Source organism: Dioscorea cayenensis, chromosome 3 (assembly GCF_009730915.1).
Source record: "Dioscorea cayenensis subsp. rotundata cultivar TDr96_F1 chromosome 3, TDr96_F1_v2_PseudoChromosome.rev07_lg8_w22 25.fasta, whole genome shotgun sequence".
Taxonomy (NCBI): Eukaryota; Viridiplantae; Streptophyta; class Magnoliopsida; order Dioscoreales; family Dioscoreaceae; genus Dioscorea; species Dioscorea cayenensis.
The window spans coordinates 2,104,127-2,166,224 of NC_052473.1; the positions used below are offsets into that span (position 1 = coordinate 2,104,127).

General features: G+C 35.1%; 6 protein-coding genes and 1 long non-coding RNA gene across 13 annotated transcripts; 6 read left to right on the forward strand and 1 right to left on the reverse strand.

Moving 5' to 3' along the window:
• Positions 1–3,843: 3,843 nt before the first annotated feature.
• Positions 3,844–7,150, reverse strand: LOC120257267 (F-box protein At1g53790-like). The gene is made up of 2 exons (XM_039264794.1): positions 7,068–7,150; positions 3,844–5,179 (listed from the first exon to the last, which is right to left on the reverse strand). Exons 1-2 carry the CDS (start codon positions 7,095–7,097, stop codon positions 4,013–4,015), a joined length of 1,197 nt encoding a protein of 398 aa, XP_039120728.1. The 5' UTR covers positions 7,098–7,150; the 3' UTR covers positions 3,844–4,012.
• A 3,687-nt stretch (positions 7,151–10,837) lies between these two features.
• LOC120257241 (vacuolar protein sorting-associated protein 32 homolog 2-like) lies at positions 10,838–12,848 on the forward strand. Its single transcript, XM_039264789.1, has 7 exons — positions 10,838–10,909; positions 11,418–11,517; positions 11,769–11,854; positions 11,954–12,045; positions 12,209–12,323; positions 12,406–12,618; positions 12,790–12,848. Exons 1-6 carry the CDS (start codon positions 10,838–10,840, stop codon positions 12,601–12,603), a joined length of 663 nt encoding a protein of 220 aa, XP_039120723.1. The 3' UTR covers positions 12,604–12,618; positions 12,790–12,848.
• A 2,879-nt stretch (positions 12,849–15,727) lies between these two features.
• LOC120251815 lies at positions 15,728–16,043 on the forward strand. The gene is made up of 3 exons (XR_005533495.1): positions 15,728–15,765; positions 15,883–15,930; positions 16,003–16,043. It is a non-coding gene; the product is annotated as an uncharacterized LOC120251815 (long non-coding RNA).
• Positions 16,044–30,686: 14,643 nt separating this feature from the next.
• On the forward strand, positions 30,687–34,594 carry LOC120282916 (LRR receptor-like serine/threonine-protein kinase). The gene is made up of 2 exons (XM_039289751.1): positions 30,687–33,844; positions 33,918–34,594. Exons 1-2 carry the CDS (start codon positions 31,048–31,050, stop codon positions 34,259–34,261), a joined length of 3,141 nt encoding a protein of 1,046 aa, XP_039145685.1. The 5' UTR covers positions 30,687–31,047; the 3' UTR covers positions 34,262–34,594.
• Positions 34,595–34,842: 248 nt separating this feature from the next.
• LOC120256711 lies at positions 34,843–35,675 on the forward strand. 2 transcript variants are annotated; one of them, XM_039264393.1, is made up of 2 exons: positions 34,843–34,935; positions 35,013–35,675. In XM_039264393.1, the coding sequence occupies exon 2, from the start codon at positions 35,016–35,018 to the stop codon at positions 35,538–35,540; it is 525 nt and encodes a 174-aa protein (XP_039120327.1). In that variant the 5' UTR covers positions 34,843–34,935; positions 35,013–35,015; the 3' UTR covers positions 35,541–35,675. The 2 variants fall into 2 exon arrangements, with proteins under 2 accessions (XP_039120327.1, XP_039120332.1); XM_039264398.1 differs by having other exon boundaries at positions 34,875–34,935; positions 35,010–35,675.
• A 9,492-nt stretch (positions 35,676–45,167) lies between these two features.
• LOC120283931 (F-box/FBD/LRR-repeat protein At5g22700-like) lies at positions 45,168–48,514 on the forward strand. Of its 3 annotated transcripts, XM_039290757.1 has the most exons (6): positions 45,168–45,362; positions 45,764–46,091; positions 46,293–46,739; positions 47,087–47,275; positions 47,392–47,773; positions 48,222–48,514. In XM_039290757.1, the coding sequence occupies exons 2-6, from the start codon at positions 45,786–45,788 to the stop codon at positions 48,254–48,256; spliced, it is 1,359 nt and encodes a 452-aa protein (XP_039146691.1). In that variant the 5' UTR covers positions 45,168–45,362; positions 45,764–45,785; the 3' UTR covers positions 48,257–48,514. The 3 variants fall into 3 exon arrangements, with proteins under 3 accessions (XP_039146691.1, XP_039146672.1, XP_039146681.1); XM_039290738.1 differs by having other exon boundaries at positions 45,764–46,739; XM_039290747.1 differs by having other exon boundaries at positions 45,764–46,739; positions 47,473–47,773.
• A 7,266-nt stretch (positions 48,515–55,780) lies between these two features.
• Positions 55,781–58,623, forward strand: LOC120254537 (F-box/LRR-repeat protein At3g26922-like). 4 transcript variants are annotated; one of them, XM_039262645.1, is made up of 4 exons: positions 55,781–55,959; positions 56,273–57,248; positions 57,593–57,769; positions 57,904–58,151. In XM_039262645.1, the coding sequence occupies exons 2-4, from the start codon at positions 56,295–56,297 to the stop codon at positions 58,009–58,011; spliced, it is 1,239 nt and encodes a 412-aa protein (XP_039118579.1). In that variant the 5' UTR covers positions 55,781–55,959; positions 56,273–56,294; the 3' UTR covers positions 58,012–58,151. The 4 variants fall into 4 exon arrangements, with proteins under 4 accessions (XP_039118579.1, XP_039118583.1, XP_039118587.1 ...); XM_039262649.1 differs by having other exon boundaries at positions 57,940–58,151; XM_039262653.1 differs by having other exon boundaries at positions 57,845–58,023.
• Positions 58,624–62,098: the final 3,475 nt, after the last annotated feature.

The window sequence follows — 62,098 nt, forward strand, 5'->3', positions numbered from 1 at the left end:
CTCTTAACTTTTTCTCATACAATCCATATAGACATTTGCTAAATTTTTACCCTGAGATTAAAAATAAAATAATTATTATTATTATTATTATTATGATTATTATTTAGACATTAACTAAATTGTAAATAACAATATAAAGAGAAAGGAAGAAGAATTTCAGCAACTCAAATTTATAATTTCTCATTTGCTTCTCATCATTCCTCTGTGCTGTAATACACATTACCAAGTTTTTCCACCGCAAAATGCATTGTAGCTGGCACAGCCATTAATTTGTTTCTATCTACTTTTCCTTGTAACGTTTTGGCTAAAGATGCAATTAAACAAGGAATGGTTGCACCAGCCATCCTTTGTTTCTGATGTTTTAATCACTACTCTTTCGGATTGAAAACTCTAAGATTTTTTAAATAAAAAAAAAAACAAGAGTATCTTAAACAAACAACAGATTGCATGAATGATGAAGTTCTTGTCTTATTTTCATATTTGGATTTTTTTTTTAACGAGATAGTATAGATGTGTATATATTTGGAGCAAATTCAATAAATATTTATATCCTTATATTAAGTGAGTTTTAAAATTTAATTTATTTGTGGTTTTCTGTTTCTAATCTTTGTTGTAGTTTTTCCTGTAGTTCTCATCTCTTTTGTTTTGTTTTTCATTTTTTGTGGTTTGTTGTGTTTGTGTACTTTGATAGTTTGTGGAGGCTTTTATTTTTTAATTGAAATGATTTTTTTTTTTTAATTTTCATCTCAAATTTTTTTGAAATAAATATCATACATAAAAATACTGATACCAATAAATCAAGTTGGTTTTTAGATTTGAAATTTGAATGGATATATATATATATATATCCAAAACAATGGTCAAATTATAATTTTTATCAGGACAATTACAGTAGGTCCACATGGTTGCAATCCCAGCTGTAAAGAGTTGGGATATATTTGAAATTTTATTTTGAATAAATCATAATTTTTATTTTTAAATTAATAAAAAGTTTAATATTAGTTTGACTTTTGCACAACAATGCACTAGTAATCCTTTATTTTGCTACTAATCTAGTGACTTATACCCTGGTATTGTATTACTCTTCCATTATTTTGTTTCTTGTCCGTGTTACTGTTGATGCACCTGTGCATAGAACTAGACATGAGCTGAGTTAAATTTAGTCTAGGCTAGACTAGACTTAATAAAACAGTCCATATATTCGAGTTGAGCTAAATTGAGCCATAATGGAACCAAATTATTTTAACCGAAGTCTGTCCTATCTGAATTTCATTATGCCAAGGCCTAACTTATCCTAACCCAAAATAAACAAAATATTATTTTTTATAAAATAATATAAATAGATAAATAAAGTTACTTGTATAACATTAATATTTTGCCACATAATTAAATAAATACAACCAATGTAAAATAAAAAGAACAAAACCAAAGTGCAAAAAAAAGGCACAAATCTTTACATCTTATACATACATAATATATATGTATTTATTTATATATTAATATTTCGGCTGGGCTAGTTCAGGTTAAAATTTGTATGATCCAAACATAGTCCAAAATTCAATAGGCCAATGTATTTGAGCTCAACCCGGCTCTTTCAGATATTTTCCTAAGCTCAAATCTTATAATTTGTGGGTTGAGTCGGATATTTTTCTAAACTCAAATCTTATAATTTGTGGGTTGAGTTTGAGCCAGTTCATGGGTCACTCGACCCATGGCGAATCCTACCTATGCACTTTTGACCTTTTATTCAATTATTTGTGTTGTACTTTCTTTTGACCTTTTATTCAATTATTTGTGTTGTACTTTCTCGGTTTCTTTAATAAAAACAATTTATCCGTTTTATCATAGAAAAAAATTGCACTAGTTCGAGCTGAATCACAATATGAGCTGAATCACATCATGGACATTAACCTATTATAAAGAATGTCAAAAGGAATTGGTATAAAAGCATTTCAAATTTAAGTTATATGTCGAGTAAATTTTTTGGGAGGTACCCAAACTTTGACTTTGTATATTTTCGGTATCCCAACTTTGATTTAGATCAAAACGGTTACCCAGCTATGATTCTCTTTCACCGGCAGGCCACCCAAACAATTCCGGCCCATATGTGCTGATGTGGAGGCCAGTTTTTACCATAGTTATCAGACCCGGCCCGGGCATTGACCCGGTCAAGACTCTGGGTCACGGGTCAATTGGTTCAACCGTCGGGTCATTTGGGTCAATGCTGGGTTGATAAAAATATTTTAAAATATTATTTTTAAAATTATAAATTAGTTTTTAATTATATAATAATATATCATAATAATATCCATGATTTATTAGTTATCAAATAAATAATTTGATGGAAAAAATACAAAATAATTGCTAATCTTTGATTTGGAAGTAGTAGAAAAGAGGAAAAAAGCTCAAACTTCACATAATATCAATACATAACAATACTAATTCACAATAAAAGTTTAAATTTATCATCAAACTATCAAACCAAACTCAATCCAATATATAACCAAAGTTCAAAATTGAAATTACAAATCAAACTGGGTCAATTGGTCTGACCGCCGGGTCAACTGGTTCGACCGCCGGGTCAATCAGTCCGACCGCTGGGTCAACCGGTCTAACCACCGGGTCAAAGCGGGTCAATGCGGGTCAGAACGGGTTGATTGCATAACCGGTCTAATTAAAGACCCGGACCGGTTGAAGCACCGGGTCACCGGGTCAACCGGTCCGACCGCCGGGCCGGTCCGGGTTTGATAACTATGGTTTTTACACACTCAGTCTTTGAAATCCAAGTCATTCTGCCACGTTAGAATAAATTTCCACGTCAGTAAAATACCTTAATTCCATGTCAGCCATGGAGAAACTCACGTGTCGTTCAGTGCTCGCCACGCGTCAACAAAGCCCCTTTCGTCTTGAGAATGAAAGAAGGAGACATTCCTCATTGTTTGGTTTTGGAAACGAGAAGAGTGATGAAGAAGAGGTGACGGTGTTGGCCTTGGTCGTGAGCGAGGAAGAGAAGCTTGTGGTCGCCTGCAAGTGGTCCCAGTTGAACGGAAGAAAAAACAACCACATCTACAACATCAACAAATGAACAAATAACCCTTGATGCACATCCCGCAAACCCATCATCAAAATTACACACAAAAAAAAAATACAAAATAAAATCCCTCAAGGTACCAAAAAACATAATGAAAAAAATAACAAAGCCACCAACTAATCCCTTTGTCTTCCTTGCCAGCAATCTCTCGTTGGTGACTTTAAGGACAAATCCATCTTGTTGTGGACCACTCTTGCTCGTCAGGAAGGAGAAAGCAACCTTGCTCACCCTCCATGAAATGGACAACGCTAGCGCGCCGCTCTTTCCCTTGTCGTGGTTATGCACCATCTCCACCTTCTCTTCTCACCCTATCTCTGTGACAGTGACGAAGAGGAAGAGGAATATTGAGTTTTATTTAGATGACTGGTGTGCTGAACTGGCAAAGAATTTGGGTGATGTGATCTATTGTTAATGTGGTAGATACACGTGGCAGAATGACTTGGATTTCAAAGGCTGAGTGTGTAAAAACTGACCTCCACATCAGCACATATGGGCCGGGATTGTTTGGGTGGCCTGCCGGTGAAAGAGAATCATAGCTGGGTAACCGTTTTGATCTAAATCAAAGTTGGGATACCGAAAATATACGAAGTCAAAGTTTGGGTACCTCTCAAAAAATTTACTCGTTATATGTCATTCATCAAACTTTCTCACAGTATTTCATATTCTGTCCACATTCCATATCAACTAAACATAAAAACCTCAATTGTATATTGTACATACTATATAAAGAATCTCAAAAGATAAACCAAACCCTCTCCCCCTCCCTGCTACCAAAATGAACAGATGCATATTACTCAGAACTTATTCATCTTATTTATTAACAATGAGAGGTGGCAATTATATTGATTTCAGATCACAAGCACACAAATGATCAAATATTCAGCATAAAACCAAGGAACATCAAAGGACATACTTAAATTGTTAGGAAATGAAGCTATGATGGTTTTCACTGTCTAAAGAAACCAAGCTCTCCACAAAAGCATAGGCTTTTGCAGAACTATTCAGGCAGTTATCAGTGTAGACGCACTCAGTATCTTCCTGCTCATTATCCAGACTCCTGTAAAATAGTTTCTCAAGCCATCTCAACAGAACTCTTCCATTGTGAATGAAAACCGGCTCAGGCCGCCGTCGATATCCAGGTATAGAATGCAAAGAAATAGAAAATCTGTGAATCCAAACATTGTTGATTGGATCCTCTAGCATCCACGCATCCATAGAACCAGGAGAATCATATGGAGCATTCACTACACAGAGCTTCCCTTCCAGCTGCACAAGAAACATAGCCCCCTGAACAATAATCTGGTAGCTCAAAAAATCAGGAACTGCAATTGAATTGAACTTCTCACTTTCCAGATCAAAAGCAACTATTTGGTCAGGTATGACAGTGTTAACACCCTTTGTCCAGTATAGATAACCATTAGCATTAATTCCCTGGCCAGTCAGATAACAATCTATGCTACCAACATATTTCCATGACCATGTACCGAGGGTGAATACTTCACATCCCAGATCATAACTTTCAGTTACATGGTTCATTTGATGGTAAAAGAACCGTACCACTTTATACTTTTTTGTCACAGGGTGAAATCCAAGAAAACATTTTGGAAAACTACTGAGAACACTTTTACTATTACGAGTTGGCCTTGGCAGGTGAAGAAATTCTCTGGTTGTAGGATTGCAAAGCCTGATATTATGATGGTAATCATAAAGGCAAACTAAACCATTACATGGGGGTGTGCTGAGAATACCATCAGAATCACTGGTTAATCCGTTCCTCGGTTTCCATGTGTCTTCCAGCATGTTGAAGTGAAATTTTCTTTGACTTTGTTCTTCATTCTGGAAGAAAAGCATAACACGAGGAGGAGCAACTCTGGAAGCGCGATCAAGATGCAAGTCTACTAAGCGAGGATCATAAGTTAATGAATGCCAAAGCTTGCACACTAGCCTGAATCTTATGAGAGAACTCCCTGGAACTCTTGATAGTATGTCAATGATGATATCCAGAGGGATAAACCCAACTGCCTTCTTTGTTTTGTTGTGTTCATTACCAGATACCAAATCTACTACTCCTCCTTCTATTTGTTCTTCCTGGAAAACAACAAAAGTTATCACATTATTAATTTTACCAACAAATTCTCAAAACTTGTATATACAACCATATTCCATAAATAATAATTTTCTCCATGCCCTATCATTATTATCAAAAGCTTATTGTTAATTTACTCGTTCTTCTTCCTTCAAGAAATTCTTCCTACCTTGCTAGAATTTGCACTTTTTTCTTTCTTTTTTTTGAAAAGATACATGTTGAAGCAATAAAGAATGAGATGATATAGAAATATGTTCACTTTAATGCCAATATATGAAGATTGTCCAATTTCAAAATGCAAAGTTGGAGATCATATCATCTCACCATTTCTATTGAGACATGGACTTGTCTTATGACTAACTTCAAATAGCAAAGCATACATATCCACATCACCTCTTAACTTGTTATTGGGATGTAAGTCAAGAATCATGATACATTTTTAAGAAAAATAAAAGAAAAGAAGAAGATAAGCCCATGTTTACTGCTAAAATTCCCAGGGCTCAATACACACATATATATATATATATATATATATATATATCTACCTTTTAAAAGTCAAAAACAAGAATACATGTCACTAATGCCTTCTTCCAATTTTTTCTTGCAAGTAAAAGCTTTATGTGACTAAAACTGGTTTTTGCTTTACATCAACTCAGCCTCGCCATATATAACATGTGTTCATATATGCTATTCAGATGTCATATTCCTTCAAGCTACAAATGCACGGAGAAGAAAGGATCATAATCCAAGTTACTACTTATCACAACAAACAGAAAGAAAATTTTATGAGCACATTTTTTCATAGATATATATATATATATATATATATATACATGAGCACCTCTACAATGCAAGCAAAGCAGCATCTTTACATTTCCAAATATATTTTCAACAAAAAATTGGAGAAAATGGTCCCATTATTACTTCATAACAAGATGACATATTCTTTCAATTACATCTAAGTTCCATCATGCGGTCTTAATTCATTTCTTTCAGCAATCACAACCCACAGAAACTCTCATTCAAAACCAACCCAAAAAAAAAAATTTCTTGAGCAAAATAATTCACATGATTTAACTGAGCAATGCAAGTATAACCCATTCAACTACAACATCATTGAATTAGCTTCCAAATCACTTTCAAATAAATTTTCCATCATTTTGTATTCTGAGGAAACAAAGTCCAACCACATAAAAAAAATATATGCTTTTCCAATTACAGCTACTTCTCATTATATTTCCTTGTAGCCTGCATCTGCTTAATCAACCACAATCAACAAAAGCCCTAAATCAGAACAAACAAAGAATGGACTTTTCTTGCCAAAGATTATTCATTTGATTCAACTGAGAAATCCATGTATAACTCATCCAACTAGAACAGTATATTGAATTAGCTCCAAGTCACTTAAAATTAAATTTTCCCCAAAAATTCCGGGAAAGAAAATGAACTCTCAATCCATCACACCAAAAAAGATATGCTCTTTCAATTAGATCTACTTTCCACCATCCTTCCTTGCAGCCCTAATCTAAATTATCTTGATCAATCACAAAACCACAAAATCCCCAAATCCAAACCAACAAAAAATGAACTTTTCCTGTGAGAAATCATTCCCATGATCAACAGAACAATACATGTACACCCCATTCAACATCCCAACCAACAGCATCATTGAATTAGCATTCAAATTATGAAATTTATCAATCATATCGATTAATCAAAGGTCAACAAGCCTATATAAGACATTGAATTCAAGAAAATGGAAAATTCAGCTCATATGAATTGTCCTATAAAAAACACCAACATAATACCACAAACATCAACACAATCCTGGTTAATCGAACGCAAAAGAACCCAAGAGAGAGAGAGAGAGAGAGAGAGAGAGATTCTTGCCTTGGGAGAAGGAGAGCCTGAGGAAGCCATGAAGCTGAGGATCAATGAGAAGATTGCTCAGCAGTGTACAGTGCTATGCCGTCTAGCTTGTTTCTTTGAGGAGAGTTCTAAGCCTTATTAAATGGACACGTGTACAAATTTCTTCGTTTGACACGTGGCTCTAAGCCATTGGTGAAACTTGGTGCACTTTGTTTTTAGACAAACATTAAATTACGCCCTTTTTTTAATATAAAATAAAAATTACGAATTTTTTTTTTTAAAAAAACCCTTCTATAGTTCTTCTTGTCCAGAAAGGCTTGCTCTTATTCCAAAAGTGGAAAGCCCAGAAAGGCCTGAAGATTTTAGGCCAATTAGCCTCATCAACTCAATCTTAAAGATACTTTCCAAGATTCTTTTTTTTTGGGAAAGAAGAGCGGGGCGAACCCACTAGAGACCCAGGGACGTGCACAAGCCTCGGTGGAACAAGTGGGGACGGGGCCGCGCTCACGTGGGCGCTGAAACCACCCGTACACAACCACTATTCACAACTCCCAGAAATGTGCCCTCAGCCGAGAATCGAACTCTCACCACTCGGTGAGAGCTCTATCGGCGACCCGTGTACCAATAGACCCCAAGGTCGTTGGCTACTTTCCAAGATTCTTGCTACTAGGCTTAGCAAGGTCATCGACTCCTTGGTGGATCACTCTCAGTCAGCTTTTATCAAAGGAAGATGTATCACTGAAAATATATTGACAGCAGAGGAACTTATTTTCAGTCTTCAAAAGAGAAGGCTAGAGGGGAACATTGTCAAAGTTGACTTTGCTAAAGCTTTTGACATGGTTTATTGGGACTTTTTATTCGAATTGTTGCATGCTTATGGGTTTGGAACTAAATGGATTGGATGGGTCTCTTCCATTCTGTACTCATCAAAAGCAAACTTCTTAGTCAATGGGGAGCAAAAGGGATATGTTCGTTATCTCCGTAGTCTTAGACAGGGAGACCCATTATCTCCCCTTCTTTTTGTCCTTGCTACGGATGTGCTTCGTTTGATGTTCAATCACGCTCTTGACTCAGGTGTTCTTTATGGGGTCCCAATTGGTAATTGGGGAAATATGTGGCACCTACAATATGCAGATGATCTCCTTCTGGTAACTGCTTGGGGTATTGAGGATCTCAGAATTATCAAGCTCATTCTTTATCTCTTTGAGGGCATTTCGGGACTAGCTATAAATTATCACAAGACTTGCATGTTCTCCTCAGCTCACAATATTCTTCCCGAGCCTAGTTTGGTGAATACCTTGAATTGCTCTAAGGATATTCTACCGGTAACATATCTTGGTATCCCGATTTCTGGAAGACGGCCTCGTCGACAAGACTGGGAAGTGCTCATTGCTAAATTCAGATCAAAACTTACTTCCTGGAAATCTAAACTTTTGTCCTTAGGGGGTAGACTAACTTTAATCAATTCTGTTCTTTCTGCCCTACCTACTTATTGGATGTTTATCTTTAAACTCCCCTCTTGGATGATCAAAGCTATAGATAGAATCAGAAGAGACTTTCTGTGGTCGGGGGTTGACATTGATAAACCTAAGATGCGGCTCGTTAATTGGAATCGTATTTGCCGACCCAGAGAACACGGGGGTTGGGGTATCTTAAATCTGAGAAATTTCAATGTGGCTCTCCTCGGTAAATGGTGGTGGAAAGTAGTGAATGATCAATCGTGGAGCGGAAAAGGGGTAGTACTCTTCAACTATTTCCATCATGTTCCACATTGGAATTTACACAATTGCCCCCCAAGTAGACGCTCTTTTGTTTGGAATGGAATTTTGGCGAGTAGGTCCGCCTTTAGAGCTTGTATCGACCATAAAGTGGTGGATGGTAAGGCGACTTTGTTCTGGTTTGATAATTGGTTCGACAATCGTGCTCCGGCACATTTATGGCCAGAAAATTCAGAGCTTCTAACTCTCCGTCAGGTTCTATTTTTGAGCTCGCTTGTCTTTTGCAATCACAGTGGATAAGGGAGGACCAAGGTTAGACTTGGACCCCCCCTAACCTTGTTGACTCGGTTTCTCCTGGGTCAGGGGACATTATTAGTTGGAAATTAGCAGCTAATGGGTCTTTCTCGGTCAAATCTTTCTATTACTTTCTTAAGCATGGAGGGGTTATGTGCAAAACCACTAACTTGATTTGGAGTAGCTCTGCCCCTAAAAAAATCTGTATTTTCAACTGGTTAATGTGGGATAAGAGTATTCTTACTTTAGACAGACTCGCTGCTCGTGGTTGTAATCGTCTCCCCACTACAACTTGCGTCTTGTATTTTGCGGACGAAGAGACAGTTGATCACCTCTTCCATGCTTGTCCTTTTGTGATTCGTTTATGGAATTTTCTTACTTCTACTTTTCGGCTTCCATCGTTCCCCCGGTCAATTCAGGACTTGTGGGAACGTTGGAGACCCAAACTCCCGAACAGTGTGAGGGATGTAGGGGATCTTATTTCTCGTGCTTTACTCTGGAATGTTTGGTTGGAGAGAAATGTGCGAATTTTTAGAGAATCCTTTTCTGCACATTCCATCATTCTTGGCAAAATTATTCATATGTTCTTGCTTTGGGTTGATGCAGTTCCTGAGTCTAAAAAGGCAAGATTCGACGAGCCGACTGCCACTGCTAAACGCAGTTTGGATTTCTTGATTGACAACACTAGAGCTGGCGAGGATGACTTAGCTGAGTAATTGGTAGTTGTTGCTCCCGCCCTTGGAGCTGGGAGAGGTTGCTTTATTTTGTATTGTTGGTTTCTGCCTTTTGGCTTTTTGTATCTTTCCACTGCTAGTGGATTATCTTCCCTTTTCAGTTTAATGAATATGGTTTATCCATTTTTCAAAAAGTTCTTCTTGCCTTAAATTCTTCATTAAATTGGTTAATTTAGATAAATTTAATTTGTCTGATTTTTTGCTCACTCAAATGAAAAGGCCAATACGCTTTGGTCCTTTGGTATAGTAACATAGGGTCTATTATATATAAATTTTTTAAAAAATATTATATGTAGAATTTTTATTGTTCACGTTCAAAACATATTTGAATGAGTGTTAAGGATCCTCTACAATGGGAGTTGACTAACAACACACCTTCTACATCTGCTCGTTAAGACGTATAGCCGCACAATGAATTCCCCACTATGCATTCAATTAGTACATGACTTTTTCATTTCGTAAAAATAAATAAATAGTAAAATATATTTTTAAATAGGCATGAAGTCATTTTTTTAATATGTAAATAAAAATTAATTTTTTTTTATAAATATGGATAACACCACTTTGGAATAGTTGGTATTTTATTTCTCATTCAAAGGGATGAAATATCTCTATGGTAAAAAAATTAAGATAAATTATCAAAATATAACCTTAATATATTCACTTATTTTTTAATTTTTTTTTACATTAAGATGAATTATCATAAGATAACCTTAATATATTTGTTTATTTTTTTTTTTTAAATTATATCAAAACTTCCCCATAAATAAAAATGCCATAACAAGATTTAACTTACAAAATTCATATCAATTTGAAATTATGAGGTAACTTAAAACTTGTAATTGTTTTTATCTCACTAATCTACCTTGAGATCAGTCCCGATCCCGAGGTAAATCTACGGTGGATCGAACGCTTCATACCTTGTTCTCGAACGCGGGCTATTTAAATCATCTTCAACCTTGAGCTTTCCCCGCAATCGAATTTTAGAGCTAGGGTTTATTAGGGTTTTGAGATTGTTTCGGTGAATTCGTGGAATTGAGTGAAGATGTTCAGCCGCATCTTCGAGAATCGCAAGGTGAAAACCGATACTACCGTCACCGTCAGCAAGCTCAATGAGGTATTCCAATCTCGAAGTTAGAATTTTTAAAAAATCTCTTTGTTATCTGTTCTTATTGTTGATTGGAAATTGATAAGCTTGGGTTTGAGTTCTTTGTTTTGGGAATGATGATGAGTTCTAGCAATGCTGAGGAGTTCAAAATGTGAACAAAGTTGCGAATTTGAGTGATTTTAGATGATCAAAGTTGTTGTTTTGTTCATGCGATCTATATCTTTGAGAATTGGTTTTTAGAAATTCTAAAGATCATGGTTGAACTTGCATTGAAAAATGAGTTTTTGAGACTTGATTTCAATTTCTCTGTGTCTCAATCTTTGGATTATAGTAGGAAAAACAATGAATTTTTTCAACAAAAGAGACATGCCTGACAGGTTCCTTTTGGCTAGTTTTCACAGTTAAGTTATTATAATTGTTGTTATTGCGATTGTTATCGAATTTTTGAAGATTGAACATCCAAGTCTTTATTTCCCCAACCAATCTTAGTAAGTTTTCCTGTCATTTTGATTTGTAGAGCCTTCAACTTCTTGAGAAAAAGGAGAAGACTCTCCAGAAGAAGATGGATACTGAGCTTGTAAAGGCAAGAGAGTTTATCAGAGCAAAAAATAAAAGAGGTATTCCTCCTTCACTATTTTTTCGTTGGCCTTTCACTTTATGAATTTAGGCATCCCATGAATTCAGAAAGAATGAAAGCAGTGAATCTGATTATGAGTTTACTTTTATAGAGGCTATTGCATAGGCTTTGCCTCTGTTTCATGTGCTTCTACCATAACTAGTTTATGTCGAAGGTTGTTAATAAGTATTACTGGTTATGAATTTATCAAGCAGGAGGACTCTGAATTCTTTTTATCTTTTCTGTCTTTAGCTGCAATGCACTGCTTGAAAAAAAAGAAGCTTTATGAACAACAAATTGAACTAGTTGGGAACTATCAACTAAGAATTCATGATCAGGTATTTGGTCACCATTTCCAAACTGATTTTGCATCATAATTTATTTTACTATTCTCAGCTCCAAAATAAAATTTCTGTCTGTTTTTTTTTAACTGCCAGTTGATTTTGATAGAAAGTGCTAGTGTTACTACTCAGACAGTTGATGCACTGAGAAATGGAGCAGCAAAATTGAAGGAGGTGCAGAAAAAATCGTGAGTAACAGCACCTTCAAATTTGTATTTTTTTCTCATTACTCAATATTGTTCCCCATATCTAAATGTATACTTTTATCATGTATGAATTCTAAGATTTTAAACTTTTATGGTTCCCATTTACTGCACAAAGATATGATGTGTGCATTTTCTTGTTATGCAGTGACATTAATTCTGTTGACAAGACATTGGATGAAATCAATGAGCAGACAGAGAACTTGAGACTGGTTCAGGATGCATTATCTGCTCCCATTGGATCATTAGCTGACTTTGATGAAGTATTGATCTTTCTTGAAAGTTTTCATTAAGTTTGCTCACCTTTCATTGCTTATCTTGACAAATAAAACTGCATAATTGCAGGATGAATTGGAAATGGAACTCGAAGAGTTGGATGCCCTTGGATTAGAGGACGACAAAATTCTTTCGCCTGTTACAACTGCACCTACTGCTCCAGTTTCAAGTGTTCCAGAAAAGAGTCAACCAATTCAGCCAACTCCGCAAAAGGATTCAACTGAAGTAGATGAGCTTACTACATTACAAGCACAAATGGCTCTTTAATAAGGTATTAATCAGGTATATAAAATTTAATCAATACGATATGTATGAGAGACTATGCATTGATTCTTAGAACTTCAACAAATAAGAAACCTTTTTCCATCAACGTTTGACAGGATAAATCTTGCCCAGAGTTATACTTTCTATGAATGCATTGCTAATTCCTCATGGTTTTATTTATTTTCTCAGGACTCTGGTTCACAATGTGATTAAACATTTTCAAAGTTTTACATAATACGGCTGTACAGTTAGGCTTGCACAGATTGAAATGTTGGAATTTTGAGCAGTTCTTGTGATTAGATTTTTTCATTTATCTATATATATCAGATTGTGATTTTCCCTTTGTCTTATGAAACTTTTGAAGTGTGCCTCTTTTTGTTTGATTCATTATTATTTATTTTCCCATTTATACATTGAATAGGAATTTTTGTTCGACTTCAAGAGTGGTCCTCTTATCTGATCGAAGGTATCTGAATTAGATTACTTCAACCTTTGGTTTGTAATTTGTAGCTAATATGAACACCTTTGAGTATTTTGATTCATTATAACAATTTTGAAGGAAAAGTGGATAAACTACCTATATATAATATATTAAAACAAAGAAACAGGTGCAATGGGATTTATTATGACAATTGAGGGACAATACAGCAGAGGAAAATTAAAAGGAAATGAAAAAAAAAAACATAGAAAATTATTTTCTCATGTTATGTTTCAATGAATTTGTCCAATGCTTATTAAAATTAAGGATTTTTTTTAGGTATACATCCTTGTAAAATTACAATTTTTTTTTATACTCATTAAGTTTCTGAGTTCATATACACACTTATAAAAATTTAAGGGTCTGATATATACACTCCTCTCATAATTAATCATTGGTTATTATACTAATTTTGTTTTTATTAAAATGGATAAATCATGATTTTTTGAAAATAAACTAAGAAGAACAAACAAAGGTCATGGCAGCAAAAAGAGAAGATGCAACAAAATAAGCACAAGCAAGACATTATCATACTAATGCGCGGAAATGATACAAAAACAACATTAAATATTTTATTTTATTTTTTTATTTTATAAAGTGAATAAATCATAATTTTTTTTTTAAAAAAGGAAAAGGACAAAACATAGTATATAAACAAAGAACAACGTACATAAATGGAAATGAAAATCTATTGGAGATGGAAGATGGATAGAAATAAAGGACTAACTTTGATGATGGAACCCCTGATTATAGAGAGGACCTCCTCCCAGGGGATCAAAGATGCTAGCTGGTGGACTAAAATGGGGCCTAAACATCCAGTGTCACGTCCCGAATCCGGCTTATCAGACTTGGTGCGTCGACAAACAGCCACACACCCATAAGGCCGAGACTTAGTAGGCGTGCAAGACCTCAAAATCTAATCATACAACAGGAAACACAAAGACATCCAATAGAAGCTAGCACTACAAGAAAATTATTAATTACCAACGAAAATTACCCAGGAAACATTTTACTGGCTACTTAGCCAGGGAATAGACAGGGAATAGAATGGAATGACTAGATACAAAGATTAAAAATATTACCCAGGGATTACACAGGGCAATACCTAGGGAATCAGCAAGGGCAAAACTTTCCCAAGCTATTCCATTGCTAAATATCGCGGGAACTAGGCGGGTAATATTTAGCAATGGATTACTATCGAAAATTATCCGTTGGTATCTATACTCTAGCTAATCCCTGGGTAAAATTAAACAGTTTTAACATTACCTAGGGATTAGCTAGGTAAAATATTCGTTGTTATTTGTCCCTAGCTAATCCCTGGGTAAACTAAACAGCTTTAACATTACCCAGGGATTAGCTAGGTAAAATATTCGTTGTTATTTGTCGGTAGCTAATCCCTGGGTAAACTGAACAGCTTTAACATTACCCAGGGATTAGCTAGAAAAAATAGTCATTGTTATTTGTCCGTAGCTAATCCCTCGGTATTGTATTTCTCAGAATTTTTATTTAGCAAGAGATTAGTTTCCGTAGGTAAAATTGTTGGTCTTAAACATTACTCATGGATTAGCTATGGACAATAGCCATCATGTTTAATTCAAAGCTAATCCCTAGGTAAATATAAATTAATTTGATTATTTTAGAAGTGTATTAAATTGCTTTTTTTTAAGATTTGTTATTGAATTTAAAAATTTTATTATTAATTGTATTAACTTCATTATGACATACATAATTTTATAGTATGATTTGGTTGAAATCAAAAGAAAATAAATAAATAAATGCACTTTTTAATTAGCATTTAACTAAAATAATGCCAACAATTGCTAGGAAGAATGCATTTTTTTTTTTTTATATTCTTGATAGTCGTGGCACCAAAACTTAAGTAAAATAACAAATTTTAATATGAATCACCAACAAAAGATTACATTTTTAATTTTATAATATACCAAGCTTTAATCTTATAGTTGTTTTCTAAAAGATAATTGAGCACCATCTTTTTATAAAGACTTAATTATAAAGATATATATATATATATATATATATATATGTAAATATTTAAAATAAATAACAAAATAACAAAATAAAGCCATCATTTTAACAATAAATAGATAAGAAAATTTTGAAATTTTTCATAATTTTTTAAATATTGTTATTAGCTCTTTATATTGAGGACAATATAGTGACCCGTTACTAAGTAACCATATATATATTTCACAAAACTCTAGAATTAATCATTAATGTTTGATTATTATCTATTTTATTTAATTTAAAATATATCCCTGATTTTTCATTATTTTTTAATACAATTGAGATCCACTCTCTTTATTAACAGTAATAATAATTTTTATTTTATTTATTGATTTTATAAAAGACCTCTCTCTTTATACAATTGAGGGCTTCTTTTCTTTATTAGTCCTCACCACCACCACACTCCTCCAGAGCACCCGCACTTACTCTGCAACCTCCACCACCACTCTCTTTGAGAGCACCCGCACTTCTTCTGCAACCTCCACCTCCGCGCCTCCCCTGGCCGCCTTCGCCAGTGCCACCCTCGCCATTGTATGCCCTCTCATAGCCTCTTGCTTAAACCCTAACTTTTTTCCACTGCATCTGGCGATCATCTGGTGATCTCTTCAGCTCTTCTCCTTCGATCTCCTGTGGATTAAAGTTGGGGTTTTCAGAAATTGAGGGTAAAAATCTCTTCCGATCCCTATAATTTATAGTTGATCTTGTAGATTTCTTCATGTTTTACTTTTTCCTATTGATGAGATTTCTAATTTATTTTTGTTTGATCTCTTGATGTGCAGGATATTCAACCGATACTTGCCTTCTCAGTGCTGGCTGTGGTGGTTAAGGTATGGTGATTTATTAGGTTTAATCATGTTTATTATGTAGAGAATTTTGATTTATTTTGTGATTTTATCTAGGATTTGGATTTCCCTTATGATGGTTCTCAATTGGTGGATATTTTGTTGCCAATATATTTTTGAATCTTGTTTGATGAATGTTTGGGTTGTTGGTCAATGAGCATTCATTGGTATTGATTGTTTTATATAATTGTATCTAATCTAAGATGTGTAGTTGTTTCTCCTTGTTTTACAATGCAAATGCATTTTTCGGGTCTGGTTAACCATGAACTATAATTAAGACCGTGTTGGGCAATTGGATTTAGTGAGACGGAGAACAAATCACTGTTCCCCTCTCATTCCTCATTGTGATATGGATAGCCAACATCTGATTCTTTTCAAGCTTTTAAAATTTATGACATGTATTTTCAATTTTTTTTTTTAATTTACAATATGAATTCTTGAGAGACTATAAATTAATTATAACAATCAGGGCACGCATATACATTAAATCACTTGTTACTATAGTGTCATAAACATAAATCAAATACTCACACAACCAAATAGATAACTCAAATTTAGAAACGGAATATAATATCTCGCTAGCCCACTAAGATGCCTGTTGCACTATTCACTCCGGATCTGAAAAAAAATTCAACAACAAGATTATGAGCTTGGGAGCCCAGTAAGTAACCACTAAAAATATCAGGATCACAAAAAGTTTAATAATTTCCAAAAATATACAAAATGTAACATAATGAGATAGTATAAAAAAGAAACCCAGAAACCAGAAATAATTCAAAACAAACTTAATTTACCAAAATAACGAGCATATAAGTCCCCCAAACAACAAATGCCAAAACAAAACATCAGAACTCATTTATTTAAACTCAGTGACCCGAGTCAGATTTCAGAGCTCATATGTTTACCCTCGGTGACCCGAGCCAGAATATCAGAAGCCGTTATTCTTCACCGACAGAACGGTGCGAAACTATAGTTTCTATATCAGAAATACGTGTCGACATGGTCAGTGTTTAACCCCCAGTGACAGGGTTATTACATTGTTAATTGGGGACTACGAATTTCTATACAAAAATATATCGGGTCCAAAATTATCGTCAATACAACAATGAAATTTGGTGATCCCGTTTTTCTAATGAAAATAATTCTAATTATTTCAAAATGAGTTGATGCCAATATGTGGTAAGAATAAGTAAAATTTAATAAAGCAAGTAACCACAATATTTAAAATATAAGTAATCCATAACAGAATGGATATTTAAAATTATAAATCATGATTTATGCAACCATTTCAATCTTTAAATAGCCATTGTTTCTAGAAGTTCAAAGTAAAATAAAATAAGAATATATAATATATTAACAAAACAGTGGCAGTCAAGTTTAGAATCAATTAAATAAACAAATAATATATAAATAAAAATCTATAAATTCTGAAGATAATGGTAGATACAGTATTTTAACCCAAAACATTTAAACATAACACCATGAATGGTTTTAACAATAAAATCCAAAGTAATTAAATAATTATGTGAATCATTTCGATAATTAGAAATTTATGTATACATATATATATATATATATAGGTTTATATGTGGTTTACTTACCTGCAGATCCCCAAAATCTAACTCTCATTCAAACACAAGATCAATCATTCTTGAACAACCCTAAAAGCATAATCAAAATAGCTCAAAACAATAATTTAACAATACCCAAAACATGGATCAAAGCCCATAGCAAAAATTCAAAGACTCACTTTCTACTCTATCTAACACTAAACATTTAATCACAAGATAATTTAGCCATACAATAGCCAAAAATCATGTTTCAAGGGAAATGACATTTCAACATACACCTTGTGGGCATAACCAAAACTAAGCAATTAGCCAAGTAGACAAATAAGGCACATGCTATTCAATACAAACTAATATCCTTTACTAGAAAAGCAAAGAAGAACTAAAAATATAATAAGCTAGCAGCATCTCATTTTACCCACAAGCTTGGTAACCTAATTGGCAAGAACAAGAAAAATTTTGCAAACAAAAAGCTTACGAGGTTGGATGGCGAAAATTAGGCTGACAACAAGCCCTTGAGGCCGCTCCTAGCTCAATGGCATGCAAGGGAAAAAGTTTATGATTTTCATCGGCTCACCAAGCAAGGGAGGCACAAAGGGAGATAGATGAAGTTTTTGACCGCCGGATCACCTTTTTGAAGCTCCAAACCCAAGGCGATGGCATGGCTAACGGTGAGGTCTACGATGAGGCTAAGGAATAGGGAGTTCCAAATGGAAGAGAAGGCTCATGGCTTTAGGAAAGAAGATAGAGGGATTCACAGGCTAAAGAATGGGAAAATAAAAGCAACAATTTTTTTTCTTTCTTATTTAAGGGAGGTGGGGTCCACATCCAGATTAGGCTCCTTCCCCATAGGGAGATCCAAAAATTGAATGCTTCTCCTCACTACAATAGAAGAGTCTCCGACTTCCATCTCCTATCTTTCAGAGTCACTAAAACTCAAAAAAGGAATATAAGACTTATATTCAGAAAGATCAAAATCAAATTAGGTGAGTTAAAATTAAAATGCAATCATTTCTAGCAAACCATATATTCCAAGTGAGACTTTTGTCTAAGAGTTCATAAGAGTCTCTAATCACAGGATTAAAGCAATATTCTGAGGATCTATGCAAAATGGGACCATATGGCTCTAGCAAAGGAGTAATGAATAAAAGGGTGGTCCACTGTTTCTAAAGTTGCATGACAAAAGACACAAATGGCAATTAGGAGTTTGTGCATCCCTTGAACATGAGATTCTTCAGAGTGAGTACTTTGTTATCATAGGCTATCCAATTAAAACGCGAAATTTTCCTAGGACAAAAACTCTTTAAAGGGGTGTTTGTTTGAGTGGATTTGAAAGCCAAAGGATTTGAAGATCCTTGGATTTAAGAATTCTTTGTATGTTTCAAAAGATTTGGATTTCCTTTGTATTTTTAAATCCAAAAGTCATGAGATTTTGGAATTCGGCCAAAATGACCGAATCTCAAAATCCCATCCAGTGAAATGCAACTATGCAAGTATATATTAATTATATTAATTACTTATAATATTAATTACATTATAATTATATTTTCTTTAATATTTAATATTTAATATTATATTAATTAATTATTTTAATAAATAATTAATATATAATATTTTATTATAATAAAATAAGTATATATTAATTATATTAATTACTCATAATATTAATTACACCATAATTATATTTTATAAGATATTAAATAAAATATAATTATTATGTAACTAATATTAGTAATATAGTATATAATTGATATATTATATTATATTAATTATTTTAATAAATAATTAATATATAATATTTTATTATAATAAATTAAGTATATATTAATTATATTAATTACTCATAATATTTGAAATTTGAATTCATATTTACATTAAAAAAATATTTTTTATAATATATATTAATTATTACATCATACCAGACACATGCTTTCCAAATCCAAATTTACAAATTCCTCCAACCAAACACAAAATTCTGTGATATAGTATTACAAATATATTCAACCAAACAATTGATTTGACTCTCCTGAATTTTTTAATACAAGAATTTGTAAATACAAATCCACTGTATTTTCAACTGCATCCAACCAAACGCCCCCTAAAATTGGCGGAGTAACCACATATTAGTCCCACATTGGATAAAAACTAAAAAACGTAATGGGTTTATATAGGTCAAGTGGGGTTACGTCAATAACTTTAAGGTTTTTGGTATATTGACCTTAATTTGAATTATCATAGCCCAACCATTAATTACGGTCCACTAATGCAAATCTGAAATTTAACAAAAGTAGTGCAAATATAAAATTATATAAGTAAATATATTTTCAAAATTTAAATATATTTTGTAAATAATTAGAACTTTAGATACAAAAATATAATGACTGAGTTTGTTCATCCTTAGTTCCCCCTCCATATGTAAAAGTCATGGGAACGAATCTTACCTGTGATTTGTCCATAATTTTTTCAAATATATACCAAAACAAATTAAACACAGTTAAAAAGATCATTTTATACATATATATTAAATGTTTCATTATTTGTCAATTAAAGAAGAATATTTCTTTAGTCAAATAATGCCAAATTTTCGAATTTGATCATGATCCTCAACTATAAATTAAAAAATAATCTGGATTATTTTAGGAATTATTTTTTATATATGAAACAACGCATGCTGAATAATTGTGTTTTAGTGTCATAATTTGATCTTGATGGTTATAAAGACCAATGTTAAAGGTTCAGCAGTGTCATAATTTGATTTTGATGATTTGAAAGACCAAGAGATTGGAATCCGCATTAATCTAATCTAAATTTTGTTACTATCTTCATAAAAAAACAAATATTCACTTGGTTTCTGGTGTTAACTGTTAAGTTGATCAATTATGTCAAATAAGTTTTCATTAAATAATATATATAGTCTATTGTGAAACATTATACACTATTTTATGCAATATTTGTTCGATTATATTATGTTGCATGCAAATGCAATGATGTTATCTTATCCAGCATCCACCATATATGTACATATGAATGTTGAACTGACCAAAGGGACCTTGGTCTAATGGCACTGGTGAAAGGTGTTTTATGGGTGGGTATTGAACTTTATTCTTATTTTAATTTGTATTAAAATAGACACTAAATTTTAATTTCATTTCACTAACAGTGTAATTGGGGCTTTTCAATGAGTTTTGGTGACGTGGACATTGAAATTTCTCACGTGACACACTCTATTTAAGTGGGTGACCTTATTTTGTAGGCATCGACATAGCCATTCTAGCATCCGTGTCAACAGAAACTCACCAGAAAGCCCCAATTACCTTGCTAGTGAAATGAAATCAGAGCTTAATGCTCATATTGATTCAAATTTAAAGTTAATACTCAAATTGAAATAAGGATAAAGTTATTCAAAAAATTGCCTTGACTTTTAATGTCCAGAGTTCAAAATGCACCAAACACAATTATGCCAAAAAAATCCCAAGCTGTAGGAGTGGGTTGGCAACCTAATCCCCTCATCTGCCGAGTGAGTACGTACAAGCCGATCGAATAATCAATTATAGGTGATGCACATGCCTTGACACATGGCTTATTTATTTATTAAAAAAAAGTTTCATAGGGTTCAAAACACAACGAACACAATAGTGCCAAAAAGGCTCCCCAGTTGTGGGAGTGAGCGTGTAACCCTATCCCCACATCTATTAGGTGCGTATGTACGAGCTAGACGAACAATTCTTGGTGACACACTCCTTGTATGGTCCCTTTAAGTAGGTCAGGTTACTCCATTAGTCCTCCTATTTCAATTTGTCAATGGAAAATCTCTCTATTATTTTGATTGAGATATCCCAGTCCATATCTTAACAGATGTTGGTTTCCCCGTGAAAAGTTGCTGACTTTGCTTTTTCACTGATTAAAATATTATTAAAAAATGTTAAAAAAACTAAAAACTAGTTAAGTAAGTAATCGACCGCTCGAAATTGACACTAACGACGTCGAGGTTCATGGTATCAAAGGCAACCACGTCGGGGTCAATCTCTGAAGGATGGTCTCCTTTTTGGCTTCTCAGCTCTGCTTAAGACAGCACCAGGATTCACACCATCGAATGGTGGACCTTCTCCTATTCTTCTACGTCTCTGCCTCTATCTTCTCCATCGGTTTCTTCTTCCACTTCGACTATTGCTTCTCCATCACCACCTTCACTCACACCTTCAATGTCAGTATTAATTATCAAGAGTCCAAAGAATGAAACAATAATGACTATGACCTCATCATCTTGCTAAAGCAATCATCTTTGCCACTAAGGTTCAGCGGCGGTGGCTGAAATAACAACGTCCAGGTCTTCAAGGTAGCCTCTTACGCCGGTGTCGCCTTTAGGGTCTTTGCACGAAGATCAAAATCATTTAAGAAATGGTAGAACATAGCTGCCGTCACCACAGCTAAGATCGTCAACACTCCGAGAGACTTCAGCTATAAAAAAACTCAACGTTGCCACCCACTCTTTTGACTCCTCCTACATTATCGACCACAATACCTTTGGCACCATCAACAAAGGTATCGTCCTTGAGGTTGGCTCCCTCATTGCCATCAAACACTGTATTCACAATAACACCAATAGCGTTCAATGGCAGCCTTGGACAAGAGAATGGGATGCAAGTTAGAGAAAGGAGAGGTATGGAGATTGTTGCTCTTCAGATTGGCATGCTCCAACTTTAACACCATGGTGAGGCTAGCAATGCACAACGTCGTTCATATACTCACCAGTGAAACTAAGCTACCATTTGTCCCTAGTTCCAAGCCATCCATGAGCTTTAGCTCTGATAGAAGTTGGTAACAAATAGGATGAGTTTCATTAGGGCAACAACCCAATAAATTGAAACAAGAGATGTACAAGTAGTATGTATGAAGAGGGACATGTACAAGTATACACATGTATGGACTATTACTCTAACACGCTCCCTCAAACTCACGGTTATAAACAGAGAATTTGCCAACTAGAAACTAAAATCGAAAAACAGTATGTGCCTTGGTGAAAAATTAGCAAGCTGGTGAGTGGAGGTAATATACAGAAGAAGAATACTGTCAACAAGTAATGATGACGAACAAAGTGAAGAGCAACCTCTGGATACTTCTTGCGCTCATGATATACAGGATTAGCAGCAATTTTGATGACACTCTGGTTGTCACAATAGAGAGGAGTGGGAACAAATATGGAGACACCAAAATCCATCAAAATCGGATGCAACCAAAAAATCTCCTTGGCAGTGGAGGGCATAACACCATACTTAGCCTCGGCAATGGAAAGAGGAACAACAGATTGTTTCTTACTTTCCTAAGAGATAAGTGAATCTCCATTGAAAATGTAGAAACAAGTGGTAGATCTCCGATCAGTAGAATCACCTGCCCAATCAGTATCACAGTAGGCACGTAACTCAAATGATGATGTGGCCAAGAAAAATATAGATCGGGTGATAGTGCCACGGAGGTAACGAAGAACCCATAGAAGTATAATATAATGAGTAGAGCTAGGAGCACTCACAAATTCACTAAAAATATGAACAATATAAGCACTATTGGGCATAGTGATAGTCAAATAGATGAGAGCACCACCAAGTGCTTGATAACGAGTAGGTTCAATCAAAAGCTCACATCAATAGAGAAGAGATGGTGATGCAACTCAATGGGAGTGGAAACAATGCGAAAATAGGTGATGCCAACTCGTCAAAAAATATCAAAAATGTATTTCTGCTAAGACACCAAATAACCACGACGAGAATAAGCAATCTCAAGACCTAGAAAGTAACGAAGAGGACCAAAATCTTTCATTTAAAACTCGGTGTGTAACCGTTGTTTTAGAGAAATAATAGCATCATTATCATCATCAGAAATAACCATATCGGCGACATAAAGAAGAAGAATAGTGAGACTACAAGAAATCTGACTAGTGAAAAGAGCATAATCATGAGAGTTCTCGATAAATCCAAGAGCAAGAATCACACTGTGAAAATGCTCAAACCAAGCGCGAGGGGCTTGTTTGAGCCCATAAATTGCCCGACGAAGATGACACACATGCTGAGGAGAATCAGAGAAACCAGGAGGAGAAGTTATATAAACCTCCTCAAAAAGACCCCTATGTAAGAAGGCATTGGTCACATCTAACTAATAGAGTGACCAGTGACATGCTGCAGCAATAGCAAGAAGAAGACGAACGATAATCAACTTGGCTACAAGAGCAAAGGTCTCCTCATAATCAATGTCATACTCTTGAGTAAAGTTATGAGCAACAAGACGCGCCTTATAGCGCTCAATGGTGCCATCAGTGCGGGTCTTGACCATATAGAACCACTGACAACTGACAAGAGTAACACTAGAAAAAATGGAAATGAGATCCCAGATATGTATTCTCTCAAGAGCTTCAAGTTTCTCTATCATAGCCTGCTGCTAATGGGGATGTTGGGCATCCTCATGATATGACTGTCGGCCATGATAAGTGTGAACAGTGGAAAGAAAGGTCTGAAAATATGGAGAGTAGATAAAAGAAAGAGAAAGAGCATACTAAGCTGGAGGACGATGAACACGGTTTGGGTAACAATGATGGACAGCAAAAGCATCTGCAAGAGAGGTGGGGCTGGAGAAGGAAGTAGAGGAATCACCTGAAGTTTCAAAACATGCTGGGTGGATAGAAGAAGAAGGAGGAATGTTAGAGGAAAATGTGTGTGGAGTCATGGAGGTGGCAGGAATAGATGCGGCGGGTAAAATAATGGAAGGAGAAGGAGTATGAAGAAAAAAGAAAGACCTAAGAAATGAAATATTTGAAGGAGGGGAGGAAAAGAAGGGTGTGCCTTCAAGAAAGATAACATGACGAGAAATATGAAGACGACGAGGGATAGGATCATAGCAGTGATAGCCTTTGTGTTCAGAGTTGTAGACAAAAAAAATACATATTGCAGAATGTGAAGAGAGTTTAATTCGCTCAATGGAGGGCAGAAGCATGCATGAAGCGAACACAACCAAAGGTGAGAAAATGACCATAAGATGGGGAACAAGAGAAATAACGCTCATAAGGAGTAATATCAAAAAGAGTGGAAGAATGTGTTCAATTAATGAGATAGATAGATGTGAGAACAGCCTCATCCCAAAATTGTTGGGGAACAGAAGAAGCGAAAAGAAGGGCACCAGTGGTCTCAAGTATATGGTGATACTTGCCCTCAGCAACACCATTTTGAGCAGGTGTGTAAGGACAGAATTGCTGAGAAAGGACGCCATGAAAGGAAAGAAAAGCATGAAAAGATGTAGAAAGATACTCTTTAGTGCTTTCAGTTCGAAGAACCTTAATACATTTACCAAACTGAGTATGAATCATTTGTGTGAATTGAGAATAGATGGTGAATACTTCAAATTGAGAATGCATAAGGTAAAGCCAGGTATATCTAGAAAAATCATCAATGAAGCTTATGTAATAAGAAAACCCAGCAAGAGAAGAGGAAGGAGCAGAGCCCCAGATATCATAATGCACAAGATCAAAAGGGAGACAAAAAAGGAGTCACTAGAGGGAAAAGGAAGAGCTGAATGTTTAGCAAACTTACAACCCATACAAGAAGATAACAATCCTGAAGAGACAGAACCAAGACAGGCTAAACTAGTTAATAGTTTCAGGCGATCATTAGATACATGACCTAAGCAAGAGTGCCAAAGATCTAAAGAATAAAGAGAAGCAACAATAACATGAGTACATGTGGAAGGAGAGGGAGATACAGGTATATGAAGAGACTCTTAATGATAAAGCCTGCCAACTCTATGCGTGGTCTCAATCTTTTAGCCTAAAAGATGGTGCTACACAGACCAGTCATTAGAAGAAAAGGTAATAGTCTAACCATGATCTGTAAGCTGACTGATAGAAATAAGGTTTAAAGCTAAATGGTGAACATGGTAAACTGTGGGAATAGTAAATAAAGGAGACTGAAGATAACCGAACTGCGTGACAGGAAGAAGACTTTCGTCAGCAGTAAGAACACTAGAAAATGGGTGAGTGATGGAAAGATGAACTAGGGTAGTGGCATCCACAGTCATATGATGAGTAGCACCAGAGTCTAAAATCCATTAGGAGGAAGGCATACCATAAGCTGCAGACATAACAGAGGAGGAACTGGATTGCATGCCATGTCGCATGGCATGTAATTACTCTATAAGTTGAGCAACCTAAGAAGCAAGGTCCCCATTGAGTCAGTAGTTAATACCTCGACAATAGCAGCATAAGGTGAAGAAGAAACACCAGAAGATCACTGAGGAGGACGATGCTGTGGCTGCTACTGTTGCCATTGCTAAAGCTTTAGACATTGAGTCTTCACATGTCCTTATCGCTTGCACTAATGGCAAAAAGGAAAGGATCTAGAGGAGGAGGACAATGGAGCACTGAGAGTAGAGGTCCGAGAAGAGTGCAAAGAGGTCACAACCATGACTTTATCAGTAGAGCATGAACAAGAGAATGATAGTGTATGCAGCATAGTCTCCTCAGCTATAACACTGTGCACAACATCATCGAAGGATAGAATAGGGTCCCAATTAAGTAATTAGCTATGAATAGCCTCATAATCGGGACAAAAGACGCATCAGAAACCTAAAGGTCCACTATGTCTGGCGAGATTGAATGCAAGGCTTACAACACTTACACGCCAAACAAGTGAAAGTCTCCAAGGAATAAAGTTGCCTCCACAAAGAACGCAACTCAGTGACATATTCCCGGGAAGAACGCTCCTATTGCTGAACATAAGTGAGATCCTACAAAATAACATATTGTTTAATAGAACTAGACTGGTCAAACATATGATGTAGGTGGTCCCACATTGCCAGAACAGTTGAAAAATGTCCAATCTCTATGCAAATGTCAACCTCGCAGGACTGACAAATTAAGGTTATGGCGCGATAATCAATAGTAAACCATGAAACAGATGTACTGGGAGTATCAATCTTTGTACGGAGGGAGGATGTGCCATCCACATGGCCAAGTAGCTCTGATACCATGATAGAAGTTGGTAAGAAATAGGATGAGTTTCATTAGGGGAACAACCCAATAAATAGACACAAGAGATGGACAAGTAGTATTGATTAACAGAGGCATGTACAAGTATATGTATGTATGGATTGGTACTCTAACAAGATCAAATTGCCACTTTCTTCTCAGTTTGCTTTGTTTGTTGCCTTTCTTCTCTTTTTCAACCAATCATGGAGGAGAGAGAGCTGAGGGAAGGGTGGAGAGAGAGAGAGAGAGAGAGAGAAAAGGTGAGGGTGAAAGGTATTATTTGTAGGTTTTGGATCTCCAAAAGATTAAGTAGGTGTTATTACTCATTTAGTTGGGTTTTAATTTTTTTAATAATATTTTAATCATGAGAAAGCCACGTCAACCACTCTTGATAGAAAAACCAATGTCGGATAAGGTGTGGATTAGGATTTCTCAATCAAAATAATAAAGGGACTCTCCATGGTCAAATTGGAGTAGGACTAAATGGGCAGCATAAATTTTATTTTAGCAAAATAAATTTATTCATATAATTATTTTTTTGAAGTTTTTTTAGTAGTTTAATTTTATTTTAAATTTCCCAAAAAACCAATTATAGTTCATAAATGCTAACATGGCATTAGTTTCCAACAAAGGGTGCGGTGCTAGCTTCCATTAGGCTAACTAAAGCCACATATGTTAAAAAAACAATAATAAATAACTAATGCATTAAACATCTTATGTTGAATCCACTTCGGAGATTATTTTGACATTTATAAAATTTAAAGATAAATATAAGCAAATATAATTTTAAAATTGGATTTAATCCAAATATTTATTTCTATTATATATATATATATATATATATATATATATATATATGTGATTAAACTTTAGTGTGGTTTTAGTTAAGGATTTCTTCAAATTCCAAATCTATGAAGTGGCCGTTAGATTTACGGTCAATGTCTATTTATGCAACATCAAAATAGTACCTAGTTCTCTCTGTGAGTACCAAAAATACAATAAGTAACAATAACTCTACACAAAATTCTTGCAAATAGCAATCATTAGATAATGATCTAATGGCCATCAAGTGTCAAAAGACTAAGTCACTAATAATCAAGTTAATGCATATATATTTAATATATATATATATATATATATATATATATATATATATATATATATATATATAAAGTTCATGCATGAGACCAAAAGATCTCACCAAACTCTTTAAAATGCATGAAAAACATCAAAGAATGTATTATTATCAAGTATGCGAAGACATAATCCCCAATTTAGGGGAAAAATAAAGGTACAGCAACCACTCTTGTCATGATATTTAGGAGACAATGAATAGACCTTAATGGAGATATCAAGGCAAACCAATTCTAGTTTATTCTCAACAACGTCACAAAAGGCTAATAAGGCTCATTTTGAAAATCAAAAGAAGGACAAAGATTTATATGGGTCCCTATCAATCCTTAATTTTGGTTGCCATTTTAGTGTTCAATATGGGAAAAAAATTGAAGGAAAAGGAATATATAGTATCTAATTTTAGTGTGGAAAACTTTAATTAGTGGTTTGAGTTCAGTGAATAGAGTGCTTGGTAGCATGCTCCAACTACCAAGTCTTAATGATTGTCAAAGCTAGCACTATACCTAATGCGGGAATTGATTAGAATAATGATTTTGTAAGGTTATTAAAATTTTTTTTTATAAAATGATCTAAGTTTTGTCTTATCGTGTGGAGGAAATGAACTAGTTGAATTTTATTTATTTTTATCTAATTAATAAAAATAATTTTATAGAAGACAATGTCGAGTTTTAATCAATAGTTCTCATGAGAAAAGACGACATGAATGTTTTGTTCAAATTAACTTGAATATTTTTGTATTGTGATTATGGTATTTACTTTTTTATCATTTTTAGTGGTTATATTACAATATTTATATGTTTATGATATTAATAAAACAAGGGTTATTTATTTTATTTTTAAAAAAAATTAGTTAAACAAAAATCTCAAAGCCAATAACTCTTTTTCCACAATAAAAAGTACTGTTTTTTTTAAAATAATCAACCATTGTTGTTAAATATAATTTTAGTTTCTTTGCACATGATATTACATTGTGGAGGGAAACATGTCCAAAGATATTAAAAAAGCTAATCAATATCTTATTAAATAATTTTACATAATTGAGGACAAATGATTTTTTTTTTAAAAAAAAAAAATAATTTTCCTGATCCCACTCTTTATTCTTAATAATGATCATTTTTTAATAGCTCCTTTTCTTAAAAAGCACAATCTTTTATTCTATAATAATGATTTTATTTTAATATATATTTTTTTAAAAAAATTATACTAGCGTTTTAGAGATATGTAAATATTTTAAATATTTTATATACCCGCACTCTGCCAATGCACAGATTTAATCCCGGCTAGTTCACCCACAAAAGACTCTTGTGGCAATAGGTATAATTAAGCGCCTTTAGCACTAATATAACTAGTTATTCACTTTTATTAAAAAAATCCTCTCTGAGAAAAGTATATAAAATAAAAAATGGCATCATCCTAAAGGCAGTTTACAGCATAGTAATGTTCCAAAACTATTTTATCATCTCATGCAGTTCCCTTAACAGTTAATTAACTGTTCTATCTTCTCCTGCTGTAAAAGCAATGCATGGTGCTTAGCTCATAAGTATAACAGTACAATCAAATCATTAACATATTGTTTGATTTAAGTATAAGAGAAAATATTTATATATGTATATATTTGTATGAGATGTGAAAGAACATGCATGCCAACTTATCAAAGTACCAAGATGTGTTTATTTAATACAACAATGATTAAGCCACTAAAACATTTGTTTAATTTTCTCCTTTCATGTGCTTTCTCTCTCTCTCTCTCTCTCACCATCTCTTACATTGGCCTTAATTCATTCCCATGATGCTTCCATACTTAATACACTATGCTTAGTGGCATGTGTGCCACCTAAACTTGTCTCCCTAATTCTCAATCACCATGTGAACCAGCCTCATTGACATTATCACTTATATATATAATATTATGAATGGCTAAATGGACAAACACATAATTGAGGGGTTTGGTGAAAGATTACATCCTCAATGCTGTGGATATATTTTTTGTTAATTTATTTGTTATCATTAAATCTTGTCATTCATAGTAAAATTTATATGTTATCATCAATCTTGTCATCCACTGTAAATTTTGTCTTATTTATAGAAACTATTGCAGAAATAGTAATTAATTTATGGTTTTTTAATAAATTCTTTAAAAAAAAAAGTAATTTTATTCATTCATTCTTATCTAAGACTTTCTTTGGGAATATATATATATATATATATATATAAACATATAAACTATAGTTTCATTAAAGAATCAAAACTTAGACATTGGAATAAAAAAATTAATATAGATTGATTAAAAAAATATACACATAATGGTATATTAAAACAGGACCACGATCATCAACGACGTATGTGGGTCTTGGTATCATATATACTTTAAATTTGGATGCTTATTTTTACCCGAAAAATTATTTTAATTTTTTATTTTTTTAAGTGTAAGGGAATCACTTTCATTTGGAGATGAACTAGCAGTTACGGTGGCTTGAATGACATCCTGAAAATAATCACCCCGTCATACAACCCTAGAAGGGAGAACGAGAGGTAATTCTCATACAGAATTCCCACAGGGGGACCCTAAATATGGATTGTAAGCTGAGAGGTTCGAACTCGAGACCTCTCACTTACAACCATGGATAGTTACCATTGGACTAGCCCAAGGTTCCTATATATGATTAACTTACACCTAAGTGAAATTCACTATTATATATATATATATATCATAAAGAAAAAAGGAAAAAGAAAAAAAAAAAGAAAAAAGAAAGAAAATTCTCCATTTCTCTACAAACTTTGATACTTTACATTTTGATAATCCTAAAACCCTTAGAAAGTATCAAATTGGTAAGTTACACAAATGATCAAAAACACCAAAAATCAAAAACTTTATATCTTTTGGAATGTGTCCTCAACTTTGTCACTTCTTTTCAGGCCACCAAACCAAACACACAAGATGGTCTACCTGTCTATAGATGCTTCAATACCAGAGATCCAATCCATTTTGACAATACTACCCCTCATTCACCATTAAATTAAACATCAAACCTCCATGTTATCCATCTTGTCCCTTCCACTCAAAGCCATGTTCATGCTCTCATCTTCTCATCTTAATTACTTTCCATCCTTTCCCATCCTCCCCACATGCATGGAACTTCCTTATATTTCCTTTTTTTAATTTTTAATTTTTTTAATTTTTTTTTCAATAGATTCCTCACTTCATGCACTTCAAGGAAACACATTCTTTGTAGCCATTTCAAGTTGATCATAAAAACTTAGTTTTTAGATCCAGATCTCTTCTACTTTTCCACTATAAACAAAACACAAACATGGTTTAACTTCATCTCTAATCCCAATACTGATCATTTCCCTTCTCTTCTCTTCTATCTTCTCTTCTCTCAATCCTAATCAATGCATTCTTCTCTGCACTCATTAACCACTTTGATCATTGTCCTCTCCTTGTTCTTCATTGGTTCTCTTTCCATTGATGAGCAAGGCCAAGCTTTGCTCTCATGGAAACAAACATTGAACACTTCTACTACTGCTTTGAGTTCATGGAATCCATCAGATATCAATCCATGCAAATGGCTTGGTGTCACTTGCAACTCCAATTCTCAAGTCACTGGTTTGAGTTTAATTTCTTTCTGTCTCAATGGCCCATTGCCTTCAAATTTCCAATCTCTCAAGTCTCTCAAAACCTTAATCCTCTCTTCCACCAACATTTCCGGCAAAATACCGAAAGCATTCGGCGATTACACCGAGCTCCGTTTAATCGATCTTAGCAGTAATCAAATCTCCGGCGAGGTCCCCGTCGAGCTCTTCAAACTCAAAAAGCTTGAATCACTAGCTCTAAACACTAATCTTCTGCAAGGACCTATACCTTCTGAGATTGGAAATTTATCGAGCCTTACTTATCTTACTCTTTTTGACAATGATTTCAGTGGAAGTATACCTTCATCCATTGGCAAGCTTACTAATCTTGAAGTTTTTCGAGCGGGAGGAAACCAAAACATCAAGGGAGTATTGCCACCAGAGATCGGAAACTGCAGTAATCTCATCATGTTAGGCCTCGCTGAGACTGGCATCTCCGGCAACCTCCCTACAACAATTGGGTTATTGAAGAAGATCAAAACCATTGCTATTTACACCGCATTACTCTCAGGACCAATACCGAAAGAGATCGGTGACTGTACTGAGCTTACAAGCTTGTATCTTTATCAGAATTCTCTCACTGGTTCGATTCCGGCAGAGTTTGGTCAGCTCACAAAACTTCAAACTCTTCTCCTGTGGCAGAACAGCCTTGTTGGATCAATCCCGGAAGAAATCGGCAATTGCCGAGAACTATCTCTCGTTGATTTCTCACTGAATCAGTTAACTGGCAGCATTCCGAAGAGCATTGGCAATCTTTCTAATCTTCAACAACTGCAACTCAGCACTAATCAGCTCACCGGAAGTATCCCGTCGGAGATCTCTAATTGCACTGGGCTAACCGATATTGAGCTCGATAACAATGCGTTCTCTGGCGAGATAAGTATAGACTTCAAGAGGCTTGAGAACCTCACGTTGTTCTTTGCTTGGCAAAACAAGCTCACGGGAAAGATCCCCGGAGATTTGGCTGAGTGCCAGCATCTCCAATCTGTTGATCTTTCTTATAATTCTCTTGTCGGACCGATACCGGAGAAGCTTTTTGGGTTGCAGAACCTCACCAAGTTGTTGCTTCTGTCTAATGAGTTGTCTGGATTCATTCCGCCGGAGATTGGCAATTGCACCAATCTCTTCCGGCTGAGATTGAATGGTAACCGTCTCTCCGGTGTGATTCCGGTGGAGATTGGTAACTTGAAAAATCTCAACTTTCTTGATATGAGTAACAACAGGTTTGTTGGTTTGATTCCTCCGGCGATCTCCGGCTGTGATAGTCTTCAGTTTCTTGATCTTCATTCCAATGCACTCTCTGGCTCATTGCCGGAGTTATTTCCGAAGAGCCTGCAATTTCTTGATGTGTCAAATAATAGGCTCACCGGAGCATTGACGGCTGGAATTGGATCACTGCCAGAGTTGACAAAGCTTCTGCTCGGCAAGAATAGGCTCTCTGGCGAAATTCCCCGGGATATTAGCTATTGCTCTAAGTTGCAATTGCTTGATCTCGGAGACAATGGCTTCTCTGGTGAGATACCGCAGGAGTTAGGCCAACTTCCAGCACTAGAGATCTCACTGAATCTCAGCTGTAACCAGCTTTCTGGCGAGATACCGATGCAATTCTCCGGGTTAGAGAAGCTTGGATGTTTAGACATTTCTCACAACAAGCTCACTGGTGGCCTAGACCCGCTTTCCGGGCTTCAAAACCTTATCTCTTTGAACGTCTCATTCAATGAATTCTCCGGCGAGCTACCACATACTCTGTTTTTCCAAAAACTTCCTATGAGTGATCTTGCCGGAAACCGTGGCTTATATATTTCTGCTGATGGTGGTGGTGGCTCTCGGAGTGAATTCCGATCAGGAAGAGATGCAATGCCAGCATTGAAACTAGCAATGTCTGTGCTAGTAAGCGTTAGCGCCGTGCTACTACTCACCGCCGTCTACATGCTAGTCAGAACTCGAACCGGGGATGATCAGAGTAGCGAAGATGATCAAACATGGGAGGTCACATTGTACCAAAAACTCGAATTCTCAATTGCTGAAGTAGTCAAGAGTTTAACAAGTGCAAATGTGATCGGAACAGGGAGCTCGGGTGTTGTCTACAAGGTCGGTATACCCAACAGCGAAACGCTTGCCGTGAAAAAGATGTGGGCTTCAGAAGATTCAGGTGCATTTCACAATGAAATATCGGCATTAGGTTCGATTCGACACCGGAATATAGTGAGGCTCTTAGGATGGGCTGGCAATAGAAACACAAGACTCTTGTTCTACAACTATCTGTCTAATGGTAGCTTGAGTATGTTCCTCCACCGTGGTGGAAAATGCACGGCAGAGTGGGAGACCAGATACGAAATTGCAATCGGGGTTGCGCATGCCGTCGCCTATTTACACCATGATTGTGTGCCTGTAATCATCCATGGAGATGTTAAGTCTATGAATGTGCTATTGGGGCCCAAATTCGAACCCTTTTTGGCGGACTTTGGTCTTGCAAGGACATTTAGCTCAAGCTCAAGCTCAAATTCAAATTCAAAGCCTACTCATATAGCTGGTTCTTATGGATATATAGCTCCAGGTAATCAATCATTTTTAATTAATCAATTACTAATTCAATTTGATTGATGATTTCTGTTGTTTATGATGAACAGAGCATGCATCAACAGAGAGAATTACTGAAAAGAGTGATGTGTATAGCTTTGGGGTTGTGTTGCTTGAGGTGATCACAGGGAGACATCCATTGGATCCTGCATTGCCTGGAGGTGCTCATTTGGTGCAGTGGGTGAAGCAACATTTGCAGAGGAAGTATGATGCTTTGGAATTAATTGATGCAAGGCTTCGAGGACTGCCGGATTGTCAGATACAAGAGATGTTTCAGGCACTCGCCATTGCCGTCTTGTGTGTTAATTCTCGGGCAGCCGATCGTCCGGCAATGAAGGATGTCGTCGCATTGCTTAAAGAGATAAGATTGCCAGTCACAGATGAGAGTAAGTGACAAGAGTGGTAAATTTTGGGGTTAATGTCAGTGTAACCATGTTGTTGTTGTTGTTGTGGGTCATTGTAAATCTTAGATGTTTGTTATTAGATAATATGGATGTAAATCATGGAAATAGCTAGTTGATTGAATGAAGGCAATATGTAGAGGTTTTGGTATGTATGAAGAGTATGACGACAGTGTGAGGATTAGTTCCTTTCCAGCAGTGTTTTCACATGTCTTCTAAAAAGACTTGTCAGCAGTGAATGCAGAGAATCATAGAAGAAAAGATGGAACATGAAACAAGAGACTTCTTTTCTTTGTACTTTCTTTTCTGTTTTTCTGTTGCAGAGCAAAAGCAGAGTCATTTCATTTGCAGTAAAATTCTCATTTCTGAATTTGTTACTTTTAGAAAAGAAGTAACTATTCACCCTATGCTACACTGCACATAATCACCAATCTCAAAACAAGGTTGAGTATCTCAATGTTGGTTTTATTGGTCAATGTTTGGTAAACATCCCAAACTGTAAAGTCAAAGACAGTTGACCAGCAAAGAAGAAAACTTTCATTTCAGACATTCTCAATCAACAAGAAACACAATCATGTTTAAGGACCAGTCCTAGTTCATTCATTCTTCATTGAAAGCTTAATTCATCTTTCATTCCATTCATCACAACTCAGTGTCAACAAAGAAGGTAATCCATTCAAATTACAGAAATATATCAATTTTAATCTATACTTTTACTGTTTCATTTATGTTTAAATTCAGCAGCTGATGGAGCAAGCACTGTTGGCTGGTGTTGCTACAAAGATTGGTGAAACATTGGCTGAAGAAACAATGAAGAAGAAGAGTGCCAGCTCCAAACAAGATGAGGTTCAGTTACTGTCACAAATCCACAGCAGCATGGAAAGAATCAAGAGTGAGTTTGAAGTCATGCAAGCATTCTTAAACCGCGTCGATAAACAGAGGGATGAAGTCACTGAAGCTTGGTTGAAAAGAGTTCGAGATGTTGCATCACAAGTCGAGAAAGTTGTCGATGAGTTTGCAAAGATTGTTCGAGGTCCGAGTAAAAAATTATCCAAGGCTTTGCTTGAAACTTTTAAGTACAACTCTTGGGATCCTCTTGTTTCACATGTTAAGGATCGCCGGAATACGGTTAATAATTTCTGCAACAATTTGTGGACTACTAACTTAAGTGGTTTGAATCAAATTGCTGCTCAGTTGAAGACAATAGAAGCTGATCTTGATCACATTCTGAAAATGAAGATCAGATGGGAAGTAACAACGATGAATTCATAGACGAAAAGCTTATAAGTTCTCTATGGAATTGTCTGCATTGTAAAAAGAATATTAGTTTCCATATAAACCTGATAAAGTGTGATCTTTAAGAACTAAATTTGTAAGCATAAAAGCAAAATTCAAACACTGTTTGATCAACAATTCTAAATTGTTGGAAGTTTTGCTCGAGACGATTTTCATTAAAATTATAAGTATTACATAAATTCAGTATAAATTAAATAGCTGAAGCACATAAAACGTTTATCTCAATCACATTTTGAAATTGAAGATCAGACAGGAAAGATGACACACTTTAATAGATAAAGTGTGTTTACAATTTTTCTGCAAAACAGTTGACTGTGATCATAGTACACTGCATTTGCAATCCAAAAATACAAAAGCCAAGAAAGGTTTGGTTAATCTCATCAATCTCATAAGTATCATAGCAAATCCCATCAATCAAATCCCTTTTTTAAGAAATACAAGACATTTAAGTCGTACATGTAGACAATAAGTCTAAAGGTGGATAAACTACAATTTATCAAATTCAATACAAGGATTATTTGTCCACATATATTCATCTTGGTTCTAAATCCTCACAAAATATTCAAATAATTAGTTTTTTGCTATTAATTGACTCATTTGGCGAGATCAAAAACTTTTTGTGTGATGTATGGATATCTTCAATGTAAATTTGGTGTCGCAGGTGCTCTCTCCTTGTTAACTATATTGAGATGGAATAAAAATAGAAAATATGTTTATGTAAAATACTAACTCATTGGAGCAACCAATAAACCATAAAATTCAAGAATGACATTTATGCATATCTATTCACATATTTATAAGTCTTACCAGATTCCCTTTGAGACCTCTCTCAACTGGAGGTTCAGGTTATCTTGGAGGTTTTATCTTAGTTATCATTCTAGCGATATTTGGGGCTACTAAACCGAGTAATATCTTGAAATATTTAGTTTGAGAGAAATAATCACATTCTTTTTAAATAAAATAGAAAAACCATAATTTATCAAGAAAGCAAAACATGACTACAACAACATGTTGGGTTTTCAGGTTTTTTGGAACAGTGGAAAACTGCGTAAGTTATTGTAGCAATTTTACTGTTCACTGCAATGTAGCGATTTTACAGCTCACGCGCGACCTGTATGCGGGCACACACTTGCCCGTGAACCTCACTGCCGATCCTGTGCGGCCGGTATGCTAGAGCAAGCTTGCCCGCGAACCTTTCGGTCTATCGGTTTACTATAGCAAAGTCATTGTTCATATGCGGGTCTCATGCGGCCGCAAAACACCCGCGAACTTCACTGGCAACCTTGTGCGGCCCGTATACAACCCGCATAAACTGCAAACAACCTTGAACAATGACCTTGAGGCTTCAAAAGTCTTCCCAAGTATTCTACAAGTCTTCAAAGCTTCAAAACAAGCTCAAAACACTATCAAACCCCTCAATTCTTATTAGAATGAGATGAACAAGCATACAATGATTCAAGACAACGATTTTTTAGCGTGAAAACCCTACAAATCGAGGGAAAAAACCACAGGACTCCTTAGAGCCTCTTAAACATGCATCCACTAAGTCAATAATGAGTTATAATGGATCTTCTCTAGCTAAGTAGAGGTTTACAGGTATGAAGGCAACAACATTTATAGAGAAGGTTTTGTATGACATTACCACCACCATCATCAACAAGGATGGATAATAAACAACAAGTAGAGGTGAAGGAAGGATCAAGCCTAATCAATAGGTAGGGCTTCTTGCAAGGAGTTGCCTCCCGGAGTTTGAGTGAAATCCTGTGATGTTTGGCCGTTCAATCTCCTTGCCCTAGCTCCCTCTCTCCCTTTCTCCCTCTTTTTCTCTCTCTCTTTTCAGGATGCACACCAAAACCACCCTTCAAGGATGACACATTCTCATTCCCAAAGAATGAGAGAATTTCACTGTGTGAAATTACCTTCTTGCCCTCCATCTTCTACATTATTGACTAGCTTTTTATCATGGGCTTGGAGCCCAATTATTCATCCAACTTAACAAATGGGCTGGACTCAACACAATATAAAGAGTGAACATAAATAAATCACATTCTTTCTTTCTTTTTTTTTGGCATGGTTTCCTATGAGGATTTTTTTGGGTTATCTAGTTGTGAGTTGGTTCAGGGAAATAGGTGACCCTATATCAACTCTAATCTCTGGCCCACTAGTATGTCGTCTTTGGTGAAATTAGGATGTTCTTTTGCAACTAAAGAAGGTGGGAGAGACTATAAAATTATATTCAAAATGTAGGTAAAATATTTGTTAAATTTGAACCTGTGCTACATTGTGCCATTTTAAGTAAGAAGTCATTCTCATGGGCTAACAGACATTAATTTTTTTTAGTAACAGTGTGGATATATATATATATATATATATATATTTTTGATGTGTATAATTAAATTTCAAATGAACAATGAGACAAATTTTTTTGTTGAAAAGAAAAAGTCCCAATAGATTTGCCATTAACAAACACATTTGTGTTTCACAATATATTTTTTATTTTTTAGATTTAATATTAGTTTTTTTTGCCATTAAACAAAACATTTGGATCTGTACCTGGCGGAGACACAATATGCAAATAATGACTACTATATCAAGACCAGGGTGTCCAACTCAGAAGCAGGTCCCTTGTGCATGCCCAGATTTGTAATTGTTTCTCTCTAGTCACTCATATCAATAGTATATGTTAGAGCTAAGCTCTATGATTGCATCATTTGACATGTGTCAATAGTGACATGGCAAAAGCAATGATGTGGCAATTAAAATGACCTGGCAATGTGACAAGGCACATGGTGATATGACAAAAAAATAATTGCAAGAAGCCTTGAAGCCTATCTTTGGAGAATCTATAATTTAGAAGATCTTTTTTGAAGACCATGTGGAGGGTAATCTAGAAAAAGGCACAAGCTATTTTTGGTAAGTGCAGGAAAGCAAAGATCCTGCCCACATGGAGGCAAAGGCAAAGCAAAACACAAAACTATTTATGGCCAGATCTATTTAAAAACCAAGCTATTTAAGGACAAAACTACTTTTGGCAAGAGTTTATATTTGAAGATGATTAAAGGCTAAGCTTGAATGAATGAAGATCATGCTTGGAAGATATTGAAGAGTTAAACTTGGATAAAAAGAGATCAAGTTTAATAACAAGATTGTGAATACCGAACTCGGATGAATAAAGATTAAGTTTGAAGATTGTGAACAACAAACTTGGATGAATGGAAATCAAGTTTGGAAAGAAGATTTTAAAGACCATTTTGGTGAGATGGAGACACGCCTTGGTGGGTGCCACCCTCAGGAGAGGAACCTACTGATATGATATGAGGAGTCAACTTAGTTGCTGGCAGGAAGAGCTCGGGAGGGGTTGACTACATCAACTTGAGTTGGCACAGTCCTGAGGATTGGGGACGTTGCATGGTCACGTTATAACGGAAGCTAAAACTCAGTCAGGATCGGTAGGTGAGTCGCGTTGCAAGCTCGGTTGCAATAGGAGTTGCAATGTCTAACTTTGGAAGATGTCTAAGTTAGGAAGCCGTGGAGATTCTAAAAGAGAGAGGTACTATTCTTCAGACGTAGAGATGTCTATATAAGAGACTTACCTTACTATGAGATTTAGGGTGTGCCACTGGAGAGAAGCCCTTGAGTAAGGGTCAGTAAGAGTGGGCATCGGCCAATGTAGAGAGGGTTCATATATTTATTGTGAGAGTAAGGGTGAGTGTTGTACATTTCTTTACTTTACCTCTTTTAGTGGATTGTGATCTACGGGTTCAACCCCCAGCCATAGGCAAGTTGTGCCGAACTGGTAACCAACTCGTGTGTCTCCTTTCTCTTGCTTGCCCAATTCGTGTGTCCCCTTTCTCTTATTTGTTTGATTTTACATTGACTGTATGTGCTTATATTACATGAGAGATTGAGTGAAAATTAACATAGGACCCCACTAGAACTAACAGTATAGAACCCAAAAAAACTCCAAGTTTTTCATCACGGTAGTGAAAGACTCTTCCAACTTTAGTCATTTTACATACAAAACCAAGGTTTTAAAAACCGGACCAGACTAGCCGGTTCAACTGGGAACCGGACGCTAGTCCGGTTCATTTATATGGCTTGAACCAGGTTTTAATTAAACCAGCTATGAACTAATTTTGGACCGAGAACCAGTGAACCGGTTCAACCGGACTGACCAATTTTAAATAAAAATTATTTGATTTCTCATTCTCTGATTTTTCCTTTAAAACAAGAAAAACCTAAAACCAAGACACTCACGGACTCATTTCAACCTCGTCATCTTCTTTCGCCATGGCCGCCCTCATGATCATCATAATGAAGTACGGCGCGTGAGAACTCGCAAACAAAAGAGACTCGGATCCCCTCCGACGATAACGGGAATTGAAGCGAAGCGGTGGTGGCGATTATGGAAGGCTTGGCATGGCGGAGAAGCCACTTGATCGTCTCACCGTCCGTTCGGTGACCGAGCTCGTGGGTGACTTGAAAAATCATCGCAGCGCATAGCGTCGGCATGCATACTCTCCACCCTGCCCATTCACCTTCGCGTACCAATCCTTTGTTGGTTTTCTCCCTGCCTATTCACCTTCTCTTTATTTAATTATTTGTTAAGTATTTATTTTTAGATTATATATATATTTACGGAATTCATGAATGTGTTGTGAAATTTACTTTTGGATTTTTTATTAAAAAAAAAAGGGAAATGAAGACAGAGACGTGCACTCAATCATCTAATTCTTTTATTTGGCTTAGGCTTAATATTTTGGATGTTATTTAATTGCTAATAACAATGATTACAAATGCAAGTCAATGTTTGAGAAAAATTCTTTTGTTTGGCTCAATATTTTCTCCATTTTTTTTTTCTGATTTTTCTGGATTCTTTTTATAATTTATGAATTTTTTTTATTTTATGCATTTTAAAAAAATAAAAGAAGAAAATTATTGAACCAGCCAGTCAAACCAGTTAGCCAATTGGTTCACCGACCAGTCCGGTTATTAAATCCTTGTACACAACACATATAATTAATTTTAACTATTATAATGAGTGGATGGTTTGATTTTATCTTTAGGAATAATATTCTGGATTGTTCCTTTACTTTTTCAAAAGTTAGGATTTACAATTTAAAAAACTAACATGGTTCAATTTAATCGTTAAAATATTACAGTTTAAAGTATAAAGACCCAAAAGACATATTTGAAAAAGTAAATGTACTATTCAGATAATTAAATGTTATCTTTAATATATTTTGTATTATTTAACCACTTTTTTTTTAAAACAAAATCACATATTTATGTAAATAGAGATTCTATGAGATGCCTTAAATGCATGTTGTCTTTTTTTTTAATAAATTTTTAAAAGGTATCAAATGTAAAGTCCAAGGTTGTCATACCCGGCTAAGCCCAGGGGTCAGGGGTCAATGGGTTCGACCGGGTCAAACCGGGGTTGAACCGGGGTCAATAATAAAATATAAAAAAAATATTATAATAATTAATAATTAGCGAATATAATATTAAAACTATAATTATAATATAAAAAAATACTCAAATTTGATATTTAAATTGATAAATGACTTTATATACAGTAGTGTTTTCTAATTATGTCATTTATTTTTATATTTTTTAAATATTTACAAATTTAATATATTAATATATAATTATCGAACTTCTCTAGGTGTTATTTATTTATTTGTTTGTGTATTGGTTGATTTTGTTAAAATAAATAAGAAATTTAATTCACTAATTCTTATATCTCAATTGAGTTTTTATTTTTATTTTTAATTTTCTTATATATTTTTATTTAATTATAATACTTTATTTTTATATTTTATAATGAAATTACACTCATTTATTGTTTTATTTTCTTAATAAATTTAAATTTTAGAAAGTATGTACATAACATATTAACAGATTTTATTTTTAAATGTTAATTTTTGTTGGTATGTTTATGATATATATATATATATATATATTGTAATTCTATTTATTGATTATAAATTATAAATTAATATTAATAAATATACACGATTTTGAGGTTTTTAATGAGAAAATAATAATAAATTATTAAATATTATAAAAAAAATTTAAACATTATGACCCGATTGACCCGGCCGGGTCAACTGGTTCCCGGTTGAACCACCCGGGTCACGGGTTAACACTGGGTTTTTTCATACCCGGTTCAATGGAGTATACACAGGCCGGCCACATGGCCGGTTCCCGGTTTTTTCGGTTGAACCGGTAGGGCCGGTCCGGGTCTGACAACCTTGGTAAAGTCAGAGATTTCATTTCAGCATATTCCTGGCTACTATACATGTGGAACAATACATGAATGGTAACACATTTTTTTGTGAAGAGATTAATAAATTATTTTTTTATTAATAATTTTTTTTAAGATGGATAAATAAGATTGATTTTTTTTTAATAAAATTGCAATAAAACTAGAAATTACTGTTGGTGGGGATGGTTCTTTGAGGAATAAAGAGGAAGAGATTAGAAAGAAAGTAGTGCACAAGTCTTCAAGGCGTGGGAAACACTTTCCTTTAGGCTTTATTCGCCTTCACCTAATATCAAACCTTGGATGCAAAATGGATTGAATGGCGAATTTCCTTTAGGATACAATGAAGACCCTTGAGTATGGTTTGCACTTCCAAACTCAAGCAAAGACAACAATGGCTTTTACAAAGTGAAAGTTTGCTTCTATTTTTTGTGCACTCAAAGAACAAAGCAAATGAACTTGTGAGGAGTTTGTTTTTCATTCAATTAACTTGAATGATGTTAGGAGATTATTTTTATAGGATGAAAGTGGTGTTTAGTAAAGAGACACACCACTTCAATAATGAGTGTCATTTAAAAAGACACATCACTTCATTATACCACTTCAATTAAAAGACACATTATTTCATTAATGAGACACCACTTCATTAAATAGACACACCACTTTACTAATGAGAAACTATTTCATTAATTAGACATCTTTTCAAATAAAATAAAATAATCATCCATTAATTAATGAAATTACAAATGATAAGCTCTCATTAGTTGTATTACAAGTGGTGTGTATTACATTAATGTCTTTTCATTTTTAAAATCCTCTCACAATTACATCATGAGAAAAGTTCCACTAACAATGAAAAACAACAAATTAACAAAAATAAAATAAAAATTAATTACCGTTTAAACTATATAAGTCTATAACCAATTTTAATTTTTTTAGCAAAATGTGATAAACATAAGACCCTCAAGTGGATGTGCACCATCATCCGGTGGTGTAGAATTGAGTTGGGATGTGCACCATCATCCAGGGGCTTCGGGGAGCGTTGGATAGGGTGGATTAAATGCATTCTGTTTTCCTCTAAGGCTACTATTCTGGTGAATGGTTCCCCTCATGGGTATGTGCGATATCAAAGAGGATTAAGGCAAGGTGACCCGCTATCTCCATTGTTGTTTGTGCTCGTTACGGATGTATTATGTTCAATGTTTACTCATGCTATCAACTCTAAGGTGTTGATTGGTGTTCCTTTAGGAGATCTTGGTAGTATGTGTAATCTTCATTATGCTGATGACCTACTAATTTTGACTACGGGAGGCTTGGAGGATTTGAGGATGGTGAAACTTATCTTGTTAGTTTTTGAAGGGATGACGGGTTTAGCGACTAACTTCTCCAAAACTTGCCTTTTCTCTACTTCCAAGGATGTCCTCCCCGACCAGGCTGCTGCTGACACGTTGTCGTGTGGCAGGGATGTTCTTCCGGTTACTTATCTAGGTATCCCAATCTCGGGTAGAAGGCCTAGAAGGCAAGACTGGGAGGGGTTAATCATTAAAATTAGAAGGAGATTATCCTCATGGAAAGGGCAATTTTTGTCTTTAGGTGGTCGTCTTACATTGTTGAACTCGGTCCTTTCGGCTATACCTACTTATTGGATGCCCCTCTTTAGATTGCCTTGTTGGGTTATCAAAAAGATCAATCAAATTAGAAGGGATTTTTTATGGTCGGGACCGGACATTGACCATCCTAAGTGTAGACTGGTAGGTTGGAAAACCATCTGTCGTCCTCGTGACAATGGGGGATGGGGAATTTTAGATCTACAGACTTTTAACTCTGCACTGTTGGGTAAATGGTGGTGGAAATTCATGACGGATCCATCTTGGTGTGGGGCGGATATCGTTATATTTAATTATGGGTTGAACCGATGGAACATGTTTCCTAAGATATCAGGTAGGATCTCCTTCTTCTGGAAAGGGGTTGTGAGCTGCCTACCGGCATTAAGAGGCTGCATTATCCAATGTGTTAACTCAGGAACGGAGACTCTCTTTTGGAAAGATCGGTGGGTTAACGGGCAAGCTCCTATGTACATCTGGCCTGAGGAGTTCAGAAGGTCTCAATTCCCTGACGGCACGGTTAGTGAATTGCTCTCTCTTTTAGATGAGTCTCCGTTCAATTCGAGTTATGATATTACAGTAATCCGAGCCCGGCTGTGGGGGTCCCTGAGGGCCTTGGGGGATAATAAATGGTGGCGGTTGACAAGAAATGGACTTTTCTCAGTCAAATCTTTTTACAACTTCCTTATCGATGGAGGATTACGATGTCCGGTGGCGGGGTTCTTTTGGCGTAACCTTTGTCCGAAAAAAGTCACAATTTTCAACTGGTTAGCTTGGAATAATAAAATCCTCACTCTCGAGAACCTCGCTAAGAGAGGTTACAATCGTCTACCTACCGCTACCTGTGTGCATTGTCATGCGGAGGTTGAGTCGGTGGACCACCTGTTCTTGCAGTGTTCTTTTGCCAGACAGGTGTGGGGTTATTTTGTCCATCTGCTTAAATTGCCGGATTTAGCACTGTCCATGACATCAGTTTGGGGTAATTGGAGGTTGTTTGTTCGACCTGCTTATAGGATCTTGGGAGATTTAGTGGTGCAAGCGATTGTTTGGAGTATTTGGCTGTCTAGGAATGATTGCATCTTTAATGCGCATTGTTTGTCTGCTCATGCTCTCATTATTAAAATTGCTCATTTGCTGTTGTCTTGGTTCTCTTCAATTGGAGAGGGATCCAGAGTCAAATTGGAAGATTCCATTTCTACTATTCGCCGGAGCCTTGACTTTTTAGGTTCGCGTGTTGAGGAGTCAGAAGGGGTTCTTCCTTCTGGTGGGTATCAGGAGCAGCGCATGGGCTAGTTACAGGATGTCGCTGGGGTGTGTGGGCAGCTTTGTGGTGCCGTTGTTCGGTTGTTTTTGCTTTCTGTTTCCCCTGTTTTTACCACTTCTTGTGGACTGATGTTGTAGTTTGGTTTATGTCTCTCCTCGGAGGGTTTGGTTAGTCTGTTGTAGTTTGTTTCTTTTATTTAATGGAAGTGGTTTATCCACCTTTTCAAAAATTGAGTTGGTTAGTCTAAACCCAGAATCAGACCTGCTATCATCATAGTAGGAGACTGTGAGACCAATACCGTTGAGCTATGAATCTTTGGTGAATTCTTTGTTTTTTTCTTGTTACATATGTTAACAAAATTAAAGAAATTGTCTTATATATGATAATAACAAGAACACTACAAATTAGGGTTTTAGTTTAATTTAATTTTCTTTTAAAAATCTTTTTATCAAAGACTTGGAAAAACATGGCAGCCATGGCTTAGTGCAAAACAACATGCCAAGAAAACCTTGCACATTCTCCATCTGTCACCCTGCATGCTCACACTTCCGGATATACACAAAACACATCACTTTTCTAAACTGCGGCTTTATGAGTCTTTGTATGACTCCCTTGAGTCTTCTCTAATGCCCTACCTGATGCCCTGTTTCCTTCCCACGAAGGTATGATCTCTGCTATAATTTTGATTTCTTGTTAATTATCTATATCATGTATGTTTATCATCTTCTTTTTTTGTTATCTATTCTTATTTGATGGATTTATGTGCAGTTGTATACTATTGATGTCTGTGAAGTCGTTTGTGTGTGTGTATGATTTGAGGAAAGTTTATAAATGGACACAATTAGAAGGAAATTTGTATTTTTTTTTTTTTAATTAAAGGACATTCAGATAGGCAAATAATTCCTTTAATTTATCTTTGTCTTCATTTCATATTCTTTCATCCCTTTCAATGTTTTATTGTACTGGAAGCATGTGCAAAATTAGAGCTTTTTCATTATTATTATATGGTTTTTTGTGTTTTTCCTTCATGGTTTGCTTAATCTTTTTTTTTTCTGTAAATAAGATTTAAGGGAGGTTCTACATTGATGGAGAGGCCTTGGAAGATACAGAACCTTTCTTTGGACTTGGATGAATTTGAGAGATATACTGATAAGATCAAAATTGATAGGATCAGTAAATTGCCTGATGCTTTGCTCCTTCAAATCCTTTCCTTCCTGCAAGTGCAAGATGTTATGCGGGTGTGCTGTGTGTCGACGAGATGGAAGCATTTGTGGAAGTCAGTCCCTTCCATAGACTTCACTGAAGCAAAGATAAGGACAACTGGAGAGTTCATTAGAGCTGTCAATAAAGCGCTAAGCAATCGAGGAGGTTTACAGATCAGAGAGTTCCGGGTATGTGTCGACTCTGATTTATGCCAAATCAACAATGTTGACTATTGGATTACATTCGTGGTGAGCCACAACGTTGAAGTACTGTATTTGGACTGCACCCCTGATAGACCAGTCAGCGTGAATAAGGATAAATTATGCTTGATACCTCAAAGTTTGTATCGATGCCAATATTTGCACACACTAACATTGAAGTTTTGCCAGATGGACTTGCCGTCAATTTTTTGCCTGGCCTCTCTCAGAAAACTTCACCTTGAACTTGTGGAGTTTACCAATGAAGACTTGGAGGTTCTTCTTAGCAATTGTCCATCCCTCAAATATCTTACACTGAAAAACTGCAGTAAGTACACTCATCTTAGAGTTTTTGCTAAGAATTCACATAATGAGAACTTGAATATACATGAGGATGGTTTGAATTCAGAAACAGATCTTTTGGTCTCTGCTCCCAATCTCTTGACATTAAATTTCTCTGGTCAGTCAAAAAGAGAGAGGTTTTTTGGGGAGAACCTCAAGTCTCTTGTGTCTGTCAACTTTAATTTCTCATCAACCTACCGCCATATTTGGGACCCTGAAGATTGCTTCCTCTTTGGGCAGTTCATTGATCATTTCTGTTATGTTAAATCTCTCAAACTAAGCAATTGGTGTATTCTGGTATGTTGAATTGCAATATAGTTTTTTTATCAATGTAAATATGTTCTAGTTAAGCATAACATCGTTCATATTGCTATGTTCTTCTTATATGATAGTTTATGGATGACCCTTTTTTTTAAATTTTTCCTTGACAAAAGCATATTAAAAAGATTACTTCCTTTGAGCTTTGAATTCACTAGACTGACTATGAGAACTTTGCGTCTTAATTACTCATGCATATGGCATTTCAAATTTCAGCATTGTTCATTACCTGTGACACCAATTAGGTTGTAATATTAGATCATGTACTTAGTCGATCTAGGCTTCTTTTTTTTTTCTAAATTGAATAATGAACTTCCTGAATGCAGAATTTATCTATCAGAGCTATACTAAATCTTGGCACTTCAGTATCTAACATGGTATCTAACACGGTAAATGAAGCGACACTTGCCACAAGATTCAATAAATGTGAACTCGCAGGGTTGGTCTACGTCTTAAAAAATTTCATCAATCTTGGAGTCCTTATCCTCAATGTTGTTGAAGATGTTGAAACGAAGGTGAATTCAGTCATCTTTCATTTCTGAATACTTGTTAATATCAGTCTTATATTTGCTGCATTTTGAAAATTTCAAGGTTTTTCATCATCTAAAGTAGCTATCCTACTGAAATTCAGTTTGAAGATATCTTAAAAGATGAAGGGTTTTATGAAACAACTTATTGGAAACCAGATGAACTTTCTGTCGTTGGTCTGCAGCAACACCTCAGGACTGTTGCGATACATGGCATTTTGGGCAGTAAAAGTTTTAGTTCTACCGCAGAATTAGTACCAACAGAAGATATTCTCGATCGACGGAGAACAGAGTTTGAGTTTGTTAGATTTCTTCTCAAGAACTTGAAGGAACTGGAAACTATGTTCATAACCCCAACAGAAGGTTTGAATACCTTTTCAGACTCAAAGAAGCTCGACATACTATTTCAACTTTCTTCAAGATTGTTGTCTTTACCTAGATCTTCACCAAATGTGCAAGTTATTATCCGTCCTATTCAACACACTGGTAAATTTTAATCACTTTCTGCTTATTTTTTAATTGTTATAAGTTCTAGATTCGTTAAGAAGCTCACATTCTTAACTTCTGAAATTACGACATGCTTATTGTTGGGTATACATGTATTCTAGAAAACATGCTTGTATGTACAATGTTCAGTTTCTTAGAATAAAAAGCAGAGTGGTAAATATTCGATATATGGTGTCATAGTTTATGCATCCATCAATATCTGTATTTCTTTCCTTAATATATAAATGCTTTTCTTTTATACCAGCCTGCCTTTATTACTTCAAGACAATTATATCTTCAAAAGCACATATACTCAGTTGTATGACTTTCTCTGAGGATCTCATCTTGTATATTCTTCATGTAATATTGCTTGCGACTGAGACACATTAAATAGATGGTAATTTTTCCTGGTGAAATATGATGTACTGTTTATTTGCATGCTTGTTAGGTATCGGAATTAATCGAACACAACTTCGGTTATAGATATCAAATATATTCATTAAAAAGCATCGTTGTTCTCTCCTCAGCATAGTTTGCAGAAGAATGGAAGAATGAAATGCAAGAGATTGTGATATGATGTTTATGCAGAACTGGAATAAATCTGAGATTGTGCTTCTTTGTTTGACCTTAGTTTGTGTCTATGCATGAGTTTGGTGTAAGATTTGATTTTTGCAAAAAATTTGATATCTGTTGCTACTTTAAATGCCAACACTAACTATTCTTTCCTCTTGTTGTATGCAGTTGAACACAATTTTTTTTTTCAATTAATTATTAAATTTGTTTTTGCAAAATTTTTTTTGAAGAAAGATATATTTATAAGATGCTATATATATATATATTTATATATATATATATATTTGACAAGAGGAACAGACAGCCCGAAGGTCCTGCTAAACCGTGAGGGGCGTGCACAAGCTTCAGTGGAGCAAGTGGGGGTGGGGCCCACGCACACATGGGCGTTGGGACCACCAGCACACAACCACCGCTCACATCTCCTAGAAATGTATCCTCAACCGAGAATCAAACTCTCACCACTCAGTGAAAAGCTCTATCGGCGACCTGTATACCAATAAACCATTTGGTCGTTGGCTATAAGATGCAATATTTTGTTTGGTTGGTCACATAATGCTTACGCCCAGCAAAAAGGGTAAAGAAATTTAGTGAAAAACTCCTCATAGTTAATTAAATTCATTAAAGGGGTTCCAGTAAAATTACCAATTTTTATGACATTTTTACCGAAACCCATAAAGCTTGTAAAAGTTATTCTCTAGGGTGTTTTTGGTGTTGTTGTAGTTGCTGGCTTTGTTGTTAATAAATTATAATTTCCATTTTATAAAGAAAAGGTTGATTTTGCAAAAATTTTCAAATCAATAGCACTTACCAGAAAAATGATTCCCTTTATTATTTTCCCCTGCAAAAAACTAGAAGTTCCTTACAAATTAGTTAGTGACGGACCTGATGGCTAGGGTTGTTAGGGATTTAGAGGAATGATGGGAGAAGAGGAAGACAATGGCGGGAGAGATTTGTGAAAGGGAATAAAAAAACTCTAATAATTCAAAAGATTACAATGTTTAAATAAAATATAAAGCCACCAAACTTTAAACTGTAAATACAAAAGTATACCAATATAACTCTAACATACTTTCAGTGAGATTAGAGGCACACATAACAAGGGTAATTTCATTAAAAAAAAAAAAAAACCAAATCTATTGATTTTTTTGGAGCAAAGTCGATCTACCCATTAAAATTGCATCATCTAAAAATTACGAAACTTTATGAAACTCTTACAAGAAAGCCTTGAAAACATCGGTCCTAGAAAAGCATGTAAACAAAGCCATGTGGTGAGTATAATTTGCACTAAATTTATAAACTTTCTTTAACTCATGATGAATTAAATGAGAATTATTTTAAACCAATTTTACTCTGAATCTTGTTGTTATTGCATCGTAGGAAAGAAAGAATGATTTGAAGGAATAATACATCAAAGCACGAGTTAGTGCAACCGCACTATTTAATTGGCATGATTTGACACCAAGGCAAGATGACGTGGCAACCATGGTGACAAAGCATAATTGATGACATGGAAAGCATGGTGACATGGCAAGGAGACTTGGTTTGCAAGGCAAAACATCTTGAAGATCTTGGTGGAGCTATTTTTAGTATGTCTATAACTTGGAGGAAAATATCTTGAATATCTTGGTGGAGTTATTCTTGGTAACATGTTACAACTTGAAGACAAGATCATATTTAGGCGATTTGATTGAAGACTAAGGGGTTGTTTGGATTGGCTTTTAAAAAAAGTTTTTTTTTTAAATTTTGTAGAAGCACTTTTGGAAAAAGTACTTTTAGAATAAGTTAAGTGCTTATGCATATTTTTTCGTTTGGATGTATTAGTTTCAGAAACACTTCTGTAGTTGTGAAAATGTTTGGATGTTTATTTAAAAATTACTTTTACAGCAAAAAATTACTAAAATACCTTTTTACTGGATTAACTGAGGGCATTTTAGTAAATGCACTTAACCAAATAGTTTATCAAAAACAGCTTATTTCCATAAGCTAGTCTTTGGCAGCTTATAAAATAAGTTGTATTTGAGCTTATTCAAAAAAGCCCATCCAAACACAATATAAAATCTCATAAGCACTTAACTTATAAAATAAGTGCTTTTGGGTCAGCTATAAGCTGATCCAAACAACACCTAAATATGGTGGAGCTTAATTGAAGAAATATCTATGCATGGTATGAATGAAAGCAAATTGAAGATATGAATTGAAGAATTCTTGATGAAGATTGATTGGAGTCTATTAAGGGCAAGATTTGAGGACCAAACTTGGATGAATTGAAGATCAAGTTTGGAGAATCTTTGAAGACCAAACTTGGAAGTTTGAAGACTAAGTTTGGTAAGTTCCATGAAGATGCACAAGGATGTGCGCCCCTTGCTAGGGGACTGCGTGATGAGGAACTGAGGAGGTAGGCTAGTTGCCGGTAGTCGGGATCGGGAGATTTGGTTGCATCGACTCGGACTAAACATGACCAAAAGGTTGATAGGTCTTGAAATCGTCCGCAACATAACCAGAATTCAGTCAAGTCAGCAGTCAGGGCAATGTTGCAATTCATGTTACAACAGGAGTTGCAACAGTTAATTTTGGCAAGTTTTTAAATTAGTAGCCGCGGAGATTCTAAAAGAGGCATGGCTATATTTGGGACGTTGATGCGTCTATATAAGCTACCTTGTTCTGAGATTGGGTGTGTGACCGGAGCTAGAGAGAGTGGGTGCACAAGACAATCTAGAGAGGGTAGTGATCTTTGTTTGTGAGTGTTGGTGACAAGTGTTTGTACTCATGTATTTTCACCTCTTTTAGTGGATTGTTTATCTCCGGGTCTGGCCCCCAGACGTAGGCGAGTGGACGCTAAACTGGGTTGTGTGTCTTTTTTTTGTTGGTTTGTGTGAGATTTCTATTAGTGCTTGAGTGTTACCTAAAACCCATAAACTACACCGGCGAAACTAACAACACGAAATTAGAGAAAAGAAAAGCAAAGTTTCAACAAAGAGTGAATAAACAAAGCAAAATCTAGCGTCTAGGTGCTACAACATTAAGAGGTGCAAAACATAAATTAGAGTGCCTAGGCGCTACACTCTTTGGTGCCTAGCGCTACCCCGATTTCAAATTATAAAAGGGGCTAGGGTTTGAGACAAAATAGGAGAAGAATTTTGGGAGATCAAAAGGGTAGGAGTGAAGATTCGTCGAGGATTCATCATCAAGCTTTAACTTTTAGCTATTCTTTGTTTATTTGATTATGAGCCTTGTTAATATGTCAAGCTTTGCAATTATCATGTTCTAAATATCTTTTCGAGGGCTACGATGTAGCCATACTATGAAAACCTAAATTCATCTTTGTTTAATTTAATTGATGCTTGTTTCAAGATTATGTTGGATATTTTAATCTATGCTTAGTGTCACGCCCCGAACCTAACCGGGCACGTGGCAACCGCCACGACGACAAGAAGTGGGTCCCACAACGGCCCCACTTTCAGGTCGCCGTAAGGCTCAATATAAACCTGTTATCACAATTATATAACTAGAAGACAACATAATAAAATATCACAAATAGGGTTCCCCAGTACTAGGAACCCTAAACACAAGTAACAACAATAATGAAAGACAAACCGGGGTTTTTAAGATACAACCCGAAATATAAATACAAGAACCACATATAAGGTCAAGTCTAGTGGATCCATAAAGGGTCATGCATACTATAACAAACCTAAACAAGAAGTACAGATAGACCACTCTACTGCTGCACAGCACAACTCTGTCCAACGTCGCAGTCTGAAAAGATAAAAAGGGGAGTGGTGAGTAACAGAGGTTACCCAGTGAGTGGTGTCAGCATAGATGTAACAGAGTGATAAAGTATTTCAAATGGTAATTCGAAGAAAAAAATAATAGCATATAAAAATCAGTTCCAAGTATTCAACATATTAACAAATAACACAGGATTCATCAATAGGAAAAGCAAATAACATTTTAAAACATATGAACATAGCTCCAAAAATACAGGCTGGCCTAAAACAATTCCCACACTAATCGTGGCCGCGACTAGCTGTGGAACCACCAAGGAGTTTTTAAAACTTTTAAAATTTAAAAGAGTTGCCTTTCCTTGGTGTTGGCACTCGAGATCCCCGTGTGGTGACCCCGGGTTTCTCACATAACGTAACCCCTCGTCAATGGCTCCGCGACCTCTTGACCAGTGGGTAAACCCAGGGGTTAACCACGCCCGCCTCCCATCGGGCCGGACCGTGGAACCCCACATCTGCAGTTGTCGGACTAAAAGTCCGCCGTCACCATTAAAAGCCCGAATGCCACATATAATTCTTTTCCAATTTCCAATTCAAAGAATCCATCGCACAATGTTTAAAACCAAAAAAATATACATTAAACCATGTTCCATTTGCATACAAATGCGGAAATATACATCAAGCCATATCTCATTTGCATATAAATACGAAATGTACTTTAAAACCATATCTCATTTGCATATAAACACGGAAATGCAAGTAAACATGTTTCTTTCAAAAATAAATAGGTATAAGCATTCTAGGTTTAACCATTTCAAGTAAATTCGTACTCAAAAATATATATCGTGGAAACCAATTTATCATCAAATTTATGTGATAAAACACATGAACAAATACTTTAGTACTCTTATTAAATCTATGCAATTAGAAATTTAACCACTCACAGAACCCGTCGTCTCGTCCCCGAGGCGCCCTTATCGATTGGCGAGCTCCTTCCCTTAGAGGATGCTTCGCCACCCTAGATCAAGCGAGGAATTCAAATTCTAACGAACATAAGAATGATGACCAAAGAAAATGCATGAAAATACAATTTTACACATCTAATACTGGAACCTTAGGGTTTTAGGGCAAAAACATCGTCATTTTGGATCCAAACGACATCATAATGGAGTAAAAACTAGTTCCAATGAGTTCGAGGGTAAGAAGAGCTTCAATGTGGACCAAAGAAATACCGTAAAAAGGCTCAAAAATTTTTCGGTGCTACAGTAATTTCGAAATTGCTACAAGAACTCGAACCTTATACTATGGTTTTCTCCCAATTTACAACTCTAAATCGAAAAATTTTTCTTCTACATCATCCTCATACATGCATTATAAATCATTGGCTTCAATTTAAGCCTATGGATCATCATATTCATGGAGAAATCGAAATTTTTTTATATTTCTAAAAAAACAAGGAAATACGGGTGAAATACAAAAACAAAAAAACATTGGATATAAGGCTTACCGGATTCGGGAGTGAGAGAGGAATAAATTTGGTATTGAAGGTCGCGGAAATTCTCACCGGAAAGATTTTTTTGTTTCTAAATTTATGCTCGGTCGAACAAGAAGAACAAGAAGCAAGGAAGCAAGGAAGCAAGAAGGAAAGGCTTAGAAGAAAGAAAGAAAAGAATGGGCTAGAAGCAAGTTTGCCACGTGCTTCAGCCTCTCTAAATTCTCAGATTTTTTTTTTTAAATTTTTTTTTTTTTAAAGACTGAAATTACCAAAATGCCCTCTAATACAAAATAAAGAGGAATGAGTCGAAAAGACTGTTTTGCCCCTGGTTTTTGGCTGGTTTTCACACACAACTACTGTGCAGTCATGCAAATATGCCACTAATGCAAAATGACCATTTTATCCCTAATGCAAGCATAAAAAAATCTAAATAGGCCCGAGGTCTAAATCAGGACAGGGTACAACACTTAGTGCTTGCAATTGCTTGATCACCAATTGCATGATTAATATTTCGATTTGAGACCGAAATGTGATAATTGAATTAGGTCTTGATTGAAATATCATACAATCATTATTAGATAGAGATATTTATGAGGTTGTATGCATCATTATAAATTTTTAGAACTTAATGAGTTCCATAGATTCACAGTTATCTCAGAGATGATGTTAACTTATCTAATGGAATATGCTATTGATGCTTTAGAAAGATCAATAGGTAATTTAAGGAAATTTGATGACAACGTAAGAAATAAATATTGATTGATTAAACTAGACGATCTAGTTGGAATTAGTCTAGGTGCACTCAAAAATCTTAAAATCTCTTGGCATTAATTTCTTCTCATCTAACTAGATCTCTCTCTCTAGTCCTTGAATTAGATTTTCAAAACTAAATCTTTTTCGTCTCATTAATCAAGTAGAATTTGGGTTAGTAATTTTGGTAAATAATAAACTCAATCCTCTTGGGGTGATACTCATTTATCATTATATTACTTGTTTGCGATAACGTATACTTGCGTTATAAAAATCAGACAGCACCATGCATCTCTAAGATTTATAGCCATCTCTTTGTGTAACCTTAGCAACTCTCTCTGTCTATTTGTCTGTCTTTGCTTGCTTCCCAACACTCAGTATCCTCTCTGCCATTGCTTCTTAATAATAGAGGTATAATCTCTGCGAAACATTGAATATCTTGTTGATTATCAATGTGCAGTGAGATTATCATCTTCTTGAGTAGATTTATGTGTAGTTTGTGTGTGGATTTTGATTTACAATCAAAATTATTTTGAGTGTGTTTTGTTGAATTAATTTTGTTGGTATTATGTTTGAAAAGGTTGGTATCTTGATTCAAAATGAGAATTCAATGGACAACCTTTGCCCATGTAGTAGTTTAATTATTATTCTTGTCTGTAATAAAACATGTTCTTGAGTTGATTCACGTGCAGTTATGCTTGAGTTTTGAGTGGCAATCTAAACTATGATTGAATTAATAATTTTTTTTAGTGCAGGAATAGTTTGTATCTTGATTTAAGAATGTAAGAAATTTGGGTGGCAAAAGTTCCCTAATTCTTTTTTGTGAAGAGATTAATAAATGAGTTTTAAGTAATAGATTTTTTTTTTATTTATCGAGTATAACAAGCACAAAATCCCACGTTAGTCAAGTGACACCCCAGAATTGGGGTGATTAGCTTAAACCCATAATCAGGACTAATTATCCCTATTTCAATGGAGATTCGTGGGGCTAATACCACCGAGCTACAAATCTTTTGCTAATTTTTTTTTTAGGTATAATACCCTAATTAGTCCCTCTACTTTCCTCTCTCTTCTCTTTTGGTCATTCTACTCAAAAATGCTCCCAGCTAGTCTCTCTATTTTTGAAAATGTGCCCATTTAGTTAAAAATACTCATAACTAGTCCCTCTACTTTTAAAAATGACCCAATTAGAGGGATTAAGTGGGTGCATTTTTAAAAATAGATGAACTAGTTGGGAGCATTTCTAATTAAGTGAGAACATTTTTAAAAGTAAAGGGACTAGTCAGGAGCATTTCTGAGTAGAGGGATCAAAAGAGGAGAGAGAGAAAAGTACAGGGATTATTTTGGTGATTATACTTTTTTTTTTATTATTATTATTGTTATATATTTTAACAAAATTAAAGAAATTGACTTATATGATAATAACAAGAACACTACAATTTCTGGGTCGGTGCAAAACAACATGCCAAGAAAACCATGCCCATTCTCCATCTGTCACCCTACATGCTCACACTTCCGGATATACACAAAACCCATCACTTTTCTAAACTGCGCGGCTTTATGAGTCTTTATATGACTCCCTTGAGTCTTCTCTCTCTCTTTCTTCTCTGATGCCCTACCTGATACCTTGTGTCCTTCCGACGAAGGTATGATCTCTGCTATAATTTTGATTTCGGGTTAATTGATCTATGTCAAGTATGTTTATCATCTTCTTTTTTTGTTATCTATTCTTATTTAATGGATTTATGTGCAGTTGTATACTATTGATGTCTGTGAAGTCTTTTGTGTGTGTGTTTGATTTGAGGAAAGTTTATAAATGGACACAATTAGAAGGAAATTTGTTTTTTTTTTTATATTCTTTCATCCCTTTTCAGTGTTTTATTGTACTGGAAGCATGTGAAAAATCAGGGCTTTTTTGTTATTATTATTATTACATGGTTTTTTTTTCCTGTAAATAAGATTTTAGGCAAGTTCTACATTGATGGAGAGGCCTTGGAAGAGACAGAACCTTTCTTTGAACTTGGATGAATTTGAGAGACATACTGAGAAGATCACAGTTGATAGGATCAGTAAATTGCCTGATGCTTTGCTCCTTCAAATCCTTTCCTTCTTGCAAATGCAAGATGTTATGCGGGTGTGCTGTGTGTCGACGAGATGGAAGCATTTGTGGAAGTCAGTCCCTTCCATAGACTTCACTGAAGCAAAGATAAGGACAACTGGAGAGTTCATTAGAGCTGTCAATAAAGCACTAAGCAATCGGGGAGGTTTACAGATCAGAGAGTTCCGGGCATGTGTCGACTCTGATTTATGCCAAATAAACAATGTTGACTATTGGATTACTGTCGTGGTGAGCCACAACGTTGAAGTACTGTATTTGGACTGCATCCCTAACAGACCATTCGGCAAAAATAAGGATAAATTATGCTTGATACCTCAAAGTATGTATCAGTGCCAATATTTGCACACACTAACATTGAAGTTTTGCCAGATGGACTTGCCGTCAATTTTTTGCCTGGCCACTCTCAGAAAACTTCACCTTGAACTTGTGGAGTTTACCGATGAAGACTTGGAGGTTCTTCTTAGCAATTGTCCAGCCCTCAAATATCTGACACTGAAAAACTGCAATAAGGACACTCATCTTAGAGTTTTTGCTAAGAATTCACATCTTGAGAACTTGAATATACATGAGGATGATTGGAATTTAGAAACAGATCTTTTGGTCTCTGCTCCCAATCTCTTGACATTAAATTTCTCTGGTATGCCAAAAAGAGAGAGGTTTTTTGTGGAGAACCTCAAGTCTCTTGTGTCTGTCAACTTTGATTTCTCATCAACATACTGCCATGTTTGGGACCCTGAAGATCATTTCCTCTTTGGGCAGTTCATTGAAAATTTCTGCCATGTTAAATCTCTCAAACTAAGCAATTGGTGCACCCAGGTATGTTGAATTGCAATATAGTTTTTTATCAATGTAAATATGTTATAGTTAAGCATAACATCGTTCATATTGCTCTGTTCTTCTTATATGATAGTTTATGGATGACCCTTTTTTTTATTTTTCCTTGACAAAAGAATGTTGAAAAGATTACTTTCTTTGAGCTTTGAATTCACTAGACTGACTATCAGAACTTTGCGTCTTAATCAGTCATGTATATGACATTTGAAATTTCAGCATTGTACATTACCTATGACCCTAATTAGGTTGTATTATTGGATCATGCACTTAGTTGATTTAGGTTTATTTTTCTTGTCTAACTTGAATAATGAAATTCCTGAATGCAGGATTTATCTGTTAGAGCTATCCTAAATAATGGCACTTCAGTATCTAACACGATAAATGAAGTGACACTTGTCACAAGATTCAATAAATGTGAACTCGCAGGGTTGGTCTATGTCTTGAAAAATTTCATCAATCTTGGAGTCCTCATTCTCAACGTTGTTAAAGATGTTGAAACGGAGGTGAATGCAGTCAACTTTCATTTTTGATATTCATTAATATCAGTCTCATATTTGCTGCATTTTGAAAATTTCAAGGTTTTTCATCGTCTAAAGTAGCTATCCTACTGAAATTCAGTTTGAACTTATCTTAAAAGATGAAGGGTTTTATGAAACAACTTATTGGAAACCAGATGAACTTTCTGTCGCTGGTCTGCAGCAACAGCTCAGGACTGTTGAGATACATGGCATTTTGGGCAGTGTAAGTTTTAGTTCTGCTGCAGAACTAGTACCAACAGAAGATATTCTCGATAAACGAAGAACAGAGTTCGAGTTTGTTAGATTTCTTCTCAAGAACTTGACGGAACTGGAGACTATGTTCATAACCCCAACAGAAGGTTTAAATACCTTATCATACTCAAAGAAGCTCGACATACTATTCCAACTTTCTTCGAGATTGTTGTCTTTACCTAGATCTTCACCAAATGCTCATATTATTATCCGTCCTATTCAACGCACTGGTAAATTTTAATCACCTTCTGCTTATTTTTTAAATGTTGCAAGTTTTAGATCCATTAAACAGCTCACATCCACAACTTCTGAAATTACGACATACTTATTGTTGGGTACACATGTTTTCTAGAAAACATGCTTGTATGTATAATGTTCAGTTTATTAGAATATCAATGTATCATGCAGTCATTCAATATCAGAAAAGGGTTGTTAAAACCTTGTGTAATGCTCTATGTTAATTGTAGATAGACCAAATGTAAACATTTGTAAGCAGACTGGGAAAAGGAGATTGTTTCCAAGTTTGTGAATGAATGGGGAAACTCCTTTTGATGGAATGAAGATTGCTTTCTTGTTGCAGTTTTTAATGTTTTGTTTTATTTGATTTTTATCTCTTCCTTTTTATTGTTGTATGTCATCCAATGTTTATGATGTCCAGGTTCCAATTGAACTTCAAATTTTTGAAATATTTTTTTCTTAAATCCTCAAAAATGTTTGATATCAATTTAATACATGACTAATGGAAAGAAAAGTTCAACTCACACGGATTTCACAATATCAATATAAACAAATATATGGTCTAACAATAAGGCTAAAAATAAGAAAAAAATCAGTCTTCTACCGAATATATATCACTTTCCTATGCTTCTAAAATACAATTATATTTTACCAGGAAGAAGGTATAATAACTTATTTAGTCCTTCTGATATAGTTAATCTGCCCTTTTGGCCCCTATAATATATTTTTTTTTTTTTTGAATAAATGTGGATAAACCACAGCTTTATTGAAATAAAAACCTATAATATTTGTCTCTATGAGATCTTTCTATTTTAATATTTGAAAAATATAAGTCCTCATAAGGATCTCCTAAAGTCCAATTATATTAGAAAGGGATTTACATATCTCAAATATTAAAATAGAGGGATCTCATAGGGATAAATCATATTAGAGGGACCAAAGGGGCAGATTGACTATATTAGAAAAACTAAATTAAATATTCTACCTACCATTAATACAAACTATAAACATATTCTCCAGACCCTTGTTAAATACGTATGCTAACTAGTTGTGTGTGCATAGGAGGGAACATAAGCTAGGTGGATGTTACTGTTTTTGAATTTTGTAATACACAAGATAACAATCGATGTCTGTATCTTTTGTATGTTTATGGAAAACTGAATAGGTGGTTGCTAAACCAACTTACATGATAATAATAAGACACACTACTCATCATGCAAACTGCTAAAATTAGGGGTGAGCGAAAAAAATACGGATCCCATGACCCTATCCGGTATCCGATTTTTTTACCAGATTTTTTTAGGTACCCGATCGAAAAAAAAAGTTCAGGTACCCGATCCGAATTTTTTAGATGAAAATCGGGTCAGATCCGGGTCGGGAGAAATTAAAAATCGGGTATCCGAATTTGATCCGATTTTTTTAATTTTTATTATATTCTATATATATATAATAATTTTAAATTTTATATGGTCTAAAAAGTAAAAAAGAAAAAAAAAATCCAAATCTCTCATTTAAACTTTTTATATATATATATATATATATACATTAATAAATTTAAATTTTACAGGGTTAAAAGTAAAAAGAAAAAATTCCAAATCCCTCCAATCAAATCTCCCGGTCTTCAACTGCCATTACCCCGCTTTTTCTATTTAGCCACTATTCAAATATAGGGGTGTCAAACGGGCCGTGCGGGCCCAGCACGAGTTGGGCCGTGCTTGGCCCAAGCACGGCGCTATAGTACTGTGCTCGGGACAGGCACGGCCCAAACCCTGGGCCATGCTGGGCTAGGGGTTTGCAGCCCGCGGCCCGCTTCGGGCCAACATGGCCCGGCACGCCAAATGTAAGTTTTTTTTCTTAAAATTTTTATTTTTGGTATATTTTTTGTTTTTTTAGTCAATAAGGTTTTTAATTTTATATTTTTGAATTTTAGGATATTTTTTTTATATTTTTTCAGCAATTTTAGGGTATTTTTTTTATATTTTTGGGGTTTAAAATAAAAAATAAAAATATAATATAACTGGGTCGGGCCACGTGCTGGGCAGACCTTGATGGTTGGCGGGCCATGCCGGCCCGGCACGATTTCTAGACGGGCCGTGCCGGCCTGAGCACACATAGTGCATGGGCCGTTGTGGGCCCGGGCCGGCCCGTTTGACACCACTGTTCAAATCTCTTCTCACGATCATATTTGATTTTTTTTTTTTTATCTAAGATTGATAAAACTCTTAATTATTTTTGCTATGATTTTTGTTGTGTGGAGAATAATGTAAGAGTTTAATACTAAGTTATAAATTGTTCATATTTTTTATGTAATGTTGTTATATAAAATAAATCATTAACTAGATAAAAAAACTTAAATTCGGATTCCGAGGTTTAATCTGGATACCCGATTTTCGGTACCCGGTTTAGTTCGGAAAACTGGATCGGGTATTCGGTTTTGCTCACCCCTAGCTAAAATTATCTACATTATCAATAATAATAATAATAATAATAATAATAATAATAATAATAATAATAATAATAATAATAATACCCTACAAAATGTTTTAATTAATTTTTTTTTAATTTGGAATATATTTGAAAGATATTTACAAAGAGATTTTAAAGTCCCGAATTCAAATCATGTGGTAACGAACTCTTTTTTTTTAGCCTGATCCACCTCAATCGTGGGGGTGGCCTCCACCCCCGCAGAACGAGGTCTAGTGAACTCTAAGCTGCGCCTGATGAAGGAAATAGGATCCGCAAACTTCACTCTCAAGCCTTCAGGAGCTGTAGAGAACCAAGATAACATCATATGAGCAGTCTTTCTCATGACAACAAGGGGATTATCACATTTATCAGCAAAGATATAATCATTTCGCGTAAGCCCAATAGACCACACAAGGGCCCGTTTGGTACTTTGCATGGAAATACTTTTCCCTGCAAAGTATTTCCTTGCATTCATTTTCCCTGCATTTATTTTCCCTGTAAAGTGTTTAGTATGAACCTTGAAAATTGCGATTGAAATACATACAAAATGAATTCCTTTGTTTGTTATGAATAACCTTTCCATGCAAAGTTATGTTTATTCTCAATTTTACCCTTCAATGAATATCAATTATTTTAATTTTAACTATGTTTTAATTTTCACATTAATCAATGGTTTATATATGAATAAATTAAGAAAATTGCTTATATACCCGACAAAAGTAGATATTTAAATAATAGAAATATGATTACCCGAACTTTATCCAAGAGGCACGCTTCCTATATGAATTTTGGCAATCTTTTTGTTGATAGATCTCACCTTAAGAAAAGGTATTGTGCATGTTTTTTTCAATGAGTTTTCAATAAGAATCAATTATCAATAAAACAATATCAAAGGCAATAAGAAAATATTCTTAAAAAAATTACAAAAAATTATATGACTTATCGAGATTGGCTTGCGCTATGGTTTTGAAAAGGAAGACCCTAAAGTTAGGGTTTTTAAAAAGAAGACATGACAAAAGAGAAAAATTTTTATGTTAGAAAAAGGGTGAAATTGAAATTTTACATGTCTCCTACTTTCCCACCCATGATGTAATCCGTTTCACACCTCTTTCCCCTGTGAATCCTTTTCATTGGTCAAAGAGAAAGTAATTACAATTTGACCATTACTTTACATGGTCTTTTTTTCAACCAAACATATGAAAGCTTTTCATAACTTCAACTTTCCAGGGAGAGTTGTTACTTTCCCCCATACCAAACGGCCCCAAAAGCTTTAACAATCCACTCCCCAAACCCCCTCACCGCTGGCCTTAAGGTAGATCTCTAGTCACTCCATAAGATATCCATCGATAGGGGAAGTGC

Bases quoted from the DNA above. Each gene is read 5' to 3' on its own strand.
- LOC120257241 (XM_039264789.1), top strand. From the start codon at position 10,838: ATGTTCAGCCGCATCTTCGAGAATCGCAAGGTGAAAACCGATACTACC. The intron at 12,046-12,208 runs GTGAGTAACAGC...CTTGTTATGCAG, and splicing joins AAGGAGGTGCAGAAAAAATC to TGACATTAATTCTGTTGACA. The intron at 12,324-12,405 runs GTATTGATCTTT...GCATAATTGCAG, and splicing joins CATTAGCTGACTTTGATGAA to GATGAATTGGAAATGGAACT.
- LOC120254537 (XM_039262639.1), top strand. From the start codon at position 56,295: ATGGAGAGGCCTTGGAAGAGACAGAACCTTTCTTTGAACTTGGATGAA. The intron at 57,249-57,592 runs GTATGTTGAATT...TCCTGAATGCAG, and splicing joins TAAGCAATTGGTGCACCCAG to GATTTATCTGTTAGAGCTAT. The intron at 57,770-57,884 runs GTGAATGCAGTC...ACTGAAATTCAG, and splicing joins TTAAAGATGTTGAAACGGAG to TTTGAACTTATCTTAAAAGA.
- LOC120282916 (XM_039289751.1), top strand. From the start codon at position 31,048: ATGCATTCTTCTCTGCACTCATTAACCACTTTGATCATTGTCCTCTCC. The intron at 33,845-33,917 runs GTAATCAATCAT...TATGATGAACAG, and splicing joins TTATGGATATATAGCTCCAG to AGCATGCATCAACAGAGAGA.
- LOC120257267 (XM_039264794.1), bottom strand. From the start codon at position 7,097: ATGGCTTCCTCAGGCTCTCCTTCTCCCAAG. The intron at 5,180-7,067 runs GCAAGAATCTCT...GTTGTTTTCCAG, and splicing joins CAGGCTCTCCTTCTCCCAAG to GAAGAACAAATAGAAGGAGG.
- LOC120256711 (XM_039264393.1), top strand. From the start codon at position 35,016: ATGGAGCAAGCACTGTTGGCTGGTGTTGCTACAAAGATTGGTGAAACA.
- LOC120283931 (XM_039290738.1), top strand. From the start codon at position 45,786: ATGGAGAGGCCTTGGAAGATACAGAACCTTTCTTTGGACTTGGATGAA. The intron at 47,276-47,391 runs GTGAATTCAGTC...ACTGAAATTCAG, and splicing joins TTGAAGATGTTGAAACGAAG to TTTGAAGATATCTTAAAAGA. The intron at 47,774-48,221 runs GTAAATTTTAAT...CATGCTTGTTAG, and splicing joins CCGTCCTATTCAACACACTG to GTATCGGAATTAATCGAACA.